General features: G+C 41.1%; 1 protein-coding gene across 2 annotated transcripts; it reads left to right on the top strand.

Moving 5' to 3' along the window:
- The first annotated feature begins 13,358 nt into the window (after window positions 1–13,358).
- xpo1b (exportin 1 (CRM1 homolog, yeast) b) lies at window positions 13,359–49,603 on the top strand. Of its 2 annotated transcripts, none has more exons than XM_034225055.1 (25): window positions 13,359–13,465; window positions 15,295–15,426; window positions 16,406–16,507; window positions 20,442–20,514; window positions 21,781–21,842; window positions 23,149–23,193; window positions 30,302–30,483; window positions 31,115–31,163; window positions 31,279–31,398; window positions 31,593–31,721; window positions 31,801–31,959; window positions 33,579–33,776; window positions 34,270–34,408; window positions 35,071–35,252; window positions 37,198–37,354; window positions 37,471–37,634; window positions 38,391–38,525; window positions 38,632–38,815; window positions 41,355–41,461; window positions 41,823–42,017; window positions 45,235–45,403; window positions 45,590–45,724; window positions 46,670–46,826; window positions 47,033–47,129; window positions 48,213–49,603. In XM_034225055.1, the coding sequence occupies exons 2-25, from the start codon at window positions 15,301–15,303 to the stop codon at window positions 48,357–48,359; spliced, it is 3,213 nt and encodes a 1,070-aa protein (XP_034080946.1). In that variant the 5' UTR covers window positions 13,359–13,465; window positions 15,295–15,300; the 3' UTR covers window positions 48,360–49,603. The 2 variants fall into 2 exon arrangements, with proteins under 2 accessions (XP_034080946.1, XP_034080938.1); XM_034225047.1 differs by having other exon boundaries at window positions 13,361–13,731.
- The last annotated feature ends 5,437 nt before the right edge of the window (window positions 49,604–55,040 follow it).

Here is a 55,040-nt window from a genome sequence, read left to right as displayed (position 1 = left end):
TACCAAGCAAGCATGAGATACACCCGTGGTTTCCTTGCGTCTCTCCATGCTTCCCTGGTGGGGGGGACTAAATGCAGGGAAACAACGCAAGTGAGAGATGCAAGGATTCCATTTAATCGACCTGAGATGCAGCCAGAGACGTCCTCGTTCACTCAAACGTCACTCTTAAACTATGTCTGTTAATGATGACATGTACACACAGCTGTATCCCCTCTCATCGGGTTTAAGTGAGAACAGCTGTGAGGTCCGTGCAGAAAGCAGAGCAGTGTACATATCACTCAGTATAACAGGCCTACATTACTCTCTTTATTTGCTTTAGTTTAGTATTTCTACAAAGAGTCGATATTTGTCTAAAACCATTTAGTGCTTCACATAATAAAATACACAATTGCTGTAGCCTGATATTATATGCTTTAGGAGCTGTAGGTGCGTGTTGTACAGTGTGTGTGTGTGTGTGTGTGTGTGTGTGTGTGTGTGTGTGTGTGTGTGTGTATAGATGCGGCGGACAGACAGGTCTCAGTTGGTTTGGTGTCCTGTGCTTACTTTTAATACTTGTAAATACAACTTTTGGCCCGTAATTTAATTTCCTCCTTGTAGCGACCAGAGAGGGGGGGATATATCTAGTCTCTGATAGTGTCACGTTATTATGCTGTAAGTGCTCTCATACTTGTTTGATTCTGAAATTGTATATATAAATATATGTGTGTGTATATGTCCGCATCTGTAGCCTGTTATTGTCTCATTATACCGCACTGTGAATTAATTAAAACTACATAAGTCATCATGAACACAGTTCTGTCCATCAGACAGAGGGCTGTGCCTCCTGTCATCATTAATGGACGTCTCTTTAAAATGACCGCTCAGAGGAGAGGATTACTCATTTCTCTAACCGCCTGCTGCTTCCCCTCCTCTCTCCTCGGCTCCTCCGCTCGCATCACCTGTGGGCGTGACTAAGGCACGAGGATAGGAGTCGAGGATAGGAGTCGAGGAGGGAAAATTAGTGAAATGAGAAAGGCCCCGTGTGTATAGAGAGGCAAAGTCCCTCCCCTTCCGGGGACCTCCACCTTATTTCAGAACAATTATGTATTGAAGTCAATGGAGAGAGAAAACTTATCTTTCGATCCCGTTCGAATTGTGCCACAATCTTGTCAATCTTAAAAAATTATTTCCATGTAAAAAAAGTCAGTTTGTCATAAAACTGTTGAAATATAAGACAATGAAAAATACGCAACTAGAAAGACTACAAATCCCAGAATCCTGGTCCTGCATGCTGGCTCTTGGAACCGACTAACTCCCCTTGTACAGCTCTCAACATGCCCAGACTTGTAGTGATTTTCACCTCTTTTAATACTTTTCACCTCATTCTGAAAGAAATAAGTGAAATGTGCTAACGTGACAGCCGTCTTGGTGTGTGGTGCGAGACGGGAGATGTAGTTCATTGAGCGGTTTCACACAAAAAAAGTGTTACTTCACAGTTTTACGACACATTTTTATTTTTTTGACTTGCAAAATTATCTTTTAAATTGACAAACATCATATGTGTAATTCGTGGCACAATTCAAACGGGATCGAAAGATAATCTTTCTCTCGCCATTGACAAAATTAAGAGATCTACATTTCTCAACATCCATATGAAACAGAAAGCAGATTTTCTTTTTCTTTATGGATATTTTACAAATCACTCCCCTTTCAAACTGTATTCTTGTTTATTAATAGCAACTTTTTTTTACTGTCATATAGTATTTTGTACCAGTTTTTCCTTTATTCTCTTATTTTTTTATAACTATAATGATCATATAAAGATGTGCCTTTACCTCACTGGTTGGAGAAAAAGCTTCTTATATTCGTTAGCATAGCTAGCTAACCAGATGCTAATAACAACAAAGTTATTGACTGTATGATCAGTATGACAGATTAACAGATCGCCACTGTTTCAGTCTGCAGCTTTATTTCAGTAACTCACAACTCCATCACATGTATATTCCCGCGCCTGCGGATATAGTACATCACAGTGTAAGCCTGTGTCAGCATGCAGTTTACCAAAGCGCCAACAGGCGTCACTATATAACAGGCATTAACAGATGCCCATATCTGTAACATCTCCTTTCCTTTAGCTGTAAACAACATCAGCATGTCACTTGTGCTACATTGTGTAAAGCTAACACTTTAACATTGTCAACCTCCAAGACATGAAAACAATTACAATACTGTTTAACCATGCAAGTACCGATACAAAACTATAATCATATCCAATAATAATATCCAATAATATCCAACAATCCTTTTTTTTTTTTTTTTAAAGTCCAACAGACTTAGTGACAATGTTCCCAGTTGTATCACAGGTTCAGTCTCTGCGGTGGCCGTAACAGGCGACCACACCGCGAGTATACAGCTTGGCTCTCTGTACTCACTGGCTTCCCAGGTGTCAACCCCTGCCCTTGCGCCGGGACCCCTGGAGAGTGAGGAGGCTCCCCCAAACCTGTGTCATCCTGGACCGCGTCGGTTCTGGCTCCACCTGCAGCCCTCTCTGCGTTGACATGGCCCCCAGCTGACTCAGCTTTGCCGTTTGATTTTGGATGTCGGGGTGAGGATGTGACATGGTTAAATCCCCACTTTGCTGCAAACTTCCTGAACTGTTCACAGGCAAACTGTGGGCCATTATCTGTGATCACTTTGTCTGGCTGTCCGTAGCGTGCAAATTGAGATTTACAGCGTGTGATGAGAGTGTCAGCTGATAGATCCGGCAGAAGATCAATCTCCCAGAAGTCTGAATAGTGGTCCACTAGGACGATGAAATCTTGGCCAGCGTAAGAGAAGATATCCATATTCACTGTTTGCCATGGACGTGTTGGGATATCATGTGACATCAATGATTCCTTCTGCTGGGCTTGTGCATATTCATTGCATGCAGAGCAGTTCGCCACATGGTCTTTTATCTCTGCTCTCATGTTTGGCCAGAACAGCGTATCCCTGGCGCGCCTGTAACATGCCTCCCCCGATGTGACTGGTGTGTATGCGTCTTAGCAACTCTGCCCTCAAGGCCTTAGGGATAACAACGCACTGCCCACTATATAGCACACTGTTTTGCACGTTGAGCTAATCCCTGAAGGGCCAGTATTCTCGCACCAACAGGGGGGTGTCCTCTTTGAAATCAGGCCATCGCCTGAGGATTACTGATGTCAGAGCTTGTAATACATCGTCCATCTCTGTGTGCTGGGCAATTTGGCGAAACCTGAAGTCAGTAACATTCAGATGCTGTGCCTGATCCAGCTCTGAGTCCTCCGCCTGAAAGCTGTCCCAGCTTTGAGCTTGAACTGCAGCTTGAGTTCACTCAATCTGAGCTTCACAGCCCTGCACCGTTGCATGAGAGCTCTTAAGTTGGTGTTGTGGTCCTCTTCAGCCTCTGCGTCCATATCGCCACACCCGACCACCAGGATGTCATCCGCAATAGGCTCGATACCAGCCAGGCCTGATAGCAGCTCATGTTGCTTGTGCTGATAGATCTCTGGCGCCACTGAGACTCCAAACGGGAGTTTGAGCCATCTCATCCGACCCCATGGGGTCCAGAATGTCGTCAAGCGGCTGCTTTCCTCATCAAGCTTGCACTGGAGAAAGGCGTCACGAGCGTCAACCAGTGTGAAGACACGAGCCTTGGGCAGTTTGTACAAGACGTCTTCTAGCGTTGGCATGTGGTAATGGGACCTGAGAAGTGCCTGGTTGAGAGGCTTTGGGTCAATGCAGATTCTTATCTTGTCCGGTTTAGCTACTGTCACCATGTTGCTTATCCACGCTGTTGGCTCTGTCACTGGCGTAAGGTTGCCTGCTTTCACATGTTTGTTCAGCTCTTCCTGGGCTTTTAGCGCTACAGGGACATTTCGTGGTGAGCACTGGACTGGTGTCACTTCAGGGTTCAGATCGAAGTGAACATTACCTGGGACTGACTCGATCGGGTCATGGAAAACATCATGAAAGTCTTTCAGTTGCATTTCTTTTGTGAGTGGCGGCTTTTGTTTGGTGTTTACTATCTCAAACACAAGTCTGTGTGTTTTTCCCCTGACCACACATTCAGTGTGAAATTTCTGTATCTAGCTGGCATAGCTGTCTTTTCTTATTCAGGTGTAGGTGCACAAACCATTTGCGACCAGGTGCTTTCACATTCCCCACATATTCAGTGACATTGTATAGGTTTTCACTTGTATCTGAGTCCCCTTCAGTTTGCTCGACATCGTCAACAACATTAACTTTTCTCGTTTTCTCTGCTCTGCTGCTGGCCTGACATACTTTTGCAAAGTGATTTGAAACGCCACATGCTCGGCAGGTCTTACCATAGGCTGGGCACTACTCTCTGCCCCGTTTGTGTCCATTTCCACAGTATTTGCAGGTCCACTGCTGCTCTCTCTCAGCCGCTGTGTTTCTTTCCGCTGTTTTCCACTGTGTTTTTCGTCGCATTAACACTGTCCGTCTGTGCCTGCGGGCTCTCAATAAGCCTCATGCGTGACTCCGTCAATTCTGCAAGGCGGGAAATCTCCACAGCTGTTGGCAGCGTTAGGTCCCGTTCACGCAGCAGTCGCCGTCTGGTGCTCTCGCTGGCAATACAGAGTACCAGCCTGTCCCTAATCAGTTCATCTTTCAGGTCACGGTACTCACATGATGATGCTTTTTCCCTCAGCTTTGTTATAAAGCTATTGATCGGCTCGTCCGGTACTTGTTTGCGTAAACACAGCCGCGCAAAAACTGCGGCATGTGTACGGCTCCTTATGGGTATTGCAATTTGTGAAGTCCCGGCCCGGAGCGGCGTTCTGCTGCTCTCCGTCAGAAATGCACCCCTGTCAGACAAGACATAAGAGGTTTCTCAATACTCTAATTTCCCCTCCTCGACTCCTCGACTTACATTACTCTCTGTATTTGTATGCTGTAGTTTAGTAGATATATACAAACAAAGAGTCGATATTTTTCTAAGACCATTTAGTGCTTCACATAGGCTAATAAAATACACAACGGCTGTAGCCTGATTATGCTTTAGGAGCTGTAGGTGTGTGTGTGTGTGTGTGTGTGTGTGTGTGTGTGTGTGTGTGTGTGTGTGTGTGTGTGTGTGTGTGTGTGTGTGTGTGTGTGTGTGTGTGTGGTACAGTCAGTGTAGGTGTGTGTGTAGTACAGTGCGTAGATGCGGCGGACAGAGGGGTCTCAGTTGGTTTGGTGTCCTCTGCTTACTTGTAAATACAACTTTTGGCCCGTAATTTCAATTCCCCTTTTCAGCGACCAGAGAGACAGGGGGGGGGGGGGGGGGATATATCCAGTCTCTGATTGTGTTACGTTATTATGAGAGTGCTCTCATACTTGTTTGATTCTGAAATTGTATATATTTATATAAATATATGTGTAAGTGTGTGTGTGTGTGTGTGTGTGTGTGTGTGTGTGTGTGTGTGTGTGTGTGTGTGTGTGTGTGTGTGTGTGTGTGTGCGTGCGTGTGTGTGTTGTATATGTCCGCATCTGTAGCCTGTTATTGTCTCATTATACCGCACTGTGAATTAATTAAAAGTAAATATACAAGTCGTCATGAACACATCTGGGCTGCTGTGCCTCCTGTCATCATTGATGGACGTCTCTTTAAAATGACCGCTCAGAGGAGAGGAGTTCTCATTTCTCTAACCGCCTGCTGCTTCCCCTCCTCTCTCCTCGGTTCCCCTCCTCAGTCCTCCGCTCGCATCTCCTGTGGGGCAGGACTAAGTATCGAGGGTAGGAGTCGAGGAAAGGAGTCGAGGAGGGGAAATTAGAGTATTGAGAAACCTCTATATACCACGTGATGACACATTATGCTCGTGTTGTGTTCAAGGACCCTGACCTTGGCCAGAAAAAACAGGCACTCGCTTGTTTAATTATTTTGCGGTCTAGATTTCTTAACAAAAAATCTTTTTTGCGTGTGTTTATAAATTCCCTCGAGGGCCGTACCAAATGTTCTCGCGGTCCGTATACGGCCCGGAGGACGGAGGTTCCCCACCCCTGGTTTAAACATTATCACAGCTCACAGGATAGGTACCTGTCAGCCAATACGACAGATGTTTATTTCCATTCAACTCTCTGGTTGGTCTGGTGTCTTGCCTCTGTTGCATTCACTGAACACGGGAAATTACAGTTCTACCGTCCTCACATGATGAGGTTCAGGTAAAGCACGATTAATGTATTATATTATTGAGGGAGAATTGTCCGGGGCCACAGAAAAAACATTCGGGGCTTTGGTCCTGTATAATAACGTCATATTAAATGCAGTCATTTGGTCTTTAGCAACAGCTTGTGAGAGCAGTGCATTAATCGGTGTTCGTTTGAATGCTGCCAGTTTGTTGACGGCCTGTGTGGCTCATGCTCCCTAAATGTTTCCCCTGCCTTTCGCCAGTTCTTAAATCCTCCTTTCACAAAACTCCCATCCCTGATCTTGTCTGCACTGACAAGCTTATTTTCTATAGCAGAGCAACAGAAGAAGCACACCGCATTATCACTTTCTCTTATATAGTGAAGCTTTTTATAGACTGCTTACACTAAAATGTTAACTCAAAAATAGTAACTCAAAATAAAACTTTTGTATTGATTTGTTTAGTGAACTTTTTGGCGTTGCAGTTACAACTCTCCGCCAACAGATGGGGGTGCTGCAGCCCCCTCAGCACCCCCCCCCCCCCTTCCCGCGTCCCTGGTGACAGGGGCTTTAGCAACACCTGTAAAAACAGAATCTAAACGGCTACAGCCTAATCATAACCGTGAAGAAAATATTACCAATATCAAGCTTTTCTATTTTCTATTCAAAGTTTGCTAGTATTAAATGGGTCACATTTCCAAATTACACAGGGTTCCGAGTGTCAACGAACAAACTATTTTTGAGATTCGGCAAATTAATCTTTCTCAAAGTGTTCTCATGTATGACATTTCTCTGTGCACTATTTCTCAGAATATTTTACCCAATGATACTTTAAAAAGTGGTGGGGACGAAATTGGCAATTTCAAAAAGTGGTGGGGACATGTCAACAGCGTCCCCAAAGTAAATTACAGATAAATTCTGACTGCTGGTTTTACAGTAAATGGTCTGTGTGCGTTTCTCCTTGGATTGAGCATTTTGTCAATCACAATTTCACAATATTTTAAGATCTGCTTTATAATTTTAACAAAAATACATAATAATGTTTCTTTTCAATACATTTCATCGCTTTGTGTGAATTACTCAAACCCAATTTGAAGGAAGGCATAAAAGCGTATAAAGGAAGTAATTTATCACTTCAGTTTAAGAGTTATACCTTCACATTGGTGGTGCATGGAGGGAGGAGGCTGTGCACCTGGTACATTTGATCCACATGTCCGGGCAAGTTACAAACACGAAGACTTACCCCCTGGCAAATGGAGACCAATGGAAGGTTTTATTGACATTTGTCTAGGGACTTCAAATCCATCTCAAAGCAGAAAAAGAGCATACAAGTTGAATTGCTTACATACTAATGGGCCTCTCTGAGTTCCTTGGAGTCAAAATGAAATGCACCTACAATTAAGCCTTTTGTTTCGTTCATTTTTTTCATGGCCAAGGCAGCCTCATCAGCATTTGAATAAGTCACCTTGCCAAATGTTGATCCATTGTACACTATTTTCTGAAAGTTATGAGAGGAAATATATATTTAGTTATCTATTGAAGGTAGAGATTTCAAAGCACACTGTGTGAAATTAGTATTATGTTACCTGAACATTAATGACTTTTCCGTAAGGTAAGCACATGATGAGCAGATCTTTAGCAGTTTTATCTAGTTCTGTGCCACAACTTGGAAAGATGGTTATCGTCTGTCAGGGCAAAACATTTGTTCAAAACTAACACCTGAAAGAGGTTAAGACTAAATAATTTTTCAGACAGTAGTTTGTACACTTTAGCATTATTTCTGCCCTACCTTCATATCACTTGCATCCCAAAATGTCTTCATAGGAAAATCCTGTGGGTGATGTTTAAAGGTTTTACAGTTTAAATAGCTGGTGTCCCTGTCCATCCTGAGTGTAGAGCTGTTTATTAAACTATATTCCAGCAAGGCCACAATATTTTATAAGGGTTTTTTATTTGAATTTGATATTGACATTCGCTCCCATGGAGACCAATAACATTCTAATGCGGAGTGAACTTTTTAATTGAAAATATTACCAAAAGGCAACAAAAGCAAGGTGAAATGTAGTAACATTTATAAAATATCCTCAGAAAAGCTATAATCGTTTGTAATAAATGCTATGTTTATGATAAACATTTTTAAATGGCCAACTTTACCATTTAAAAATCGTCATATTTTAACATTCTTACCAGTCTGACATTGCAAATATATTTACAGATACCCTAATTGATTCCTGATGAATTCCTTTGAGCTAATTGCCAACGTCAGCATGCTAATATCCTAAGAAAGACAACGCTAACATGCTAAAGAAAAGTAGGTGCTATACGGTTAATGTTACAGAGTGCTTTTAACATATCTGAATTCACACTAAAAACAGAGAAAAGGCTCTGAATGTGATTAATTTTACATTTGGTTATAACTACAATATTTGGCAAATGTTGACATGTGCAAAAGTCAGGGTGTTGCCCCAGTCATTAGGGTTCATTCTATGGAAACCATGAATGACCATACAAAATGACTCCCTTTTTGCAATGTCCATTGTAAGTGTAGGTGTTGAAAATAAAAACATTTAGATTTGTTCTTTCATATACAACAATAACTGTTTATATCTAAATATTGTTTTGGTTCATTTACATTACATTACATTACATTGCATTTAGCTGACGCTTTTATCCAAAGCGACTTACAATAAGTACATTCGACCAGGAAGACACAACCTTGAAGAAAACAGAATCATATAAGTACATCAGGTTTCATAGAGCCAAACATTTCAAGTGCTACTCAACTGGCTTTAGATAAGCCAGTCCTTTATTAGTATATAAGTGCTTCGTTAATAGTTCTATCGCTCGAAGTGGAGTCGAAAGAGATGAGTTTTCAGTCTGCGCCGGAAGATGTGCAAGCTATCTGCTGTCCTGATGTCAATGGGGAGCTCATTCCACCATCTTGGAGCCAGGATAGCAAACCCACGTGTTTTTGCTGATGGGAACTTGGGTCCCCCTCGCAGCGAGGGCGCAGCGAGTCGTTTGGCTGATGCAGAGCGTAGTGCACGCGCTGGGGTGTACGGTTTAACCATGTCCTGGATGTACGAAGAGCCAGATCCATTCGCAGCATGGTAAGCAAGTACCAGTGTCTTGAAGTGGATTCTAGCAGTTACCGGAAGCCAGTGAAGGGAGCGGAGGAGCGGAGTGGTGTGGGAAAATTTAGGAAGGTTGAAGACCAGACGAGCCGCTGCATTCTGGATGAGCTGCAGAGGTCGGATGGCACATGCAGGTAGACCAGCCAGGAGGGTATTTACATTAATACCACTCCATACAAAAAAGTGTATATGGAAATATGCAGATGTTCTTTAAAATGTTTTACTAATTTACTTACGACAGTGTTTACTATTTCATCAATCTCATGCCTGTAACAAACTAGTGATATAATCGATGGTAAAAAATAAGTCATAAGAAAAACACTTCTTTATATGTTATATGCAGTGTGATTTATTGAGTTAAGACACATAAGAAATGTTATTGTTTTGCATTTTTATTTAACCTTTATTCAATACAAAGGTCCCATTGAGACACATATCTGGCAGGGAGTACTGCTGGTCAAAAGAGAAATAAACTGGTACAGATATCATCATTATAAAATAAAATTAACACAACACAACAGACACAAAAGATACATAGATCAGAAACTAAACAATGATGGTAGCAAGGGATTTTAAAACATGTCAAGAGAGGGTAAAGTTAAGTCTGTTTACAGCTCATTCCAAACTACCATACAATTATATTTAATATTATATCTGAACTGACCAACACAGACATAAATACTTAGGTTTACAAAGAAAGACATGAAAATGTAGAAATACATTTTTTACTTATCAGAATAAGTAAAAACCGACTTACAGGATTAATAAAAACACATTAAAAGGGTCATGGGAAGACAAGTAATAAACTCCTTTGTTTTGGGGTAATTCATTCAGATCCGTATTCCTGTGTGGACAAGATTTAGCAACATTTTGTTTGATCGTTAAATTTTTTAACAGAAGCCTCCAAGTGTGAGGCCTACAATTTGTGAATGAGGCCAATTTTCTGTAATATGTCTGTAAAAAACAAAAAGTAAGCCTTTTGTTAATAATAGATACAGTCCCTAAGGCTAATTTGCTCCGATCAGGATATTGTATTGACCAGGTTTACATTTGACCTGGGTTTCTTTTATGTAAAACACTATTTTAGAACATGTATGTTACAACGTCTGGCTTGATCCCACTTTGGTTGCTTCACACTGTAGTTTATGTAATATATAATCTTGTTTAAGCTTTTAGGGACACATTGTTAAATCTGTGTGCCATTTCCCCAGCAGAGGGCCCCCCAGGATCACATGTGCACATGAGATTTGAAAACACTTGAGTTTCAGAAGATGGCGCTGTTATTTGTTTATAAAGGTCTGAATAATCAGGCTGTCAAAATCAAAAGAGTATGTGTGTCCAATGTTCACAGATTGTATTTCCTGCAACAACTATCACCAAGAATAAGCATGTACAATGATTCAATCATTTTAAACATTCAAGCATACATAAAATCTAATATATTTTGACTTTTGTTATTGTTGTGTATGTTTCATTTCGCCTTTTACTATTGCATATTTCAAAGCTGATCATGCATGTCAACAGCAGTATGAGCCAAACAAATGACAAGCATTTTTAGAGGATTGCCACACAGAGGTCAGCCCCCTAGTGTAGTGCCATGATAATATATGTAAATGACCTACCATGGCTGACCAGACAGAACGAGATTTAACCAGCCTACGCCTGACTCTGGTTGCTTACCTCCTAACTTCACACGTGTGTAACAATACATTCCAGCACTGAACTAAGAGATAAGCTCAGCTTTGTTGACAGGGAGGGCCTGGAGGCAGTTGACTCTTGAGGAAATGACGTGGGTTTTCATAGTTCGTTTAGTTTTTAATTATATCCAACTGGAGTGAACTTTATTAAGTATGGCCTACATTAAGTGAAAGGCATTAATGAAAGCTTTCTGTAGATATAGATGTTTTGTAATTGTCCTTATAAAAATCAGGGGCCACGTTAAAGCTATGATTAGATGATTGACAGAAAAATAATCGATAACTTTTTTGATAATCAATTAAATGTAAATTTGGATCAAAAGTGGCAGAAAAGCAGTTTAGCCTTTATTTCCTGCTTATGTCATATTACAATATTTTTGTCTTGGCTTTGGACTGACAAAACATTTAGAGCCATAAATATGGGTTTTGAAAAACTGGGATGGACATTTTCACTATTTTCTGACATTATATAAACCATACTAATAATCGGCAGATAATTCAATAAGGAAACAAATAGTTATTTGCAGCCCTAGTCTACAAACCCGCAGATACTTGCATGATTACTTTTATTTGCACTCATACAGTACGTTCCTTATACAAGCTTGTGTGAATGGATAAGATAAAAAAAGAAAGAAAACATGCATGTATCTTTGGCATTTTATCAAAGTAAAAATCACAACTGTAAGCATGTAGTGGTTGTAAATAATAAACCACAACAGTTAAAGCAGCAAACAGCACTGGACAGAGTGTTACTTACAGCCCTATATGGACATGTCTTATCTCCCAAGCTGTAAGTATGAAGTTGAACTTCAGACACTGGCTTTTCCTAGACTACTTTATTCCTAAAAAGTGGGCTAAGCTGTTTGTGTCCATAATTGTGTGTGTTCTTCTTCATCCAAGGGTAGAGGCTTCTAGGAATGGAACAGCAAGGAGGGCAAAGCAAACAACCCTCATGAATCAAAACACAGATAATAGGCTTCAAAATCTTGTTTGTTAATGACAAAGGCTCGGATATGTGCCAACTGTCTGGCATGTAAGAGTCAGACTGATCCAAGGACAGCAACAAACCAACAGTGCACAGATACAATAGGTAACATAACTTACATTTGAAGATGCCTTATACAAATTGAACTTTGAATATTTTAGGTTTCACTTTCTTTGGAGGATTTCTTGAGGGGATAATGACCCTCTGCAGCCTTCTACATTGCAATCAGAAATCCACTTGTCATGTTAATGCATTATAATCATGCATTGTGGGCTTAACAGAACATTATAATGTACTTCTTACAGTGAAAGAAACACAACTAGGCTAGTAACCAGTTTGGTTGCAATTAGATATTATAAATCAACATTAAAAATCAAACATGCACCTCAAAAACTCATATGAGATGAGTTTGCACAAATAGAATGTAAGCGCCAGAGTTCTGCAATTAATATTAAAGATATGTATATGTTTTTCTATGGGTCGCCGAGACATAAAGAAATGAGTGGTAGACAGTGTTGCTGGGTAAATACTCAAACGCCCTTCGAAAAAATCCTTCCTGAATGACTTTACAGGGTTGTGTACTGTCTCCACTACACACCAAATCCAGTATTTTTCCATCAAGTAGCGCGCTGGAACACGTGACCACAAAGGAGAAAAAACGCTGTCATGTTTGCATCCTCAACTGACAGCGGTGCATGCTGTATACGGCTCTTAATTTGCAAAATATAGCCAATGCTATTACAGTTCTGGTCTTTACTGCTACTGACACTTCATATTTATGTATTACACCGTTCACTTTGGTACTGTTGTCATTTCGTGGAACAAATTCTCCTCCAGGTCGTTTTTCTAACCCCGTGCGTTCATGATCGTGTAACCACTCCCACTCGTGGCTGGTGGAAAATTACCAGCTTACAAGCAACAGGCAACTGAATGGTACTTGCGGTTTATCACATTTAACACTGCTCCTGCATAAGATAGCCACTTTCGTTTCAGGATAAATAGCATTTAAAAGAAATACAACCACCACAAGAGGATAAAATGATCAAATTACACTCGTTTTACGCCTCGTATTAAATACAAGTGCACCAATGCGGTGTAGCGTTTACATGAATGAAGGTAATACAACTTGACCCTCAGGAGAAGCAATAAACAGTGGTCGCTTACTTATTCGTTATTCCGATAAGCGGAGACATGTACAAGTCCATTCTGCATGGGAGTCTGCCCTCTTTTTCTCTACGGGCGGAGTAGTCGCGTGGGCGCTTGAGCGAATTGAAATAAACTGACAGCTAAATCATCCAATAGGGCACCAATAAGGAAGTCTCCACCAAAGCAGCAGCCAATCACCACATGATGTGGGCGTAACCCCAGTCCAAACTTTACGCGGCGCCATCGGCTGAAAACTAAACCGAGATGGAATCTCCCAGTCTGAACCGGTTTCAACCGGTTGAGAGTTAGTTGCTTGAGAGAGGATAGGAGGCGCAGGCACACAACCTCTACACCGCCCCGCTGGAAAATTATAAGAGTAACGAATTAACTAGTGAATCAAGGTTTACTTTGTTTCGTAAAATGTATCGGAGGAACATATTGCTGAGTTCGCCGTAATAGTAGTTTTGAAATCCACATCAGTGGTCCTTACCAGCCAGATATCACTCACTGCTGGAGCTGGAGATAGTCAACGCTGCAGAAATAGGAAATATTTTCTAATCAACAGTGATACTGAAGTACTCACTATATCTTGTAGCTTCTTTGGCAAACACCACTCTTTTCAGTCAGAGCCTTGGACTTTAGGTAGGTAACTGGGATGAAGTGCAAACCTGCCATGCCGTGATTAACGTTTTTGGCTTTACCTTTATAAGTAATAAAATGCATTGTGGTGTTGGTATAAAGTTGTGTTATCTTATGGTTTGAGTAGCCTGTCATAATGCTGCTGAAAATACACGCTAATTCGTAATGCAATAGCATCAATGGGATAAGCAAATAGCCATCGACTGCCTGCTAGCTAGCATTTACCACTTTATAAGGATTAGCTAACGTTGCCTGTCAGAGAAAGTACTGCAACTTAACCTTACTAAATGCATTACTAACCAATGCTGCATCTTGCAAGGCTTCGTGCGACAATGCAGATGAATAAAACGCTGTAACATTAAATCTGTGCCTCTCCCACCACAGCAGCATCACTCGTGTATCTGTGATGTGAGCGGATGTCAAGTTGATGTCGCTAGGTACTTAGCTTCAGCCAATGTTAACTCAGTGCAATGTAAAGTGTGGGAGAATGTAACTATTGGGACAAACCGTTGGTGGTCTTCCTGTAGTGCTGCCGCGAAACAAAGCGTCAACTTCCCCAAACAGTGTTGTTGAATGATAGAATGATGTATGGGCGCCCTCCGTCTCTGGTATCCTAAGTGGGAGTGGCTGTAGTCAGCAGTGAAGTACCACACGTGAACTGTGTGTGCGACACTCAGTTTACAGCTAGAATTAAAGCGTAAAGGCTAGTATTGTTAGCATTTCCTGTGTTTGTGCCGCCTGCACGCTGTTTACGTTGGTCGTGTTATATGTAACGTTGGTAACTGTCAATATAGTTGTAAGATGCATCCATTATTAATTTAGAACCTAGACTGCCTGCCTCTTGTGTTGGTGTTTGGAGGAGTGAACTCCGTCACTTACAGATGTAAACAACGTGACGTCGCCAAGTATATCCGGCACGTGGCTCGGTTAACCTTCTTAATACTGTCGTAGAAAACAGTTCCTGATTAGTGGAGCACAGTAGGAGCATTAAACAGCCACTGCCTGCTTATTTACTAAGTTTAAATATACCATCAAAGGACTGCAATTGACTTTTGATTTTGAGAATGGTGTACTGAAACATTTACAACTTAATATTAACCTGTTTTTGGCAAGATAGTGTTTTGCCAGTCTGGTAAAAGCTTTTTTATCACTAATAAAATGACTTGAAGTTTTCATTCTTCCAGTATCAGACTAGTATTACCACCCACTGGGTGGATTAATTAAGTTAATGTGTGTTTGTAGCTTGAGTCCATACTCCTGGGGTAGAACAGAGTCCAACAAGTGTCCACACATTTTTTTGTCAAATTGCAGTTTTTTTCCTCTTAACTCAGTCCAACATAAAAACTGACAAAACATTTCTTTGCTGATCATACTTTTTTATAAGCGACAGACTTGTGACACCATGTGCTAAACTTCTTAATGTGACAGCTCACTGTTGGGTCTATCGAGATATATGTTTGTTAGTCAGCTGTTTGGAATTGTTTCTAAACACATGGTTCACATGACTTTGCCTGTTGAATGTGTTCTGTGCACTCATGACCCCTCCCTCTGCTGTCCCTGTTGCAGAGCTCTATGCCAGCAATTATGACAATGTTAGCAGACCATGCAGCACAGCAGCTGCTGGACTTCAACCAGAAATTGGATATCAACCTGCTGGATAACGTGGTGAACTGTATACATCATGGGGTGGGACCACAGGTATGTTGTGAAGCATATACATTTGCCTTATAAACCATCTGACACAAATAATGTTGGTGTGTACTTTTCAAATGTATAATAATGTTTTAAATGAAAGCACAAGTGGTTGATTTTGTTCTCTGTTGCAAGTTGGCTCTTAACCCACACCTGACCTAAAACACAACCCATGTTAATTCTCCCTTTTTTGTTCTGTTCACATGATGGTTGCAGCACAGACAAGTCTAGAAACGTCTGTTCTGTTTTCTAGGGGCGCTTGCACAAGCATAGTCAGCTTTGCTAATTTGAATCAGAATGAAATCGATACTTTTGGTTCGTTTTCCATTTAGTCTGGGTGTTTAATAATGTAGAAATAAAAGCAGACCAAAGAAAAGAAATGCATTCTGAGTGTACCGTTCAAAGGAGCATATGTATGAATAATCACAGAAGTTTTTATTATTGGTCAACAATTTGACTATGTAAACAAGCAAATCAACAAGCGTGCAACATGGAGAAGGACGGGCCACAGATAAGTTTGGTGATACTGGCAGTGATCCTGTTTGGTGTTCCAACCAAACCATGTCCTATTTGGCCCAGATATCGAGCAAACATTGAACCTGTGCAGTAGTCTAAGTCAGTCCTCGCCCAATTGTTTTTATCCTGTCGTTCACCTGTCTCCATCTCAACAAATGCATGCACAGGCAGTCCATAATACCTTGCAGTTTGGTTCGTTTTCTGCAATAGGCTTGGATTATGTTCTCACTGCAATCAAATTGCACTAGGGTTTTCTTGTAAGCGGTTTGAGAACACCTTTGGCAAGCAATGATGATGATTAATGCGTTAAAATCTGTCTTCTTTGAACCGCACCAGGAGCTAAGCTGCACCTAAGTTAGAATAAAATGTATTATATATCGGCTTTTGATAGCGCCCTCAAAAACATTGGAAGGTTTCTTCATGGAACCTTGATCATGCATCTAAAGTGTCATTCGTATTTGTATTACAGCAAAGAATGGCACAAGAAGTGTTGACACACCTAAAAGAGCATCCGGATGCCTGGACCAGAGTGGACACCATCCTCGAGTTCTCCCAGAACATGAACACCAAAGTAAGCTCCATTCCAAAAAAAAACCTTGGTGAAAAGACACTAACCTGTGCTTTGAGGAAGTGTATAGTATTACAAATACCTTCTGTAAAATGAAAAGAAAACACAACACTAGGCCACAGTGTTTTTTTCTAACCATATTCTTTTAAATTACGTAGAATATGCTTTTTGTGGATCTTTGTAATGAAAGCAGCCCTATGCACTGTGTGAGTGCATATTGTGGGTGCACATGGCCCCCAGCAGAAGTGGAATACTATTGGCACCATGCCCTAGCTCTTGAGCTATGCAGGACCTCTGTCCTTCTCATAAAAGGAATTCTGTTGGATCTGAACCTACCAGAGGAACAATTGTTAATTGTCCTTTTGAACTGACCCTGTTGTAATACAATACACTACAACATGAAATAAACCTTTTACAACTGTGCCCTGTTGGGTCTGAACGGGAATGAGCCCACTGTTATTTGACCAATTTCTCTTAACCATTCGATTATATCAGCTATATCTATTTTGGTACCAGTATCCTTTATGGACACTGGTCTATATTTCACTGCACACTCAAGTAGGGGTGTAAATTGAAGCAATTTTTTGGATATTCATCAGAAAGACATTACACAATAAACTTGCTTACATACATACTACTATATCATTTGCATGCCTTATGCATTCGAGACTTAAAATGCAAGACAATTCAAACCCCGTTTTATAGAAGTGAAAAAGGCTTTTAATGTTGCCCTATACTCTTGCTAGGTACTGTAGACATATGAGTTTATCTGCATGGCCAGGGATCAGATGATGTGCAGGCTGATACTGTAACGCCCTCGTGTTTACAATCTGATTCATTAGATAAGTGGGGAAAAAGAAAAGTAACAGATCTGCGAAGATAGAGCTGCAGGCCATAATGTTTAGTTTGAGTGAACAGCACATCGTCAAGGTCATGGGCTCTCATCAGCTCTGGCAGTTAGACTAACTTGAGATAAAAAAACATCTACACAGATTGAAATCTATATATTATTTTCAGTTAAAATATATTTGATTTTCCAAATGAATAGGCGCAATTAAGCTATTGTCATTAAGATCCCTTTCATCTGTCATTTGACGTTCTCGGGTTTGTGTTGCACTGACACAGCACATGAAGCAAACTGCCTACACGGTGAGCCCAGTGATTTGTTATTCAGACACATTCAGGGATTCACAATAGCATTTAAAAACAAAATGGACTGATATTTAAAGAAAATCAAGCCTCTTCCTTAAATCTAATGAAAATAAAGGAAATGGTAATGTAGTGTTAAGGGAATTTAGGTTCTGAGTGTGAAATAAAGTGCAATGCATTCAAGACTTCCTCAAAGTACATGCGTGAAATTTGCCTTTTTGTCATTTTTGCTTGCCTGTAATTGTGCCTTTAACACTGACATCCATTACTAATGTCTAAGTTGATTTATAACAGTATAACAGTACTGTTTCTAGTTCTACATTTGTAATTTGCCAAGAAATAAGGGCATTAGAGAATAAGAGGAAACAAACGGTAACCACCTCTTGAATTCTGCATTTATCTTGTTTCGTTCATTTTAAAAGTGCGTAATTCCGATTCTATTTTGTATCTACAATAGTTATGATTTATTTTGAACAAAAACAATGTAATGAATTCAAGCTGTGACTATTTGATATTAATCACAATGTTCCATTATGTTTATGGCTTGTAATAGGAAGAAAAGGGGTGTGTCATCCTGTGCATCATGACACAGCTAGGCTTTGACGGCAGGCCTCCACAAGGTCTACCCTTTTTTAAATTCCCTTTGACTGAATTCTGTTCATCCGTTTCTATTGCATCTGTTTCATTGGACAGAGGGAGGGTGCAGGCTGCAGTCAGTAGGCTCCATAGACAGACAATGTGTTGATGGCTACCTTTCACCTGTAGGGATCATGGCTCTGTTCCCTCCCCCCCCTTCTCTCCTTCTACAGCACATCCTCTTCCTCTTCTCCCCACAGTTCTTCAGCCAAGACCCTTTTGTAATGTGCTTTGCCCGCTAAAAAGTCGCTAAGTATTTGACAGTTCCCTGCTGATAACATGTCTCTTCTCTTACCTCTTGTGGTGGTTTGTGCAAAGCGTGGCAGTTAAAGGTGGAACCAAATGTATGCAGCACTTTCGAGTGACACCGGTCACAGTCAGTGCGCCTGAAAATGAGATTTCACCTTTAATCTTCCAGCACCCATTGTCTGTAAAAAAGCTCTGTAATCCCTCTCTAATAACATCCTATACTACATGTCATTTTATTTTTTTTAATCATTGTACTCCTCAAACGATGATCCCTACAGTTGAAACAGTCAGTTGAAGTACCGCTAGACCAGAAACTAACTATAAATAAAAATGTTTTCTTTTTTAATTCTTCATACTTCTCTGTAAAGCAAAAATGAATCCGAGGCATAACCTGTGGTTGGTCTTGCTGTTCCTTATGACACACCAGTTAAAGGGATCTAATTTAGGCTTGCCTCAGACTTGAATCATAATCTATATTTTAGCATTGGGGAAATTAAATCACACATTTTAGGGTTGGGTATCGCTGAGATCATTTTTCGGTTTGAATTCTGCTCATCGATTGTTGTTCTTAAAGGTGGGGTAGGTAATTCACTTCAGAAACACTTTTTGTTGTATTCCATGGAATGCTTTTAACATCCCGATAGCAATGAATAAATTAAATGCTTTGACAATAAATATATAAAAATCTGTGGAAGCCGTAGTACTGTAAAGAGCACGACCAATCATGTGAGCCGGCCCGGCTAAAATAACTGGATGGCCTACCTGCCTGTCAGCCTTCCATCTGTGCACAAACTTATCTCGTGCTCTCATTGGTCATGTGCGCGTTTGTGTGTGTTGGAGGAGGGGCTCTGTAAGGAAGTCTGACAGAAAGGGCAGATTTTTTTCGGCTGTGTACTTTCAAATTCTAGCGCACTCGAGCCGGTTTCTCCATTCTTACCTACCCTACCTTTAAAAGCTTGTTCAGATTCTTGGCATGCTATAGGAGTAATAAAATATAATAAAATGTGATGGAGAAACACCCTTTTTATTTTTTTAGCAGATTTAAGCTGCAACAAAAAGTCATTATTTATTTAGATATTTAAAATTATTTGTATTATTACATGTATTATTATAGTTATTATTATTACAATAGTTTGTGTTTGTTTTAGTAACAAACATGAGGTAGATTTATTTTATTAATATCATAATCCCTGTTTTACAGTAGTTTTTGGGCAGTATGACTACAAATAAAGCAATCTGTTCAAATCCTATGTTCGTCAACTGTGTTCACGCAACAAAAAAACCCTGTTTTTTTTGTTTTTTTAAACACTGCATGATGTTTTTGTGAACACGTGTTATTTCAGGTACCTGTAAGATAATAAAATACAATCCAGGAGGTCGAGATAAAGTATCTTTGTTTTGTGTAGTCAAACATGCATTCATTATACACTTTAATCTACACATCATATGGTTGACCTTGACTATATTACGCCAAAAAAACACTTGTCGATGCCCAACCCTACATAATGTTTGTAGGCTCAGTCAAATTGAAAATAGACCTTGTTATGTCTTTTACACCATTGAACTCCCCCCAGGAGCAAACAGAACCAAAGCTGCTTAATGGATTGTTGTATTTTTCTGCTGTCTTTTGCTGTCTGGTGTGATGCTGGGAGAAACAGCAGGACTTCTGCAGTGTTCCAGCTTAATGCTGCTTGCAGAGATTTAAAAAAGACAAAGTGAATGTTCTGCGCACTACAAAATCTGCATGATGTGTTTCAGTCCAATTTAATCTAGAATGCAAGTTATTACAGGCTGGTCCACTTCATACTGTGTTTGGTTAGTATTATAAAATGATACAGTGCTTGTTGTTGAGTGTTGATATAATCGCTTTATTCTAATGCTTCTCCCTCCTTGCATGTTACAGTACTATGCTCTTCAGATTCTGGAAACGGTTATCAAAACAAGATGGAAGATTCTTCCCAGGAATCAGTGTGAAGGTAAAAGCTGCTTTTTCCCCTTCTTTCTCACAAGACGTTTTAATTCTGTCAATGCCGGTGCCTTTTTAAATGTGGTGACGTGCCGTTTCCAAGTCGAGGAGAGTTCCCCCACTAAGCATGCTGGTTTGTTTTCTGCTTGACCGGATCTCACTGGCCACTGCAAGCAGGGATTGATTCTGTAGCAGCTGCTTTAGAGAGGAAACCACCAAAACACCCAAACACTGATTTTGAAAGCTTTCTGAAGAGGCATCTTTAACAGTTAAAGCTAACTGTGCTCGCTTACGTTGCTTTAAAATGCTAAAACCCCCATGTATACAATTTCTATGTGACAGTATCTTTCAAATGAATGGTATATGTTTTTGTTGTTGTCTTAATGCACCTGTAGGAGTAAGAGAGGCGGATTTAAAAGCAATGTCTTTTTTCAAACTACCTCTAGCAGATGCTTATCTTATACCTTAGTTGGATGGGGATTTTTCATTAATAAAGATCACATATGGGAAATTGTTTACCAGAACATTTCTACTTTTAAACATGTTTACACTTTAATTGTTGTCTAATTGCAAATGTAACATATCTAAACATCTTTAAAACAAAATGTACTGTCCCTTGTCACACCTGCTGCTTGTACAATAATAATCTAAACACAGAATGGGATGACACAAAATTGTCTTAAAATAGTTTACAAAACAAACAATACAATTAATTTGATAATCATGTGCAAATCATTTGATTCTGCCTTTTGCTCAAAATTCGTTTTTTCCCATTGACCGAAGACTTCCCTACTTCTGACCGTAGATGCCTGAATTTTGTGGCAAACCCAGTGCAGGGCGTCCGGCAAGTATGTCTTTTCCCCCTTGTGTCAGAGTATTGCTTTGTTTTCGGCTCCGCTCACTACACCCCAGCACATCACTTTCAGAACACAGATACCAGTAACAAATGCGAGGGAGCTGAAAACACATGTTTTGAAGATGCTCTGCTCACATTGACAGTCTTTAATGTCTATAGAAATCTCTGGGGAAAGCAGTTGCCCTATAGAAGTTCAGTGGCAGTTGCAGCCCACATCTACCATATGTTTACCACTTTGTAAATGAAGGACAACAATGCAAATGTACTGGAACAAGATTGGCCAAATTCCATAGTTATGAACTGCAGACTGTGTTCAGTTACATGCTGCAGGCTCATTGTCATGTCAGGATGTGTTTGGATTTGCACATTTCATTGGTGCCTACTCACAGTGTTCTTCTGGTATCTTTGTGTGTTTGCCAGGTATAAAAAAGTATGTTGTTGGTCTCATTATCAAGACTTCATCAGATGCATCAAATGTGGAGGTGAGTACCTTTTTAGAATTCAAATTAAACCTTTTTTTGGGGTAAAATGGGTTCTAAATTAGTATGGAACTTAATTACAACTTTGAAATGAAAATGTCTCTAGGGTAAGCCAAAACAAACAGAAAAGTATTGGTGAATTAAAGTAAAAGGTTTAACAAAAAAATCAAAAAGTTGTTGACCAATCACAACAGAGCCGGCCAGCTAACCAATCAGAGCAGACTGGGCTCTGGTTTCAGACAGAGGGTGAAAAGAGGTGCTGCAGCTCAGGCAGTATGAGGAAAATAAAGAGCTTTTTGAACATTAAAGCATGGAGACATGTCACAGTAGAGACACACAATACAAATATGAACCTGAAAATAAGCATAATATTGCATCTTTTTTAAATAGTAAAGTTGTGGTGAAATACATTTCTTTGCGATGTAGTGAGCAAACGACTAAATAAATGAGAACATTTTGGTCAAGTATTCTTTTAGGAAGTGTTTAACCTACACTGACACTAACCTCGCAGCATGTGGCTCTCTGCTGTTCTAAACATAAATGCTCTGCAGCTGTGTGAATCAACTCAAGTGAAAAGCACTGATTGGGTTTAAAAAGTGTATCCCTTCTTCTGGATTACGGTCACTCATTAATGAGCAGCCCACCTGAAAGCATGCATCTCTCACATGAGAGCTTTCTGAGCAAACTGTATGATCATCACATGGGGAGCAGGAAGCATGTTGGGTAATGTGTGTAGGGAGTTTCAAAACCTTACCTAACCTAAGTTGTGTTGTAATAAATCAATATTTTTCCTATAAGTGCCTTAGATTAAAGACAAATAAATAGCTATTCAAAATTGTTGTCAAACTACTCAGGAATGTAAAAAACAGAAGAAAGTGAAACCGAAACTAAACTGGAATTTAAAAGAGATATAGTGGATGAATACACGTTTGCTTTTAACTACAGCTTAGTTTAGTGAATAAGGGTCAGGTTTGATGTAGGCAAGGTTTGAAAAAAAGCCTCATCCTGACACACCAACACCTGGCTTTTATTTTGTATTACTAACTTCATGCTGAGAAAGCACATAAAGCCCAAGTGGTAACATGATATATCTACTTTTGAACTTCAAAATAAAACGTTTGACTTTTAATCACGTTGTTGTCTTTTATCCTTACCACCTTTTTTAAATGCATCTCTGATTTTTGACTGTATTACATTTTAACATCTGATAAATTGTTAAATGCTGTGATGACATCATGGAGCAATTGTGATGTAAAAATGAGATCGTAGGACATTATTTAATTATCCCATGTTTATTTGTATTTTTCAGAAAGAAAAGGTGTACATTGGAAAGCTGAACATGATCCTTGTTCAGGTAAGTCTTTATTGCCAATGTCATAATGCAAACAAAATGCCCAAATCACATAGTTGTAGCACTGGATCTGTGTCAGATCAACATGCGTTCATGTGCCGGCATTCTGCCTTATTGGCTTACCCCCTTCACAGATGAGCTGAGGGAGAAGTTCAACGGTTTTTATTTTTTGGTAAGGATAAGCCAGTTTGTCAACCTTTTGTTACTATAATTGCGAGGACCATATTTCCAAATATTTGAGTAAAAAACGTAATACAACAAAAGAATGGCAAGAAATAAACTGGGTTGTACATGTATTACGCCGTTATGAATCCAAATAAATGTGTTCAGATAAAAATGTCACTTTTTGTGTGACTAAATAATGTTAGCTTGCTAACTCGCTTAACACGCTTTTCTCTACCTGGTGGTGTGATCGTAAAACGTTATAGCTTATTGAAATTATGAATTTTCATTTTTCACTTTTATTGAAATCCTTGAGTACTCTGGCCTAGAAATAACTAGCATCGTAAATTACCCAAAATAGTTATTTATTCTCAACTATTTAGAAGTACCTCTGAGGCCCACGAGTGGACCACGCCCTACTGTACCGTGCTCTGTTAAAGGTCCCATGTCATGGCCATTTCTACTGATCATAATTCTATTGTTGAGGTCTACTAAAATAGATTTATACTGTGCAATTTTCCAAAATCACATTGGTTTCTCATACAGCATCTCTGTAAAGTATGTGTATTCACTCTGTCCTAAACGGCTTGTTGGAGCTCCTGCCCCCCCTCCCTGTGAGCCCAGTGTGCTCTGATTGGTCAAGTGACGTGCAGCGTGACCCTCACGAGCAGTGAGGAGCTGCTGCGAGGAGCGGACAGGCTTCCGGGTCGGCGATACAGCAAGAACAAGCGAAACTCATCCTGAGCACACACAAACACTCACAGCCGAAGTAAAAACAATAAGTGTGGCTTGATATTGAGTAAGAAAAAGGTTTAGAACGCTGTGAGCATGGGTCTGCGGAGAGCATTTCTCCGCGATCCCAACTTAGCGGTCCGAAAAACGTTTACCCATTTAAACAGTCGTGGTAGATACCTTGTTTGTTTTAAACATCATAAATACACCGTACCCGAATCTCCCGCTGGTCCAAACAAAGTAGGAACAGCATCGTTCTTCAGTGCCCTACGCTGTACATATCCGGCATGAATCGCTGAAAGGTTTGGGAAGCTTTGTTTCGTGAAAGGCTGGCAGAGGGTGCGGCCATAGCTCTGGGCGTGGCTACTGGGTATCCCAACGTAGCGATACCCAGGAAGTAAATGAGAGATCTCCAACGAGGCGTTCTGGGGAGGTCTTTTCTGTGTTAGAGTTGTACTTGCTACAGGGTGTACTTTGAGGGTTTGTGACTCTGCAGACTGTTTACATGCATAAAAACCTTCATAACACACAAGGGGACAGGTAATAACCGGAAAAGCATGACATGGGACCTTTAAAACACCAAAATGTTTTCATAACACCACAGTGTTGCAACCAAGAACAATACTCAACAATATATTAACTTTGGTCCTACTGGAGAAGAAAATACATTTGTATTTTAGCTAAAAACAACAAGGTAGTTGCTTGCTGCTGGAAATCCCTGAGTCAAGGAGGTCGGTTAATTCTCTTTTCACAGTGGCCAGGCCCTCCCATTTGACATTCCTGCCCTCCCCCAATAAACACGTTTTTTTATTATTTATAAAAATAAAAAAAAATATATATTTTATTTTTTTAATTATAAATAAACTGTGAACTTTTATGCTACGATGTATGTGATGTCAGAACAAAAAAAATAAATCGCAGGCGCCATGCTACGTCAAATAAATGCATGTGTCTGTTGTGATTTGTGATTCGTCCCCATATAGACCAATCACAGCGTCACACTCTGCCGCCTATTCTGGATTTGTTTATTGTGCATTCTGTAGACTCCCATTTCTGTTTGAATTACAAAATGGACATCAAAAATTGGCTTAAAAGGTCTAAGGATTTATTAAAACGAAATAGCGATGAAAGAACTGCAGCCGATGATGCTGCTGGCGACCCTGCACCTGCCGTTGCAGCAGCACGCCTTAATGTCACAAGCTTGACCTCGGCAAACCCCGGGGTTGAGTTAGCGATGATCTTGGGGTTAATAAACCCAACCAGGTGAAGCTGGATCGTTATCCAGGGAGATTGTTTTCAGGAAAGAAGCGCACTTTTGCCGCTGCATGGTACACAACAGACCATGGCTTGAAGATTTGTTAAAAGCAGACGCAGCCTTTTGATTCCCCTGTAGACAGTTTAAAGTGAATACGTCTTCATCTGATGCGGCTTTTACTGTCAAAGGTTTTTGCGACTGGAAACACGCATTACAGACTGATAAAAGACTGCTAAGGCATGCCGCATCAAAAGAACACATTTCATGTGAGAGTTTGTGGAGAGAGACAGATACGCGAGGAAACAAATAAGGAAATTAGAACTTTGGTGCAGATCAGATGGCACGGAGCCGTTATTACGTGTCAGCTGTCGTTGATATTATAGCTTTTTTAGCTGTCAACCAACTCCCTCTCAGAGGTGACTCGATTCACTCCACAGCATGTCCGAGTGCAGTGCATAGGAATATAAACCATGCCCAAGGCGGGCTAAACAGTTCAACGTCTCCGTCTCTACTATTTCTCTCCGAGTGCAGCGATGAGGAAGCTGCCATCCGTAACCAGTGTGCCTTGCTCGTGATTTACCAGTGTCTGTGCTGCCACGCACACAATGTTTCAAAGTGGTTGCTACGTTGACCTTTATTTGTGTATGTTTGCGATAAGTGTGCGTCTTTGCGCAATGCCGTTGGCCTTGCTGTTTGATATATATTGTGCCGCAGGCCCGCAGCACGTGACGGTTTTGTGTGCCCTCCCATGAAAATCATATGCCCTCCCTTTAGATTTGTTCTGGCGCCGGGTCTGTACTTAAGGCAAACTAAAAGCTCTAAATGAGTGAGTTCATGATAATGTAATTGGTGTGGATTATGGATTAATGGCTCATCTTTAGCCATAGTGAGAAATCTGATGATTATCGTGGAAAAACATATTAGTCTATACACAGGGGCGGATCTAGAAAAATATTCATGGGGTGGCAAGAGTGTGGCAGGAGAATTTCAGGGGTGGCATCCCCTGGCAGAAGTATATGCTGATTTAATCGCAGTCATATCAATCAAGGTTAACTTGGAAAGGCACAATATTGATATTTTAACTCAATAACATTAGGTGACATTATTGTGGCACATCAGTAAAGCCTTACATATAAATATATAAGGTGGCAGACATCATTTAATGAATTTTAACTGGACAATAACTGAATGAGTTTGTCTCACTCTTAGACCAGCAGGGGTACCAAATCTATGCAGACTGCTGCAATAAGTACATTCATTAACTGTCTCATCGATGTTTGTCTCTATGAATATGATAATATTAACAATCATATCATTCCTATCAGCTCTCAATCACTGTTATGATTCACATATTCAGTGTTATTATTAAATAAACTATATTTTTTGGAGGAGATCATTTAGTTCCTCAAGATGCTTGCTCACCCTCCTTCAAATTTGAAAGACAAGTAATTACTATCATATATCAAAAGAATCAAAAGAACAGTTCAGCGCCCCACGACTTCATTGCAAACAGTTACAACCTTGACTTTACATCAGAAAGAACAAACATTAAAGAAGTGACTAACTGCATCAGTTAGGGTTAAAAAACATGTATTCAGCTAAAACATATACATCGCTGCAGTTATTATCCAGTGGAAAGCCCTTACCTACTGGCCTAGTTACATCAAAGTGGTTACTTTTTGTTGGCTGGGCAGTGAAGTTTTACACACCGTCTTATTTGACTTTCTCAGGACTTAAAACAGTTTTTTGGGGGCAGAACCCCACAAAGAAGAAACATATTATACACACGTAAGGTCATCATCTTAACAGTTTATTATTCTCATCGACTCATCCGTGAGCAGAGCATCAAGTTGGCATGCCTATAACAGCTGAATGTGGCGATTACCATCTTGATCAGCAAAACGCCTCACAAACTTATTAAGATTTAAAGCTATGGTGCGTTTTGATTCAATGCTGAGTACAGCCAAACTTGACAGGCTCTTCTCTGTCATTGTAGACCGCAAACAGTGGCGGCTCCAGAGTATTTTTGTTGGGTAATCCATGGTAGGGCTAACCCATACAGCGGTGGGGCTCAAGTCAGTATTTGCGATGTAATTACATACACGCTCCCCTTGACAGTGAAACGCCACGTGTGAGGTTTAGATTATTTCCCTGTCCCAACCCAAATTGAACTGTATGAAATAAAAAGGCACATTTGTCTTGTAGTAAATAAAAAGAGATTTTTTGAAATACTAACATAAAATACACATTCTGGTACTCTCTTGAGAAGAAAAATAAATAAATCTATTACTACACGACATATTTAAAAAAATGAATGGTATTTTGTTTTTTTTTTACTTTGTTCTGAAAGCTGAACCTGCTGCTCCTCACAGAGAGAAGAGGGAAGAGGCTGTGAATGACTTTACATTGTGGATAAGGGTGGATAGCCCCCATTGTTCTGTGTGTCAAAATGAAAGACAGCCCACACACCTATCAATCATCAAACCGTGGGGTCTTATTTCATTACGTGTTGATTTCTATCAACACGTAATGTTGTATCGATGTATCGGGACTTCCTGCAACAACACCACGCCGTTATCGTGATTCTGATTGGCCAGAAGACATTATCAAAGATGTTCTATTGAGAAGACGATCACTACGTGACAAAAGTTTTCAAAACCGTTTCTAGTCTTCAGTATTTCCAGACAAGTGGCTACTGAAATCAATCTTACTAACTGCTGTCTGTGCAATTGACTCCGCGCGAGTTGGCGGACTTTATTTTGCTTACTTTAACATCATTTTTCATGATGGGGCTAAGCCATTTCTTGGTATGGCTGTAGCCTACCCCAGCCATACCCTGGCACCGCCACTGACCGCAAATACCTCATTCCTTCCGTCTACTTGGATCCGAAATGCTTCTCGTTTTGCGCTGTCCCCCGTTCAAATGAAATCGCCGCCAATCATATTTCCACGCTCGTTCCAGGGCCGGGGGATGGGTTGCAAGGCTCGCGTCTTGTGCTGCATTCACTTGCACTTGGACATTAGAGATTTTCTCTCATAAATGTCCGATGAGCCACAACTTTTTTTTCAAAACAAAGCTGCCAACCGGGGTGGCAGCTGGGGTGGCAAGGCATTTTTCTAAGGTGGCAGTTGCCACCCCGTGCCACCCTGTAGAACCGCCACTGTCTATACACCACATAGTTTTTTAGCAATCTGTATGTGTAACACAACACTGTACGTACGGTTCATAAAACAAAGTAATGGACGCTGACAATCTGTTGTTTGAGCATCTTACTGCTGCCTCAATTCTCCCCTCATCTTTTGCAAGGATACTTTTAACCTCAAGATGTCACAATTAATCTAGTCTGACGAACACTTTTCCAGGTCAGCTAAGCTAAAATTGCATATTAATTCTCTTTGAATGTCTCAGGCCATGCAGCGGATGTTTATAAATTGTAGCTGTAGCTTCGTGATCGAAAAGAGGATCACAACAAATGGAGAATCAACAGTGTATTATGTTTAAATAAACATAAAATAATATCTCAAGTCATTATTGATAAAGCTATTTTTAAATCTGCTCGGAGGTTATCAGCAATAACGGATAAGTCCAGAACAACATATTGTATAACAAGTCGTTTCAGGCATGATTGTACCTTTACTCCACAAACGCTGAGTCGTTTAAACGCTGGGTCGTAGGAATGAGCGGTTCACTGCTGTGTGCCGTCGGATCAACAAATTAGTGCAGACTTCTTCAGGTCCTTGCTGTGAGTCATTGAGATGTTTATCAGAAAGTCTTGAGTCGGAAAGATTTGACCACCGGATGTATTGGAAAGGATGCACAAAGATGGCTGTTTCAACTGATACCATTCCCTGATTCTTATGGCTGTTTCCAACAAGATCATTTCCCATTTTTGTATTTAAAATAAATATTGATATTGATTGCCTGTAGTTTATGCTTGTTGTTCTGAGTGATAAAAAGGTATAGATAAATATATAGAGAGCAAATATGGATGATTTAAAGTTTCATAGCTCTGACCTAACCAAATATAACTGTCAGTAGCTTACCTGGCAAAATGAGAAGGTGCATTTAATTATCGGAATAATACACAATAGTATACATTTCAGTGCATTCTGCTCATCTGTGTCCACACTGGTGTGTGTGTGTGTGTGTGTGTGTGTGTGTGTGTGTGTGTGTGTGTGTGTGTGTGTGTGTGTGTGTGTGTGTGTGTGTGTGTGTGTGTGTGTGTGTGTGTGTGTGTGTGTGTGTGTGTGTGTGTGTGTGTGTGTGTGTGTGTGTGTGTGTGTGTGTGTGTGTGTGTGTGTGTGTGTGTGTGTGTGTGTGTGTGTGTGTGTGTGTGTGTGTGTGTGTGTGTGTGTGTGTGTGTGTGTGTGGTGTGTGTGTGTGTGTGTGTGTGTGTGTGTGTGTGTGTGTGTGTGTGTGTGTGTGTGTGTGTGTGTGTGTGTGTGTGTGTGTGTGTGTGTGTGTGTGTGTGTGTGTGTGTGTGTGTGTGTGTGTGTGTGTGTGTGTGTGTGTGTGTGTGTGTGTGTGTGTGTGTGTGTGTGTGTGTGTGTGTGTGTGTGTGTGGGGTACATTCCCATGAGGGAGACAGCCATTGGCTCACTGGCTACATGAGTGACTTTGCATTAATGTCAGTGAGACTGAGTCACTGCTTGCGTCAGCTGAGCTCATGTTTTGGCCCTCGGGACTGTAGAGCTCCAGATTCCACACTCGTCCCCAGGAGACTGTGATTCAGATGTTTGTGCACGGGGTGTTTGTAGTAGTAGAGGGTTGCTTGTAAATATGTGATTTCGTTAACACGCTTTAACATTCTGACTGTTTACTCATGAATGATCAAAGTGTAAATCAGAAACTGGGGCACATGCCTGACTTGGGACTGAAAGGGTTGTTATTTTTAGTAGAGTCACAGTAGCAAATGTCACAGTTACACCAACATACTGCATGTGTATGCCCCGTGTATATAGATCCTGAAGCAGGAGTGGCCCAAGCACTGGCCCACCTTCATCAGCGACATTGTCGGGGCGAGTCGCACGAGCGAGAGCCTCTGTCAGAACAACATGGTCATCCTCAAGCTGCTCAGCGAAGAGGTCTTTGATTTCTCCAGCGGCCAGATGACCCAGGTCAAGGCAAAGCATCTAAAAGACAGGTCAGCATGATGATCATCACACACCTCCGGAAGCATAATCATCTTATCTGTTTTGTTGTCAAAAACCTACATTAGGGTCTATGTATTAGACCAAACCACCATAATATCATAATAACCTTCAAGAATACAGAGTGAGTGTTTCCAAGATTTTTTTTTGTAATGGAATATCACTATACATAACTTTATACATTCAACATTTATAGCTTTTTTTGCCAAATGTAAGACTACATTCTATTCCAGCACTTGCAGAACATCGTAAACTAGAAAGGCTGATATCCGTTGTGTTTTATTGCATTCACCTTGACTGAACATCAGAATACATTCATACATTTAATGGAGAACAGAAGACCTTCAGGTGAAATAAGATCCGCCCTATTTTACCAAGAAAATGTCACTTTTAACGACAGTGACCACAAGAAATGTGTCAGGATATGTCAGATTTAGCCCCGCAAATGACAAAATGTCCTCCGTACTCCATAACTCCGATTGCAACTAGACACTCGTTTTACAAGAAATGAAGGGGAGTTCATTTGAGAGAGAGATTCTGCCTAAGTGCAGGCAGATCTATAAAATGTCAGAATGTGTTAAATGCAGACAGTATTTTTTACTAATTTGTATTTCTTTCTTTCAGCATGTGCAACGAGTTCTCCCAGATATTCCAGCTGTGCCAGTTTGTTATGGTAGGCAAATCTTCATATCCTAATTTTTTTTGCATCGCTGTACAATAATTTAACATTGCTTACCGAGTAGTGTTTGTCCTTCACCTGTTTGTCGTCTTATTGGTTTGCACCTTAGGAAAATTCCCAGAATGCCCCTCTGGTCCACGCCACTCTGGAGACCCTCCTACGTTTTCTCAACTGGATTCCTCTTGGGTACATCTTTGAAACCAAACTGATCAGCACATTGGTGTATAAGGTATGTTCACAGATGCACACGACTCATTCAAGGACTTTAGACTGATCCAAAATGAATTTTATGGAAAACCATATTACTGACCTCTTAACAGTTTTATAGCAAGCAAGCTTAAAAATACTGCCAAATCAAGTTATATACACACACTAATAATCAATAAATCCTTTACTAACCATCTGTTTCTTATGATTTTACAGTTCTTGAACGTGCCCATGTTTCGCAACGTGACTCTGAAGTGCCTCACAGAGATTGCCGGTGTGAGCGTGAGTCAGTACGAGGAGCAGTTTGTCACACTCTTCACCTTGACCATGTGTCAACTCAAACAGGTGCGTAAGGCTCAGATAGGGCAATGGTCACATTCTCATTTCTTGTTGTAAACATGCTAAAGAAACTATTTTGATTTAGATGCTGCCTCTGAATACTAACATTCGTCTGGCCTACGCCAACGGGAAAGACGACGAGCAGAACTTCATCCAGAACCTCAGTCTGTTCCTCTGTACGTTCCTGAAGGAGCACGGGCAGCTCATCGAGAAGCGGCTCAACCTCCGAGAAACATTAATGGAGGTAAGAGAGAATACTGTCGGACACAAGGACACTGTTCAACAGATGTACAGGAAGAATAAGAGAAGAACATTGTCTATATAAAGAATGAACAAATACGTTTCATGTAGAGTGTTGGAAGAAGCTCTGAGATATTGTACTTAAGTACATGTATCAACGCTAGAGTGACATTACCCCATTTGGGAATCATTAAAAATGTTTGGATTATAATACTGATATATTAATGTGTTCATCACTTTAATTTTGCACTTGCTAATGGTGGAATTTATTTAAATTATTTTATATAAAGCTGGGTAGCCTTTCCTATAATAATATATAATAATTAGTGCTGTCAAAATTATCGCGTTAACGGCGGTAATTAATTTTTTGAATTAATTGCGTTAAAATATTTAACGCATTTAACGCATGTGCAGAATGGCCCGCCCCATACATGCCACCAGTGGCAGCGCCAGGGTATGGCTGGGGTAGGCTACACCCATACCAAGAAATGGCTTAGCCCCACCATGAAAAATGATGTTAAAGTAAGCAAAATAAAGTCCGCCAACTCACGCGGAGTAAATTGCACAGACAGCAGTTAGTAAGATTGATTTCAGTAGCCACGGTTTTGAAAACTTTTGTCACGTAGTGATCGTCTTCTCAATAGAACATCTTTGATAACGGCGTGGTGTTGTTGCAGGAAGTCCCGACGGAGAATACTTTCGCTGTAGTAGGCTACAGGGGTGCACATAACTGGTACGCAGGTTATGTGCGTAATCTGAAATGCGTACCGTCACTTATGTCACAAAGCGCATTTGCGTACCGACGTACTTGTGAAGCTTTTCCAGAAGGCGGTTAGATCACCGGACGACAGAGTCGGTCTCCGTGTGCACAGACAGGGCTGCTGTTAACGTCGGTCTGTACAACGGAATTGTGCCAAAACTACGCCAACCGGCTGCGGAGGGAGACTCCCCCCCCTTCACTGGAGAACTGCGCTAAAACAGCTGATCACAACGTTCACACTCTGTGGTCACGAAGTACTCCACTAGCCGCCGCCGCCGCCCCTCTGTCGACTTTCCTGAAGTACTCCCCCGTTGATAGAAATCAACACGTAATGAATTAAGACCCCACGGTTTGATGATTGATAGGTGTGTGGGTTGTCTTTCATTTTGACACGCAGAAAAATGTTATAATAAACATAGATAATGTATGTGAAATGGATATATCCGCCTTCTGTCATTTATCTTTCCATTCCCACAACAATATACATAAATAAATGGCATATTTTGGACATAGTTCGAATGGTGATTAATCATGATTAATTAATTTTTAAGCTGTGATTAATCTGATTAAAATTTTTAATCGTTTGACAGCCCTTATAATAATGTATTATTTTATTAATTTCTTGTGTTTATAATCTGAGTCTGCAAGGTAGCTAGTAATTTAAACTATGAAATACACATAGTGTAAAATGACTCAATAGTACAAAAGTAGCATCAATCAAATGTCAAAACGCCAAATGTGTATTTAACTACAGAACATAAATGTATGAAGTAGATGTACTATATCTCTCGAACTATCTGTCTATCCATACCACTGTATAGAGCACAGCCTCCATTGTCTAATTGTCCCCCCCCCTCTCCCAGGCCCTCCACTACATGCTGCTGGTGTCGGAGGTGGAGGAGACTGAGATCTTTAAAATTTGTCTCGAGTATTGGAACCACTTGGCTGCTGAGCTGTACAGAGAGAGTCCCTTCTCCACGTCCACGTCCCCCCTGCTCTCCGGCAACCAGCACTTTGACGTGCCCCCTCGCAGACAGCTCTACCTGCCTGTACTCTCCAAGGTACCACACACAGACAATTACACTCTGTTTGAATCCTTGATGTAATAATGAATGCATAGTTAGGATGTCAAATATTTTAGAATGTGCACTGTTGAATTTATGAAAGCAATGCATCTTTAAAGAAATAATGATTTTCTGACGCGTTGGAGGTGGTGCAGCAATGAAGTGTTTCGAGGTGCAGAAATGTTTTAGTAGAGTCTCAGCTCGCAGTCATACCAAGAATCAGTTGGCACTGGTTAAGCAACAGGTGGCTGCCAAACTGCTGCCAAAAGACTTTCTAGTCACAACGTTGCTAAACTTGTTTTCCATTTGGTGTCAATATTTTACCTTATTTTACAACACATAGTGTATGGTGTGTGTATAAAAAGAGACACACATATCATGGTTTGAATGTTAAAGGATCATATACAATGACATGTGTGCGTATGTGTGAGCGCAGTGGCTCTGTTCCTCCATGTGTGTACGTGCTGACAGATGTTATTTCTTGTGACAGGTGCGTCTGCTTATGGTAAGTCGGATGGCCAAGCCGGAGGAGGTGTTGGTGGTGGAGAACGACCAGGGAGAGGTGGTCAGAGAGTTCATGAAGGACACCGACTCCATCAACCTCTACAAGAACATGAGGGAAACTCTGGGTATGCACTGTTTAAATTAATGTGGTTCCTGTATGGCTTTTCATTCAAATCCATTCTAGTACATTTAGCATTGATTGTGCAAAAAAGGATTCCTTGTCGTTTTTATTATTTAATGCTTTGATATTGTTAGCACTGCAAGCTGGCAGTCATACAATAAAATATTGTGCTTCCTTAAGATAACATGTGGAATTGTCACTTACATTAACTGTCATTGACACTGAACCCCAAATTGCTCCTGAAGGCACCACAAGTCTATTTAAATGAGATTAGGTTAGATGATGAGCAGTTTGGCACTTTGTTTGGCAGCCCTGTGTGTTAATGATTAAAATTAGCATGTGAAGTAGATGTGCTAAGGCGTCAAAGACACAAGGCGCTATTCGAAAGTACATTCACAACATTTTTTTTTTTTTTAAAGAAGAGCAATACATATTTTGGCAATGTCAATGCAAGGCAATGGAGGATGTGAGAACATCTTTATAGTATCTGTATACCATGCAACACAGAGACATATATTGATCAGTTTCACTCAGCATTCCACTGTTTCTGCTCAAACCTTTTTTTTCAGGTTCAAACATTGTTTTAGCTGCAGAGAGATGTGCTTGTGGCTTTAAGTTCATTCACACAGTGATAATACTAATATGTTGTCCTCTGCCATCCTGCAGTGTACCTCACTCATCTGGACTATGCAGACACAGAGCGCATCATGACAGAGAAGCTGCACAACCAGGTGAACGGCACAGAGTGGTCCTGGAAGAACCTCAACACGCTGTGCTGGGCCATCGGCTCCATCAGCGGGGCCATGCACGAGGAGGACGAGAAGAGGTTCCTGGTCACTGTCATCAAGGTACACAGAAACCTCAACCTACCACAACTTTAACAACTATAAGTGTGTTTATATAGGTCAATATCACCAATTACACTGTCGTCCTTAGAATTTAGACAAGACAAAACTCCTTAAAGAAACCCTGTAGTTATGCAGGGGAGGAATCCCTCATCCAAGAAACAGAAAAGCTGAATATATGTCTTGTGAACAGAAAAAACTATATAATGAAATGAAAACATAAACAATCAATGAATGTGTTCATAAAGTTTTAGGTAATAAATACTGTAAATGAGTAAAAACTGACTTAAAAAATGCTCACAACTACGATTTAAAATACAAAATCAACTAGGGATGCACGATATTGGTTTTTTGAAACCGATACCGATAACTTCCTGCTTCTCAAGACCGATACCGATAACCGATAATAATATAATATATATATATATATATTAAATGTACCTGTAGTTTTTGCACACCTGGTGGTAAAAAAAACACTAGTAGTGAGCAAATGACATGAGCATTAAATTATGAACAAACCCTGGGGTCGTCTCTGGCAAACTTCTTGCCTTTTTCAAAAGCCTAGTCGATAGGTAAAAGCCCCGGTGCCTTTGTAGCTGGCTTTGGATTCGCCACTAGTTTAACAGCGCAGGCGTCTTCGTACGCTTTTAACACACCATCGTAGCGATGGCGATGTTTCAGGTGACTAATCAGGTTGGAAGTATTATAGCTTGTTGCCTTTTTCCCTCCTCGTGGAACAATACAAATAGCAAGCGAACTATCTAACTCTGAAACTTTGAAATAGTCCCATACTACCGACGACATGTTTGTTTACTGTCCTGGCTTCACGGCCGCACACCATTTACGTCACAGCCAGGCATGAGTGAGGGAGCGCTGGATTTGTGAAAAACTCCCCTCTTCCTAAACCACTAATACCACAGTACTGGCAAAAGACTACTGCAACTCCCTCCTGGCTGGTCTACCTGCATGTGCCATCCGACCTCTGCAGCTCATCCAGAATGCAGCGGCTCGTCTGGTCTTCAACCTTCCTACATTTTCCCACACCACTCCGCTCCTCCGCTCCCTTCACTGGCTTCCGGTAACTGCTAGAATCCACTTCAAGACACTGGTACTTGCTTACCATGCTGCGAATGGATCTGGCCCTTCCTACATCCAGGACATGGTTAAACCGTACACCCCAGCGCGTGCACTACGCTCTGCATCAGCCAAACGACTCGCTGCGCCCTCGCTGCGAGGGGGACCCAAGTTCCCATCGGCAAAAACACGTGGGTTTGCTGTCCTGGCTCCAAGATGGTGGAATGAGCTCCCCATTGATGTCAGGACAGCAGATAGCTTGCACATCTTCCGGCGCAGACTGAAAACTCATCTCTTTCGACTCCACTTCGAGCGATAGAACTATTAACAAAGCACTTTTATACTAATAAAGGACTGGATTATCTAAAGCCAGTTGAGTAGCACTTGAAATGTTTGGCTCTATGAAACCTGATGTACTTATATGATTCTGTTTTCTTCAAGGTTGTGTCTTCCTGGTCGAATGTACTTATTGTAAGTCGCTTTGGATAAAAGCGTCAGCTAAATGCAATGTAATGTAATAATGTAAAAAACGGGAGGAGCCGAGGGAAAAACAAGCGCCCCTCATCCAAATCCACCCACACTGCAGTATTTTTTTCTTTTTTTTACCCCAAAAATATATTGTATATTATCGGGGCTATTAATACTTTTATCGGGTTTATCAGGATGAAGTCATAATTCCTAATATCGGACCGATAATTATCGGGCCGATAATTATCGTGCACCACTAAAATCAACATTTAAAGCTGTTTTAAAAAAAATCTATATAGCATTGCAGTTTTTCCATTTCTGCTCTGGTCATGTGGTCACTCTGATGTTAAAGAATCGTTCACACCATTGTGTCGAACACTGAACGCTGACTGTGTCTTCGTTTCAGGATCTCCTGGGTCTTTGCGAGCAGAAGAGAGGGAAGGACAACAAGGCCATCATCGCCTCCAACATCATGTACATCGTCGGCCAGTATCCTCGCTTCCTCAGAGCACACTGGAAGTTCCTCAAAACCGTCGTCAACAAACTCTTTGAGTTCATGCATGGTGAGAGATTTGGGAAACATGCATTGGTTTTAAAACGTGGTTCAATGAATACCACCGTTTTAATTAGGTAATTTAAATGCAACATTATATCCCCCTTCATGCTCTTTCTCCTTCAGAGACCCATGACGGAGTTCAGGACATGGCCTGTGACACGTTCATTAAAATCGCCCAGAAGTGCCGGCGCCACTTTATCCAGGTGCAGGTGGGAGAGGTGATGCCCTTTATCGACGAGATCCTCAACAACATCAACACCATCATCTGCGACCTTCAGCCTCAGCAGGTCAGCATTTTTATCTCTACAGTTCTGCTCGAAAATGAGTAAGGGGTGCAGCGAGGGGGTCATTAATGAGAAAAGAACCCAGACAGATGAGCAGAGATTCCTTTCTTACTAATGAATGGCTAAATGCACATTATCCTGCTAAATTCACTTAGTAAATAAACCGATTTCACTTACAATATGACATTTCAACAACGGCAACATAACTTAAAATGTCCGCAGCACTGATCAAGGTTTTGTTCTCCAGACCTGTACCGAAAGTCCAAAAGTCTGTTCCCATGCCACGTTACCTTTATTGCTTACTCTCCGGTCTTTCTTCGTCTGTTCATTTCTCTGTCGTCCAGCCTTCTGTCTTTTATCCTCTTTCCTTTCTTTTTGGGTTGTTATTCTTGATCTTGTTCTCTTTTGCTTGTCCTTACTGAGGACAGTTCAGCGGTCAAAAGTGTTATTCACATAGAAACTTAAAAAAGTTTTGCATTGTGTTTTCTGATAGAGTATCAGACAGGAAACAGTTTTTATCTTAGCAACAACTGACCTTACATTGACCAAACTTCTTTCTGTGGATTGATATGATGCTGTCTTAAGTTCAAAGCGTCAGCGTTAGCAACAGTCTGCTATCCCTTGTAGCCGTCTGCTATCAGTAAATAGCTGACCTCTGAATATCCATATTGACCAATCAGAATTGAGTATACTGTGTATAAATTCTATTATTCGTTCAATCAGGTGTTAATGTTGACAATTGTCCCCGTTTCTGTCCAGGTGCACACGTTCTACGAGGCAGTAGGTTATATGATCGGAGCCCAGACAGATCAGACAGTTCAGGAGCACCTGATAGAAAAATACATGCTGCTTCCAAACCAGGTGTGGGACAGCATCATCCAGCAGGCCACCAAGGTAAGAGACCCTCACACTACCACATGCTGAAGTTTAACTAATGAACCAATCTATTTATCTATGATAGACAAAGAAGAAGAGTGTGTTAATCATCTCTCCTCCTCAGAACGTGGACATCCTGAAGGACCCGGAGACTGTGAAGCAGCTGGGCAGCATCCTGAAGACCAACGTGCGGGCCTGTAAGGCCGTGGGACACCCCTTCGTCATCCAGCTGGGGCGGATCTACCTGGACATGCTCAACGTCTACAAGTGCCTGAGTGAGAACATCTCAGCCGCCATTCAGACAAATGGTAAGGGAGATGTGTCTTTGGGATCATGCAGCAGACTAACAACATGCGTGTGGATTCATCTTGTTGTGTTTGTTCCACAATGTTGCATGATAGCTGATAAGCCTTGCTGAAACTCACCTTTATTTTCATTACCAATTCATCTATGGATCAAATTTTAAAGATATATTTTGGGCCAGAGAGACACAGTGGTGAATTTTGAACCAGGGCAAATGTTATTATTATTCTGTCAATCACTAATGGTTGCAGCTTTAGTGAAGGGGCCCTTTCATGCTTTTTGGGGTTTTCCCTTTCCTGTAGTGTGTTATATATCCTCAAACGCGTCCACTGGACTATGTAACAGTCGCACTTCTATTGGCTAGCGCTCGACAGCATTGTACGTGATAGGCAAAGGGCGGGACATATCTAAGCGGTTGACCAATCACAACAGAGCTGGCCAGCTAACCAATCAGAGCAGACTGGGCTCTGGTTTCAGACAGAGGGTGAAAATAGGTGCTGCAGCACAGGCAGTATGAGAACAATAAAGAGCTTTTTGAACATTACAGCATGGAGTAGGGCTGTGCAATTAATCGTATTTTAATCGCGATTACGATTATGGCTTGCGACGATTATGAAAACAGCATAATTGGCAAAATACGATTATTTAGCTGGGTGCGCTTTCGCCCCTCCCTAAAAGCCCACTCGGCCACGTGGGAGTGACATGTGTTGTGAGTGTTCAGCGCGAGCGAAGATGTCAGAACAAGAGCAGCAACTCGTTAAAAAGAAGGGTAAAACTATTTCCACTATTTGCAAGTACTTTGCCATTACATTTCACATCGCTAAAGATATGTGCCCAGTTAGCACTGTTAGCAACCAGGGCTTTAAGCAACTTGTCAACACGTTGGACAAGCGTTACGCGATGCCGTCTCGGTATTATTTCAGCAGGTCTGCGCTGCCTGCACTATATGACAAATGCCGTGGGGAAGTTGAGAGAGATGTGGCTTCAGCTGACTACTTTGCTACCACAACAGACCTATGGTCTAGCCCAGGGGTGCCCAACCAGTCGATCGCGAGATGTGTCTAAAAATAGAACAACAATATTCTGTTTTATCGTTAATGTCCTGTAACATAATCTTCCTGTGCCAGAATAATGCACTTGAACGCATCAAAGCTTTGTGATTGGCCGGCGTCACCGCTGTGTCGGGGCGTGGCTGAGGGTCTTCAGTACAGGTGGCAATATCGTCACCTCCCTGCGCTCATCTCTGAAACCAGACCATGTAAACAGGCTGGTGTTTCTAGCGAACAATCTTTAAGAGATGACATGAGCAGCCCTACCAGCATTTGCCATGGTGGCCTAAACATTTTTATTTGGTCTTAAATTGTAGTTCAACATTTATTTCCTGTTACTTCTGGACCATGACGGTTGGCCAGCCTTCAACGTTTAACTGAGTGGAATATGTTGAATATGTTTTACCAAAATGTTGGCTCTATGTTAAGGAGTTTTCAGTAGGTTGTGACCGTGCACTGCAACATGTTTTATTTTTCCCTTTTACTTTGTTATTTTTTCACACAGTAGCATTTTAGTATTTTGTCATTTATTATTGGCATCTTGTTTGTTAGCCTGTCTGCTTTTTGTCTTCTTGCATGCGCCTGTTCTGGTGACTCATCTCTGAGTCTTTCTGTGTCTGAATGAAAGAGTGTGAGGTCTGTCGGTAATGATCAAGGATTTCTGCACTTGCATTCGCTGCTTATTCAGAGTAGGGATACAAATGGTGATATGGGCAGGACATGCTTAACTAAATATTTTAGAGGTTAAACATGTAGGTCAGCTTGTCTTTGATCAACCGTTTTCCAGAGGAAGACAGGGTATGACATTTATAGAAGTACAGTGCCGTGCAGAGGGCTTTCCAAAAGAAAGCAAAACAAGTAGTTTGTGATCCCCACACCTCATAAAACATCACTAATGCACAAACAGTTTTTGTGATGTCATACCTTAAGTTTATGATAGGGCTGTTGTCTATTTTGAGATCATTCAGTAAATTATATACCAGTTAAAAAATCAAGAAAAGTCCAAATTGATGCAAAAATACTGTAAATCTAATATTACCGTTTGGCACGACTGGGTGTTATATCAATAATGTGATAATTAGACTAGATGTATATTTGGATATTTTGAGATTTCATGATTTTAAAGACTGTCATGTGACAATTTTCTAAACTTACCAGACTGTTCTTGTCATGAAAAGTCTTATAGTGTTACAATTGTGTGAAATGGTCAACACTACAATATTAAATAGGAGATATAAAAAATGTGATATTTGTTTTTTCCATAGAGCCAACAGTTTTGAGATTTGTAACATTCTTTACAATAGCCTCAATGTCGTTACAGTTTATATATAGCAGAAGAAACAATGGTACGCAAACATTTTCACTGATCAACCAATGAGCATTTATCTGAAGCACAGGCCTGTAAATGTTGCAGAACCTATACTTACTTCCTCACAACAAAATGATAAGACAAAGTGTGTGTGCCTTCAATATGTGTGTCCTGTGTGTGTTGCAGGTGAGATGGTGACGAAGCAGCCCTTGATCCGGAGCATGAGGACAGTGAAGCGGGAGACTCTGAAACTGATCTCAGGCTGGGTCAGCCGATCAAACGACCCCCAGATGGTGAGAGACGTGGAGGCACATCACCTGAAGTTTATCTATCCTGAGGAACAAAAAGCCCTTTTTTGGGTTTTTACTCCGGTGTCCTCGGGAGACACTACACTCTGTGGCAATCAATGAAACGGTTGACAGTAGAACTAATCCAGTTGGTATTTTTAGATCAAAAGATTTTATGTGGCACACTCCGTGCCCTCGGCTCTGCTTTTATCTGCATATTCATCTTGAAGCAGAGTTAATAGACATGCAAAAATTGTATTTGCACCTTACTTGTCAGAACTGAGCCTTTAAAAAGTCTCACTTAAATGTGAGTGGAGTGGGCGCTCCTGTTTTGTTCTCCCTGCTGATCCTTCCTGTTGTTCTGCAGGTCGGCGAGAACTTTGTTCCTCCGCTGCTGGACGCCGTCCTCATCGATTACCAACGCAACGTCCCCGCTGCTCGGGAGCCCGAGGTCCTCAGCACCATGGCAACCATTGTAAACAAGCTGGGCGGACACATCACCAGTGAGATCCCACAGATCTTCGATGCCGTCTTCGAGTGCACCCTAAACATGATCAACAAGGTGAGACCCCCCCCTCAGTGGTTTACTGTAGGATATGTGGTTATCGCTATTTAAAAATGTTGTGTTTTTGTTTCCCATAATCTGCTTGAATAAGAATCTATAGCAGTTATCAAGAAAACAAACACTTCAGCATTGTATCTAGCAGTTTAATTTGCACATAGATAAGCAATCTAGATCATGTGGCCTTCACTGCAGTCTGTTAATCACAGCGCTGTATTGGACTGATATATTAATGCACTCTGACAGTATGGGCTACTGTCAGTAGAAGACTGTATTTTAAATATCTATAAACTCAATGAGCAGCATACAGGATGGGTTGATTATAGTCATATACTTCCTGTAAATATATATTCCATTTTCCCAGTGTTTTACATATATTTCAGGCCAATATATACAAGTCTCAAACTAAAGGGTTGTTCCATCCTACAGAGAGTTTATTGGAATTTGCAGTACTCTTGGTCGGAGGGTTCGCCTGCAGCCGCTCCTCTCGTGGGTGTGGAGATGTTCAGGGGATCTGTGATGTTTGTGTGAAACTTGTATGAACTGCTTATGGGAGAAAAAAAAGTGGGTGCAGCTTGAAAATGTCAGTCATGAAAGTTTCTCAACTACTCGTTGGTTTCATCTCTAAGAAACAACGAGGGAAACTAGTCGGAGCCTGCAGAGCGCCTGAACGTTTCCTAGAAAAACAACCGTGGCAGGGCTGGGTTAATCCACTAGGGGAGCCTGGGGGGGGGGAATATGCTTTGGACCTGTTGTATGGATCTGAAACCTGTTTCTTATTACGCTTAGTTGAGCTGCACAATTAATGAAATATTATTTTTTATGTTGTCTTCCTACTACAAATGAACATGATGGACTGCGGTATTCCCTCATAGATAACTGCAATTTAAAGGTCCCACGACATGCTTTTCCGGTCATTACCTGTCCCCTTGTGTATTATGTAGCTTTTTCTGCATGTGAACGGTCTGCAGAGTCACAATCCCTCAAAGTACACCCTGTAGGGCAGGGGTGGGGAACCTTTTTCCTCTCAAGGGCCATTTAAATGTTTTCAACATCCTCCGAGGGCCGTACAAATTATTGACCTCTGCTTAAAAATCACAGCACATTCATTTGGCCTTTCTTTCATGCTGTGCAAAGAAAAGCAACCTCTTAATCCAGATATCTTGCCATGACTCGCGCATGCATTCATGTGCACGGTGTGGCATGACCACCAAACATTTTTTTTTTAAATATTGAAGTTGAAAGCATCAATCTGGTGCACTTTGAGAGCAAAATGAAGAGATCTATGGAAACATCTCTCAACACCCAGATGAAACAGAACTGTAAGCAGATTTACTTTTTCTTTATGGATATTTGACAAATCACTCTCCTTTCAAACTGTATTCTTCTTTATTAATAACAACTTTTTGTTACTGTCATATAGTATTTTATACCTGTTTACTTTATTCTCTTGTTTTTTGATAACTATAATGATCATATAAAGATGTGCCTTTACCTCACTGGTTGGAGAAAAAGCTTCTTATATTTGTTAGCATAGCTAGCTAACCAGATGCTAATAACAACAAAGTTATTGACTGTATGACAGATGAACAGATCGCCACTGGGCTTTCAACTAAAGACACAGACACGCAAAAACTGCAGCATGTGTACGGACTTATGGGTACTGCAATTTTTTTAAGTCCCGGAGTGGCGTTCTGGTGCTCTCCGTCAGAACTGCACCCCTGTCAGACGAGACATATACCACGTGATGACACATTAGGCTCGTGTTGTGTTCAAGGACCATGACCGTTGCCAGGAAAAACAGGCACTCGCTTGTTTAATTATTTTGCGGTCTAGATTTCTTTCATTTTTTTCTTTTTTGCGTGTGTTTATAAATTACCTCGAGGGCCAAACCAAATGGTCTCGCGTGCCGTATACGGCCCGGGGGCCGGAGGTTCCCCACCCCTGCTGTAGGGAGTAAAACTCTAACACAGAAAAGACCTGTCTATACTGCCCCAGAACGCCTCGTTGGAGATTTTTTTTTTTCCATTTGTTTCTTCCTGGGTATGGTGACGTAACCATAGCCAAATGGACCAATTGGTCCAAATGGACCAATCCGCTATTACGTTACGTCCGCGGATTTCTCAACCTGAGACGGCGGGACGCGGCGAGGCTGTGAGTCTGTGTGTGAGCACACACACAGACTCACAGCAAGGCCGCGGGTGTGTGCTCGGGCTGGTTTCAGGCTGGGTTTCGCTGTGTCTCGCTGTCTCGCCGACCCCACGCAGCAACCAGGAAACCACACCAGTAACCCAGCTCACATTGTCCCCTCCTCACAGCAGCGAGCCCCGCAACGTCCCACCAACACGGCACCCAGACCCCACGCAGCATTCTCATCTGTTTGTCATTTTTTGGTTGCTAACGCCATTGTAAAACATAATCACTGATGTTCCGCTGTAACGGTGATGGACTCATCAGAACAGAGTGGGCGAGCTGACCAATCAGAGCACAGTGGACTCACAGGGAGGGGAGGGCAGGAGTTCCAACAAGCCGTTTAGGACAGAGAGTGAATACACATACTATACAGAGATGCTGTATGAGAAACCAATGTGATTTTGGAACATTGAACAATGTAAATCTATTCTCGTAGACCTCAACAATGGAATTATGATCAGTAGAAATGGCTAAGACATGGGACCTTTAAATCAAGCACTTCCAAAACTAATGTCCGGCCACCAGGGGGCGGTTTCCATGTTTGGGCTTCAAACAAGTGGAGCTGTGATGCCGCTTGGTGCCTCTGAAAAACATTTCTAAATGTTGTGGTTGCAGATTAATTTAGTGTTACTTTATTTGAACCAACTGCTCTTCGTTCTGTTTTACTCTCCTACTCTAAAGTGAACAATAACCCTATTTAAAGCTTTGTTTTATAGAGAGATGTGTTAATGAGCAGCCCCGCAGGGAAGTAAAAGCAGTGCTCTGTTTTTTAAAAGTGCTATTAAATTAAACCTAAAATGAATGAATAATCTCAATATTGCCAAAAATGATTGTGATTATCATTTTAGCCATAATCGTGCACGCCTATTGTTTTCTAAATGAAGTGGAAAGCAATATCTTAATTTCACGATTTGAATATATGATATTAACCACAGCCCTTAATTTAAGTAATGCAAAACCAGACTGGACAAACTGTTGTGTTATATTGAAGTACTAAAACATGTGTATTGTGTATTTCACGCAGAACTTTGAGGAGTTCCCGGAGCACAGGACTCACTTCTTCTACTTACTCCAAGCGGTGAACTCTCACTGCTTCCCTGCATTCCTCGCCATTCCCCCCGCACAGTTCAAGCTGGTGCTGGACTCCATCATCTGGGCCTTCAAACACACCATGAGGAACGTGGCTGACACTGGTAAGGCTCTCACACACACACACAACACACACACACACACACACACACACACACACACACACACACACACACACACACACACACACACACACACACACATATTAATGTTCTTATCGAGCATGAATTCTGTGTTTCTGTGAGAAAGTTTGAACTGCAGGAAGCTGAAGTGTCTCTCCTCTCCTCCAGGTCTGCAGATCCTGTACACGCTGCTGCAGAACGTGGCCCAGGAGGAGGCGGCCGCGCAGAGCTTCTACCAGACGTACTTCTGTGACATCCTGCAGCACATCTTCTCCGTGGTCACCGACACGTCACACACCGCCGGTGAGTTGTCCCTGTTTATCGAATTTCGACTGGAAAAATCAGTTAAAGTCTGACAAAATGAAATCTCTCCGGTCATAATGAAAATAATTCCCCCCAAGCACATTTTGGAGTGTAATACAATTAGGCTGAATACAGGAGTCAGTAGCAGCCGCTCTAAATGATGCCACAGTGCAAGTCTCTGCAGAACAGAATCAAAACAGCGCTGGATTTTAAACCGGCAGCACAATTTAATTAAAATGTTATGAGCCACACAGGCCTACATGCAGTTTTGGTTTGTTCACAAATAGTTTTTTTCAGTTTTTTATTTTATGAGTACATGTAGGCCTGAAGCTGAGGGGATTTATTTGTTAGACTTCCGACGTTGGCTTGCATTATTAATATTTATAAAATAGTTTGCACTATGCAAGAGTCTATTTAAAGCTCTCTTTTAAATCAAAGTTTAATCTACATGATGACCTGACGATGTCATTTTGATATGGGCTTCCTATCAGTTCTTTTCAAGCTCAATAATAAACACAGATAATATTTATGCAGGATTTCTCCGACACGTGAACTAGGCTAAACTGTTTGGAAAAAACAACTTGCAATCATTCTTCTCATTATTATTGAAATATACCAAAGTTATCAGAGTATTTTTTTTATTTCCGTACCAATCGAGGAAATATTATTTATAATTTGAAGACGTGTCTTTAGCACCACAAGACTTAATTCAAAATAATATTGACACTTTGCCTTTTTATTTAGCCTGAAATAAATATTGTGGCTCCTGCTATTTGAATATTGCCTTTCCGATTATAATTCAAAGAATTGTGCAGCGCTGACGTCGGAACGTAAACGCTGGTTCACACTCTTCATCTGAGGAGAACATTGGGATATGAACGGCTTATAGAGATGAATAATGTAAGCTCCTTTAGTAAAGGCTGTGTGTCGGTGTGTGTCCTGCAGGCCTCACCATGCACGCCTCCATCCTGGCCTACATGTTCAACCTGGTGGAGGAGGGGAAGATCACCACGGTGCTGAACCCCAGCAGCCCCAACAACCAGGGCTTCATCCAGGAGTACGTGGCCAACCTGCTGAAGACCGCCTTCCCCCACCTACAGGAGTGAGCACACACACACACACACACACACACACACACACACACACACTCTCTCTCTCTCTCTCTCATCTCTCCTCTCTCGTCTCTCTCCTCTCGCTCTCTCTCTCATTCGTCTCTTCTCTCTCTCCTCGGCTCTTCCTCGTCTCTCTCTCTCTCTCTGCTGCAGGAAAATGCACGTTAGCTAACCTCCTTGTGTGTTTGTTTGTTAGTGCGCAGGTGAAGGTGTTTGTGACGGGGCTGTTCAGCCTGAACCAGGATATCCCCGCCTTCAAGGAGCACCTCAGGGACTTCCTCGTGCAGATCAAGGTGAGGACGTCAAAGGATTGGGATAGAGCAACCAGATCTCGTTTTGGTTTTATATTCTTTAAATTATTTCATGTTTTCTCACATCCTTTTTTACATCAAAAAGTTTATAAACATTGTTTGACAGTTTGCTTGACAAGGGTTTACAATCATTTTAAGATTTGACACTTCAATTCAACAAACACTACAAATAACCAATGTATATCAAAATAAAACTAAACACCAGTTATACCAAGATCACCTTATTAAGGAATATTTATTTAGTCCAATATACATAGAAAAATATTTTTTTCTGTTCATCTGTCTCATTGTTAAAAAAGACATCATGCAGCGTACTGTACATACAGCCTGCTCCTCTATTGGTAGAAGCACTACATATAGAAAGCCAGTGGTTATATCCCGTATTAATCTAACGATTCATATTCTAATGGTCTACCCATGTGTACGTTTTCTTCTGAGGTAACATGAAGTGCACAGACTGCAGCTCTGGTTATCAGGATCTTAGCTGCTTAGCGGATGTTTCCAGAAATAACATGTTGGAATAAAAAGTGCGTATGATGGGTACAGGAGAGCGGTCAGTGTCTCCTGAGTTGATGGCTATTTTCCAGGAGAACAGATCTTTAAGATTTAGTCTGGATAAGGACTCAAATAATGGTTTAATTGATTTAGAATTAGCCAATAATAAAACATGTAGCTTATTATTGAATTTATTGATGAAAATAATAAATAAAATACACAAACAATTACAAATACTTTACAGCGCAGGAAGATTCTACTCTCAACCTAAAAAAGCCTTAACCTACAAAACCACAAGATTTAATATACAACAAATATGAAGTCAATACTGATGGCAAACTATTTGAATAACATCTAATAAAAACAACAATAAATGCATTCATTGGCCTCTGGGAGTTCTGACATTTATTAGACTGACTTATCACTTAATTGTCAAAAGAATTGCTCATGGGAATATGTTGCAGGTGTTTTGCACTAGGATGAGTGGGTATAACAAATAGATCATTGGAGGTGTAATCTGTCTTTAAAGCGCTAACCACTTCCTGTCTCTCTCTCTTCTCCCCGCTGCAGGAGTTTGCGGGCGAGGACACCACGGACCTGTTCCTGGAGGAGAGGGAGGCGTCGCTGCGGCAGGCCCAGGAGGAGAAGCACAAGATCCAGATGTCGGTGCCGGGCATCCTGAACCCTCACGAGATCCCCGAGGAGATGTGCGACTGAGCGCCGGCTCCACAGGACTGTACAGTACTCCCAACAACAAACAAACAAACCCTCACCACAGCAAACACAACAAAACCCAAGAGAGGCACTTGAGCTCTGCGGAGCACCGCCCCCCCCCCCCCCCCCCCCCCTCTGCGGAGCACCGCCCCATCGGATGTTTGTTGACCAAAACAATGCCAACAATATGTAAATGATTACCGCGTCACCCTGTGGCCCTTTTTACATAATCAGCGTTTTCTATGGAGACTTTTTGTGTAATATCTTTCCAGAACTGTTAATCTGCGCTTCTGTTCCGTCGGTCTCTGGCCCATCCCAAGACCTGTTGTAACCGTTAGACACCTTAACCTTTTTGTTCCCTTCACCTCCCATGTTCTCTTCCCCCCCCCCCTCCCCTTTTCCCCATATATTTGTTTATATATAAATACATTATATATACAGTCCAAGCAGGGTTTTTCGTTAAAAACGGCATACGCGTCAAGTCGACTTCTAGACCTGTGATGTGACAGACAGGAAGTGGAGGCCCTCGCACCGCTTGTTTGGTGCCCCACGGCCTTGTGGGAGAATGTGAACGGATAATGAATGAAGGCGGAAAGGTGCGGCTCCATGTGTCGGCATCTGTTGCTCTCCAGGTGTGCTTCACCTAAAAGAGAAAGTGTTTGGGAGGGAGGAGTTTTTTTAGGGAAAGCAAACGGAATATGTGCATATCATCCCAATTGTATAGCATCTTTAATACCATGGGAACATTTTTTTTCATTTTTTTGTTGTGGGTGTGTGCGCGTGTGTGCTGTCGCCTAGTCGACATCAGCGTTTTGTTTTCCTCTAAGAGGATTGTTGCTTCATTATGGGATGTTTTAAGGAAGTGCGGAGGTATTTATGGGTTCTTAATTGGTTGCATCTTTATAACAACTCCTGTTTAACTCAGATGGCTTTTGAGATTTTGAATTGTACTAATTTAGATTGTTTACCATAAAGTAGTGCTTCAAGACACTACACTTTAGAGCAAAAGGAAAAAATAAACTGGGTTTACATTTCATTTTTGCATTTATCAGTTGTACCTGTTTTGAGTTCAAGATAAAAAACAAAAGGCTTTTTTGTCCTGAGGGCGAATGAACTGCCAACGAGTTAATTAGGAAAAGAATGTATAAATCCAAATAAGTACCCAATCTCTGATGGCAAATTTCCCTTCTCAAGGTGTTACATTTGTTGTGAACTTTTTGAACTGATTAAAGTTGAGAATTTTATAACCCCGCCTTTGCTCTCATTCCTTCATTCCACAGAGATTATTTTTCAATACTACATTGAAAACGAAAGCAATTTTAAGACTTTTGTACCGGATATTAGAACTCTGCTCATTTTGGGGTTTCATATTTGTATTCTGTGGCTCTACTGTGACATATTTACAAAAAGCTCTTTGTCTCATACTGTGCTGCAGCACCTCTTTTCACCCAATGGAACCGTGAGTGTTACGTAGTGATGTCATTATGTTACTGAAGTAAACAAAGGAGTCCAATGGAGGCGTTTCAGAAAAGGGGGGGGGGGGGGGGAGAAACTCCATCTGGAGAGAACTTGGGGATTTTAAGCTGTGCAGACCATTTACAATACAGGAAAGAGAAAACCCAAAAAGCACAATAGGGCCTCATTAAGTTTTGAAAATGTGGAATTTTCACCTGAGATTGAGATAGAATTACCCACACATACTGAGCATGAAGCTCTAGTTGAGAGTAAATGAAAGCCCCTCCATGAACAGCACTGACACTTCTTGATCCAGACTCACACCTGCACGGCTGAGACCATCCCATAAATCATAAAAGGAAAGGTGGTTAATGATGATGGATGTACTCCTGAGGCATGGGGTCATTTCCGCTCAGACATATTTGGCCCCCGGGTGGCTGTGTGTAAGCGGAGCCCGTCACTAATCCCTGTTAACATGCTGCTATTGCATTACAGGTTATGATGATGCTCTGCCTCTGAAAGCTAAAACCCCCGACTGACAGAGAGGAAGCGGGACTCTCATTCCACCTCAGTGTACACGTTACTGTGTAGTGGGTTCAGGAGGTTCAGGCTTTATCTGTCAGACACAGCTACAGTGTAGTTGTGCAATACATACAAAACATCTTGAGTGTGGAAGAGTATTTTGTTATCATTAAGCAGTTTAAGAATATGGTCAAACTTTCAGCAAATACATATTTAACTCCTGCCTGGCTCCTATAATATGTTGTCGTATTGAGAACTTTACTGTAACTACCTTCACCTTTGTGGGAACCATTCTGTCATGATATTCAGTGTTGGGACTAACGCGTTACAGTAACGCGTTACTGTAACGTCGTTATTTTTGACAGTAACTAGTACTCTAACGCAGTACTTTTAAAAATCAGTAACTCAGTTACCGTTACTACATGGTGCGTTACTCCGTTAGTTTTTTTTATATAGTCAACAGCCAGGCGAACAGAGATGAGTACTGTACGTACAGTACTTGAGTAAATGTACTTAGATACTTCCTGTGTCACATGTGGAGACGGGCTGTGGGCGTGTTTGTGTTGTTTACTAACAAGACTATCATGGCGGCGGCGGAGCTCAAGTCTAGTTTCTCCACCTGGAGATATTCTCACTATTTCACTTTTGTCGAGCACAAAGAAAAGAACGTTTTAGTTAAATGTAAGTTGTGTCTTGGCGGGTCAAATAGCCTATCTACTGCCCAAACCAGTAATTCAAATCTCTTAAAACATCTGCAAAAACAACATGCTGGGACGAAGCTAGTAGCTAAGACCACAGAGACTCATCCAACGCCACTCCACCTCCACCTAAGCAACAGCGGCTGGATTTTAACCAAAGGACTGTTATCCAGGGAAAAGTCGATAAAGCCATTGCACGGTATGTTGTAGAACACATGCAGACAGGGCCGTATCCAGGATTTCCTAAATACCGAGGTCCAAACATGTTAGGGGGTTCGGGGGATACACCCCGAGATTTTTAGGATTTTCATGATCTAGTTGGGTGCTTTTTCAGTCCTGTGGGGGGTCACACATTGGATAATATATTGATTTCAAATCATGTCAGTGGGCTGACAATGTCAGCATCAATTATTTTTGAAAGTGTAATACATAAGAATCAGTTGATTGCAGAGATGGGGACTCGAGTCTGTGACTCGGACTCGAGTCGCACTTAAGTCGCACACACAGAGACTTCAGACTTGACTTGGACTCCTGCTCAAAAGACTTCGGACTCGACTTGGACTCGTGTTTTGGGACTCGTGAACAATCATTGTGTTTTCTATTTTTGGCGTATTAAAGGTGGGGTAGGTAAATTTGAGAAACCGGCTCGAGATCGCTAGAATTTGAAAATACACAACCGGAGAAAATCTGCCACTTCCTCACAGAGCCCCTCCTCCAACACACACGAACGCGCACATGACCAATGAGGGCACGAGATACGTTTGTGCCCCGATGGAAGGCTGACAGGCAGGTAGGCCATCCAGTTACTTTAGCCGGGCCGGCTATCGGGATGTTAAGAGCGTTCCATGGAATATAACAAAAAGTGTATCTCGAGCCGGTTTCTCAAAGTTACCTACCCCACCTTTAACATTAACATCATGGTAACACCATGGCGACCGGCGGCACACCTGCAGCTGTACCGCTTGTAATTAGGTTCAACTATAAAAACTTCGAACAAAACGCCGGCGGCACCAACAAAAGGAGCGCACACTGCAAAGTCTGCAATATTAAAATCAAGGATGCTGGGGCAACAACGTCAACTTTCATCAGGCACTTGAAAACTCACCCGGAGAGGTCAGTCACATTAACGCATATGGACGGTTAGCAAACATGTTTAGCTCAGCATCAGCTATGTAATGTTAACTTAGCTTGCTACTAGCTTTGTAACTGAATATTTGAAAAGATGAGTGAATGTTTGCTTGTCACACTTGTTTGCGTTGAGTGGCGTTGACATCCAACTCTTGACATGACATAAAAAAGGTCGGTAACGTTAATCATTACGTTCCGCTGCCACCATCTACTGGCTAACGTTAAACGTAGAAAAATACATAGTTACATACATAAATACATCTGTCGGTTTATAGGCAGGTTACAGGTTTATTGTTGACCACGTAACGTTAATGTTACAGGTTTATCAGGTTACCATTACACTGGGTTTGAGTGAGAGGATAGAGGAATATGTTTATTTATAGTAGACTTAAAAGATGTAATTAGAGACCCAGTGTAATTAAACAATACGGTTGCAGAGGTCAAATTTTAACATTTTTGTCCACTGGCCAAATGGCTAGCCTAGTGAATGTTGAACTATTACCAGCCACTCAATAGATTGCCATTGTTATTTTTGGCTGGTGCGTGCAACATACAGTACCAGCCACTTGCATGATTTACCAGCATTTGGCTGGTAAATGGTGTTAATGGTAGATATCTCTTTTGGAACAGGTCATGTTTTAATATCACCAGTTCAGTATATTTCAGATCATATTGCAGCAATAGTTTTTTAGTTGCAAATGGCACAGAACAAATGTTTACTTTTAAGTACTTTAACACAGTTTCCCTGCGGGGGATTAATAAAGTATTTGTGATACTGATTTCTGATTCTGAAGTGTTTTGCTTATAAGTTGTTTGCATTTAGCTAAAGTGTGATGTTTTTCCTCATATTGCAATAGCCTGTTTAAAGTGATCATATAACAAACAACTAATCAGTACTGATACTGTATGCTAATAGATATAGGAGTGATAATAATACAGGCAATGCTTTGAATGTCTTAGATATAGCTGTGCAGTATTCTTAACAGACTGGATAGCAGCAGACAATAGAAGGCTTATTACAACCAGAAGAGACATGAGACTTTTATTTTTTAGAGACTTGAGACTTGACTTGGACTCGTGACCAAAGACTTGAGACTTGATCAAGTCTCACCCCACAAAGACTTGAGACTTGACTTGGACTCGTGACCAAAGACTTGAGACTTGACTTGCAAAAAAAGACTTGTGAACATCTCTGGTTGATTGTTACGATCTGGACATGCAGATGATTACAACACATTGTCAACATTCACTCTCCATGTCTCTCTCCTTTCCATACCCTGCAGCCTCTCTTCCATCTTCTTTAGTCTCTCTGTCCTCTACTATTTCTCTTTGTTCAACCTCTCCCTCGTTGTTCACTTTTTGCTCCTCCTCACTTGTCGCTCCTGCCAGTGAATTAAAAGCAATTCAGCCATTTAGTTCATTTAACTTGTTTGTTTGCATTTTTTATTTAATTAAAATCTGTTTGGTTTGATTCTCAAAAGAGAACAAAGATGTAAGCAAACAGTGTTTTATACAATTGTATGTTATTATGACATCATAACTGCAATAGATGTATGTTGTTTTAAAATTATGCCTATTGTAAATTAAGACTATTGTTATAGATACATAGATGGATAAAACAATACAATGTTATATCTTCAATGTTTTACTCAAATTGAAATGAAAGAAAAGCATTACAACGTTTGTTAAAAGGTAATCCTTCTGACATTGGATGAACGTAATTAACTTTAGTTCTCTAGCTAGTTTATTCACGCTATGTAAACCAAAGTATAGCCTATAGCTTCAATATAAGTTAGTGTGCATGTTGTCGGACGTCCACTGACTAACGTAGTGCGTTCACACAGGATCTGCTGGTCCTATGATGTCCTGATGAGCAGGAACACAAGCAGCCCACTGGACTCAGATCTCTAGATACCTCATCACTCCTCCGTTGCTCCGGTTCAAGTCCGGGCTGCGGTGGTTTGTTGATACATGTCGGCTTCTTCTGTTTGCTTTAACAGAGACTATGTAGTTATGCAGCGCCCCCATTGTCAGTAAATGGAAGTACTACAAAGAACCCCGTTTAGCGCAATTATTTCACAAGTTTTGTTATAGACACAGCTCGGAAAATATCACCGAGGTCCGGACCTCGGTGACCTCAATGGTAGATACGGCCATGCATGCAGGCTATTGCTACAGTGGAGTCAACCGCTTTCAGGGAGCTAGTTAGTATGATAGCATGTCCAGGCGGCACACGGCATATGGGACGGAAAACTTTTTCCAACTACATGGAGAAAGAATATACAAATAAAATGGAAAGCCAGCTAATATCGATGCAATCCAGATTGCATATAATGCATGTCAAGTTGATCAACAGATTGTATTATTCTCCAATGCAATAACAGTACTGAAATGAAGGCTATAAGGGCATTAATGGGAGACCTTTTGGCAAGTAACTAAAACGTTACTTTTCACAGTAACGCATTACTTTGGGGTGTAAGTAACTGGTAAAGTAACTGAGTTACTTTTGAAATGAAGTAACTAGTAATGGTAACTAGTTACTGGTTTTCAGTAACTAGCACAACACTGATGATATTACATGTCACTTGTTAGACGCTTTTATCGAAAGCAATTTACATACTCAATACTGTGGGCAATTCCAACCCACTACGCCACACGCCTCCCTGCAAAAATGGCTGCAAACTTTCTTCCACACAGCATTTGACCAACATTATTTCCCCAAATGTTTGTCCTTTGGCATCACTTTTAAACCCATAGACTGCAGCTTAAACCACATGCAAGAAACTTTGGAGTCGAATTTCATTCAGGATTAAACTGGACCAACAACTCAAGGTTCGAATCAAAACGTTGATAAATGATCTGTACCTCTGACTGGGAGAAG

This window comes from Gymnodraco acuticeps, unplaced genomic scaffold (genome assembly GCF_902827175.1).
Source record: "Gymnodraco acuticeps unplaced genomic scaffold, fGymAcu1.1, whole genome shotgun sequence".
In the NCBI taxonomy this organism is placed as follows: Eukaryota; Metazoa; Chordata; class Actinopteri; order Perciformes; family Bathydraconidae; genus Gymnodraco; species Gymnodraco acuticeps.
Note: the sequence above shows the minus strand (reverse complement) of the source record. Positions and strands in the feature narration are given on the sequence as shown.

What these genes read in the sequence shown, in the direction of transcription:
- xpo1b (XM_034225055.1), top strand. Translation starts at nt 15,301, where the DNA reads ATGCCAGCAATTATGACAATGTTAGCAGACCATGCAGCACAGCAGCTG. An exon ending in ATCATGGGGTGGGACCACAG is followed by an intron (nt 15,427 to 16,405) that starts GTATGTTGTGAA and finishes TTTGTATTACAG; the next exon opens with CAAAGAATGGCACAAGAAGT. An exon ending in CCATGTGTCAACTCAAACAG is followed by an intron (nt 31,722 to 31,800) that starts GTGCGTAAGGCT and finishes ATTTTGATTTAG; the next exon opens with ATGCTGCCTCTGAATACTAA.